Source organism: Acanthopagrus latus, chromosome 21 (genome assembly GCF_904848185.1).
Source record: "Acanthopagrus latus isolate v.2019 chromosome 21, fAcaLat1.1, whole genome shotgun sequence".
In the NCBI taxonomy this organism is placed as follows: domain Eukaryota; kingdom Metazoa; phylum Chordata; class Actinopteri; order Spariformes; family Sparidae; genus Acanthopagrus; species Acanthopagrus latus.
In genome coordinates, this window is record NC_051059.1 from 21,129,967 (window position 1) to 21,201,557 (window position 71,591).

At 42.5% G+C, this 71,591-nt stretch overlaps 4 protein-coding genes across 21 annotated transcripts in view; 3 read left to right on the top strand and 1 right to left on the bottom strand.

The window, feature by feature from the left end:
• The first annotated feature begins 8,028 nt into the window (after positions 1–8,028).
• On the top strand, positions 8,029–24,218 carry LOC119011548 (zonadhesin-like). Of its 3 annotated transcripts, XM_037084762.1 has the most exons (34): positions 8,029–8,280; positions 8,504–8,556; positions 8,689–8,769; positions 9,390–9,613; positions 9,844–9,925; positions 10,291–10,688; positions 11,803–12,367; positions 12,505–12,701; positions 12,793–13,182; positions 13,549–13,841; positions 14,560–14,825; positions 15,225–15,275; positions 15,565–15,702; positions 15,814–16,070; positions 16,201–16,285; positions 16,403–16,474; positions 16,679–16,813; positions 16,940–17,196; positions 17,294–17,378; positions 17,465–17,710; positions 18,004–18,138; positions 18,263–18,519; positions 18,612–18,696; positions 18,783–19,028; positions 19,330–19,464; positions 19,592–19,848; positions 19,990–20,074; positions 20,175–20,881; positions 20,930–21,098; positions 21,260–21,468; positions 21,588–21,744; positions 21,840–22,198; positions 23,190–23,319; positions 23,471–24,218. In XM_037084762.1, the coding sequence occupies exons 1-34, from the start codon at positions 8,204–8,206 to the stop codon at positions 23,611–23,613; spliced, it is 7,026 nt and encodes a 2,341-aa protein (XP_036940657.1). In that variant the 5' UTR covers positions 8,029–8,203; the 3' UTR covers positions 23,614–24,218. The 3 variants fall into 3 exon arrangements, with proteins under 3 accessions (XP_036940657.1, XP_036940656.1, XP_036940658.1); XM_037084761.1 differs by having other exon boundaries at positions 8,030–8,280; positions 20,175–21,098; XM_037084763.1 differs by lacking the exons at positions 18,004–18,138; positions 18,263–18,519; positions 18,612–18,696 and having other exon boundaries at positions 8,031–8,280; positions 17,465–17,634; positions 18,953–19,028; positions 20,175–21,098.
• Positions 24,219–26,796: 2,578 nt separating this feature from the next.
• LOC119011549 (serine-rich adhesin for platelets-like) lies at positions 26,797–31,981 on the top strand. Its single transcript, XM_037084764.1, has 4 exons — positions 26,797–26,934; positions 27,362–27,805; positions 28,383–28,523; positions 28,950–31,981. Exons 1-4 carry the CDS (start codon positions 26,862–26,864, stop codon positions 31,646–31,648), a joined length of 3,357 nt encoding a protein of 1,118 aa, XP_036940659.1. The 5' UTR covers positions 26,797–26,861; the 3' UTR covers positions 31,649–31,981.
• A 13,050-nt stretch (positions 31,982–45,031) lies between these two features.
• pax3a (paired box 3a) overlaps positions 45,032–71,591 on the bottom strand; it is a 36,771-nt gene continuing 10,211 nt past the window's right edge. For 11 of the 16 annotated variants that reach the window (XM_037082874.1, XM_037082877.1, XM_037082873.1 and 8 more), the window contains 10 exons: positions 66,247–66,350; positions 64,911–65,423; positions 64,200–64,435; positions 63,648–63,777; positions 63,258–63,401; positions 53,191–53,390; positions 52,466–52,631; positions 52,056–52,279; positions 47,174–47,437; positions 45,032–46,166 (listed from right to left, as the gene is read on the bottom strand). In XM_037082874.1, coding sequence (XP_036938769.1) covers positions 46,149–46,166; positions 47,174–47,437; positions 52,056–52,279; positions 52,466–52,631; positions 53,191–53,390; positions 63,258–63,401; positions 63,648–63,777; positions 64,200–64,435; positions 64,911–64,995 — 1,467 coding nt within the window. In that variant the 5' untranslated portion in view covers positions 64,996–65,423; positions 66,247–66,350 and the 3' untranslated portion in view covers positions 45,032–46,148. Of the gene's footprint in view, positions 46,167–47,173; positions 47,438–52,055; positions 52,280–52,465; positions 52,632–53,190; positions 53,391–63,257; positions 63,402–63,647; positions 63,778–64,199; positions 64,436–64,910; positions 65,424–66,242; positions 66,351–71,591 lie in introns of all 16 variants that reach the window. The other 5 variants (XM_037082863.1, XM_037082867.1, XM_037082871.1 and 2 more) reach the window with 4 other exon arrangements.
• The window catches only part of LOC119010612 (E3 ubiquitin-protein ligase RNF186-like), a 4,879-nt gene continuing 3,870 nt past the window's right edge, over positions 70,583–71,591 (top strand). Inside the window, exon 1 of the mRNA XM_037082881.1 lies at positions 70,583–71,591. This exon is cut by the window's right edge and continues 3,870 nt beyond it. The gene's annotated coding sequence lies outside the window, so the exon portion shown is untranslated.

Sequence of the window (71,591 nt, forward strand, 5' to 3'; positions counted from 1 at the left end):
AATGGATCAAAGGGCTGCGCGCATGTGAAAGGGTTTGCTCTTAATCACCAGCCCACATAGAAGCTCGATAAAGCATTTCAGCGTCTTTGAACTCTTTTTTTTGTTTTATGGCCCCGTCCTTGTTTTAGGCCAGTCGCGGTGCTCTTATCGGGTATTTCTAGCCACAGCAAAGAGCATCGGTGAAAAAGCTTTTAAGAGGTCCCATACTGTAGAAAATAAGATTATCATTTATTCTTTTTATTATAAAGCACGTTGAGGTTTTATATGAATATTGTGAAATAAAAATCAAAACGAAATTGGCACAGCCATTCAAAGCATTCAGGCAGAAGGTGAACAGATGTGCTGCAACAATGGAAAGGATGACAAAATGAATGTGTTTTTTGAACATTAAACCATGTAAACGTCTTCTAGTAGACATCTCAAAAAAAAGGATGGGTCTCAAAATAAGCTTCGAAATCCATTGTGCAATTCCTGCTCAACTCCAAAGAGGGCAAACAAAGTTAGCAACTAGCTAGCTAACATTATAAAGTGTTTTTAGTCAGATTTATCCCTTCAGAAGTCAGTGGAAAGCAAACTATAATTACACTCGGTCAGACGGAGACAGACTGAACTCAAAATGAATGCTAATGGTGGTCCGTGTCTGCCATATGCCCAAAAGTTCACAACACCAACATGAAAGAATAATAATATGCAGGTTTAGGATTGTTGTTTTAGATTTTTTCAACAAGCAAATATTTAATTTATCTTACTCACGCAGAAGCTCGGAGATGTGCGTGCACTACTAATTCTACAAAAATCAGTTAGGGAATGTATAAAAGCACTGCTCGACGGACGCTCTTGCGGGGTTTCTTCAAGCCATAATGGGTGGTTTGGGTAAATATAGTCTTTGCTTGATCGTGGTAAAATTACCTGCAATTGTCCGTCTGTAAGTGATTAAACAATGGATTTTTTGTGTTCCGTTTTGACTCTTGAGACGGCCGATTCCTGTGTGTCCAACGGGTCCATCCGGGGGGAGGGGCACTGTATCACACCAAACCTGTTGTTTCCTCACACAAGTATACCTTACATTGTTTGGAGTGCAACAGAAGTACCTCTAAACTCTAGCAGTGTGCGTCTGATTTGTTGTGTTTGGAGGACAGAGAGTGGAGCCACAATGACTTTGGCCTGTTAGCTCTGTAAACTACAGCCACTCTCTGTATATGTGTCTGCGTCTGTGTTGACCTTTCGCTGATTGTGAATTAAGTGTCTGTGAGTGCTTCGGGTTCCTGGCCTTTGAAGGTTATGCGGACTAACTCCCCAGCTCTGTTCACTACTGAACCAATAAACAGCAAGTACACAGGACGAGCTAGAAATCTCTCCACCTCACCCTCTCCCCCCCCCCCGTCCCCCGCCCTCACCCCCTCCCTGCCTGACCTCCTGTATCCTTCTATTTTCCTGAGCATGGGAGATCTTCACACCCACTCCCTGGGAGATGGAGGGATTCTGAAAATGAATAGAAAAACAATTAGTAGCGCTGATGGGCCCGTGTGAGGTAATGAAATTGCGTGTCTCATTGTAGCGTGTAATGGAGAGCAGTTTGAAGTTAATTGAGGGGAGATAGGACACTGGGCCACTGTCTGCCAGAGTATTGTAGTCGGGTGCAGGGTTTATCAGAGAGAGAATCACTGAACCCAGAAAAAAAAAAAGATTTCTTATCAGACCTCACAAATGGGAATTATCTTGCTTTTTATAGACTAGACGGCGAGATCAGTTGTTATTGTAATTAAATTCATATTCTTTTCATCAGTTTCTGGGTCAGGTTCCGGGGCGTGAAAGCTCTGCTCAGACCGAACTGTGCGCAAATGCGGCGACGTTGCCAACTTATTGTTTCTCATACACGTATTTCAGCCCATCTCCTTAAATCTAAAGCCGAGATGCGACTCAGTTTTAACGTGTCAATCAGCGGTAGAGAATCAGAGACGTAGTTCTCGTGATGTGCTCAGGCGGGTAAAGCTTTTGCAATCTGGGCTCTGACAGCCTGGTGGTTTTCAGAAGGAGACAGAGTGCCACCTCCTGGAGGAACGACCGCATGATGCTGAATGTTCTGCTCCACTGGCTTGTACTCTGAAGTGTCCTCATGAATATGGCATGTAGAGAACGAGCATAGCAATTAAAAAAAAAACTGCCTAAGGATGGTTGAAATAGCTCAAAACAATAGTGCTTGAACCAGCAATTACAAAAAAAAAACAAAAAACAACAACCTCCGTGCATGAAAATGACAGCCTCCTGGTTCGATGTTATTTGAAACAGCCTTTTACAGGGTATCATACACAGTACAGGATTTTTAATGCTAATCTTGGGTTTCTGCTTCCTTTCATAGCCCTTACACAACCCAACAACAGTTAATTCGACCCTATTTTGTTGCTTATTACCCCTGAACCAGATTTAAGTGACACTTTTCATGCCCACCTGTGTGCTGACACGAGCTGCATGTACCAAAAAAGCCTGAAGGAGGGATCGAGAACGGAATAAACACTCGTGGTTTGGGGCGGGATTTCAGATGTGGGGAAAGGTGTGATGTTGACAAAAGACAATTAAACGCGGCCTGCCTACAGTATTGATCATGTCTCCCTGATAGGCAGAGCAGAACCACAGCACCTGTATTCATTAAACAACCTGTTTAGCAACCATGCGGCGGAAGGAGCAGTCAGGCTCTGTTTGTGAAACGAAGCGCCACAGGCCAAGAAACACCTGCAAGATTACACGGAAACTTTTCAATGGAGCGTGACGGGGAGAGGAAGGAGCGGAGAGGAAGAGGGGGAGGACAGCTCATGACCTTGTCCAAAGAAAAAAAAAAAAAAAAGGAAAGGAGGAGGTGAGGAAAGAAACAAGCCAAAAACATAAACAAAGCAAAAAAAAAACACAGCAAATATGAAACTGGCTGTGATTATTGCATTAATCGGGATGCGACTGAGGTTATTTATTGCTTTATTGCTTTATAAACACTCGTTCCGTTTTCAGGTTTGAGGGTGAAATGTTAACAAGTTTGACTTGACGCTGTGAAATTAAGAAATGCTTTGGCGAGTCAGGTGATTCAATGAATACTAAGCAGACGCCGCACATTGGGGCCCTAATTTGTTTTGATGGACTTGTTTTATTTTGGAGGAAGGAGGAGATTGCTTTAACCTATACCTTACCTACTTTACATTCCGCGCAGGGGCCTTCAGCTGCTTTTCTTTCACCCTTCAGTGGTAACTCTTCATTCTAAAAAACCTTGTTGAAAAATAGGTCATTTGCCAGCAGACGGGCTATAAATGGCAGCTCCTGTGAAAAAGAACTAAAAAAATGTGCCCATAAATAGTCAGGGGATTTAAAATGCAATATAGACCCACTTAAGCAGTTACATACTGTATGTCCTCAACATTCATGTGTGTACCAGTGTAATTTACTGCTATAATTATCAACGAGGTTCATGAGTACTCTGTCAGACAGTATTTTGAAAGCCATGCATTATGTTCTATTAACTTTTAAGGAGCATAAAAGAAATCACGTGCAGAGTTTACAAACACCAAAATGTCCAAACGCTCCAAAGCGCTGTCCGGATGAGGCAGTTGCTATATTCCTCAGACTGACGAAATAGGGCCTCAACAGAAAAGCTCAGAGGTGTCCATTAGAACCTGAGACATGAATGAGAGCCTGTAGACTGACCTACAATCCCACCGGTCTCCTTCTCTGATGACCTTGACCCTGCACTGAATCACTGCATCTGGCCTCAGACGGCAGAAAGAAGAAGCGACGTGATCCCAGTTGTCCTCATTTAATTCCCACATTTAAGGGAAGGGAGTGACTATGTGAATGAGAGCTCAATAAAAAAGTAGAAGTGCTAAAGCTTTGACATGAGGGAGAGCTCAGCGTCTGCCCCATCTTGCCCAGTATTATCTATCAACCGTGACCTTGACCCTGCTGCCACAGCTGAGGACATCTCCAGAGACTGCAGAGTGTGAAGACACAAGCAGACTGGAAGCAAGGCAGGGAAGATTTTCATATGCCATTGACTGACCTATTCGCAGATGAAGGGCTGCGCTGTCGATTGATTTTCTTCTTTTCAGCAGGGGTGACCTTTGGGAGCAAGCTTGGTACAACCTGAGCTCTGACAAAAGGGTGCTTGAACTAAAATGTGAGGGTGGAGGACAGTTTACCAAGATGGAGGGACAAAAGTTTTTGCAAGAGACAAGAAGACTTGTGAAAAAATTGTTTGTTTTTTGAAAGTCAAAGGGTAAGGGACTGGCTCATGAGCTGTGTCAGGTGCATGTGGTCCGACCACAGCAGCAGAGTAAAGTTGTTCTGATTTGCCACCTCGAAGGCCAGATAAAACCGTGATCATCGCAGACGGACTAGGGCTGCAGTCGAATCCCGTGGCATCAGAACTGACAGTAATCATGCAATGATGGCGGTGGCTGCCATGCAAGGTGCCACCAAGCACATCAGAAGCAGTTTGGGGTTCAGTATCTTGCCCAAGAACACTTGCAGACCAGGGGAATCAAACCAGCGACCTTCCAATAACAATTCAATGGCTCACCACAACCAACTAACCTACTACAATACCATGAAACTTGATATATTCTGAGATGGTTACTGAACCGTATAAATCTCATTATGTTGCAACCCCAGACAAAGACGCAAAAATGTTCACCTCCGGCGAGGTTTTGTTTTCAAACTTGGATGAAGGATGGGTCCAGAGTAGACCCGTCAACTTTTGGAGCAAATCTAGATAAAGATCCGGGAAGTCTTTCCCCCTTACTTATATGTGGCAATTTAGGGTGTTTTTCCAGACTTTTGTTAAATTCTCAAGGAATAATGCATGGATCTAGATGGGAAATAAATCTGCAGTGCACCCATCAAAGAAACACAAAACACTGTCGACGTGCTCATGACACTTCCCAGTAGCTGTTGCACGATCATTGCTGGTAAATGTAAAACACATCACTAGTGGTGTGCCTACCAGGTCTAGATTTAAAAAAAAAAAGAAAAAGATAACAAAAAAACTCTGGCATACTGCAGGATACAGAGGGATTTATCTGGCTTGCAAGAGAACATGCCTTACTTTTTCTCACACCACACCTGGCAAATGGCTGTGTGAAGTGGATTTGAACGTGGGATTGTCGCCTTCGTGGGATTGTCGAAAGTTTGCTGAAATTGCCAATTGCAGTGCCTCCAGTGAAACGTAAGCAAAGTGTTTGGAGGGAGAGGAGGCTTCCAAATCTGTTCGGCCATCTGATAAGCACTTGTCTTGGAGCACTTGGAGCACTTTAACTCCCACCCGCTTGCGCTTTTCATCGTATGGCCTCGATGTCTCCGCAATGAAAAGTATTCAAGATCATCTTGAGAGTGCAGCTGGAAGATTACAGATTGTACATGCATGTCTGTCCACTTATCACGATCTGTGAGACTTGCTCAACCAGTTTTTTTGTTTGACGCAATCTTTAATGGTAAACTTGGTAAACAGCAAAACATTCCTTGAGGAGGCAGGTCACCCTCTCCCCCTGACATCTGTAAAAAGTGCATTCCTTTGCTTACCAAGGTGTTCCATTTATTTTCCTACGCCTAGCAAAGGGGAGATTCCAAGAGCAAACATGAGCATATAAGCTGTTAGTCATGGATCATCTGTAGTTCATAGTGATCCTGAAAAAGCTCACAGTACATTGCCATGTCTTGGCCCCTTGTTGCTCTCTCTCCCACTTCCTGTGGGCAAGGTTGATTATTAATGGGTCCTTCATTTGTTGGCTGAAGACAGTTTGAAAGCATGAGTCCAAGCATGGGTTTATGGATTTATAGCTGTGCAACTGAGCAGCACTGTCTGATTGATTACGTTTTATTACAATTTTTAACATGGTCTCATCGATAACGTTACCATGTAGTGTGTCATTGTATTTTTCTAATATGGGTGGGGCAGAGAGATTGCTCCACCGCTGACTTGGATGCACTTGACCCTCAGGGTCGGCTTTATCAGCAGATAGACAACTCCCTCACAGTAATGATCCAGGTGGTTACTGCTATATGCAATATGGAGTTGTATACATTCAGTATCAGCAATCAGATAAGTCTGATTTTGCATACTGATCTGATTGTTTTGTCTTTACATCTCATTATTTTATGCATAATGGCAATGTAAGTTTACAGTTTTGCTCAGTGATATTGCCACGGCTACTTTTATTGGCAGGGTTTTGCACTGGGGAAAGTGACTTTGTCGGATTCTCCGCTGATGAGCACCAGATTATTTAAAGAAACAACTTTTGGCAGTTAAGCACAGAGCAAATCAGATAGTGCTACCTATGGAGTTTGCTCCTTCTTGTTATTGATGTAACTGATAATAAAATGATGTCAGTTGTATCCTGGTATCCAGCTTTGATATTCATTATACTTCATTTGCTCGTGTGAATGGTTGTAAAAATGCACTAGAACGATGTTGCACCAAGTATGAGCAAAGTAAAATGCAATAAGTACAAATGATAAACCAAATGAGGTCAAACAAACAGCTGGAGTGTAAATACACATTTTCCTGACAATGCATTACGGAGCCCTACATCCATTTTATTTCATTACCCGCTCGGTTCAGATCTGTGTAGTTCAGTTTATAAGTAACTCACTTCCTGTTGCCTTAGACACCTGAGAAACACTGATATAACACTTTGAATCTGTTATGGAATCAGGCTTTGCAGATAACTGGAGATAATCTCTCTAGTTTAGATAGTTAGTAGATTGCCCTCTCTTTGCCAACAAGCACAACAACTTGTTATCAGATTTTACACCCTGAAAGTAAAGTGGGTTTTTACAGCTGTTCCCTGACAAAGACCGTCTTTTCGCTTGAAGAGAGGTTAAGAGAGCACTCGTATTTGTTTTGGGCCCTCCCTATTGACACATAGCGACGGGGCTGCAGGAATGTCACAACAGGTGAATCATGCAGCTCCTCCTTCTTATCACTCATTGTCCACCTGTTCCGACAGTGTGCACTTCTTATCTAGTTGATACACACTAAATAGAATCTTAGCAGACACTTCTTGAAGCTTGGTTTTTACAACATTATCGGGTCACAATGTACACATGCCTTGCTGTATGTATTGCATAAGTTGACACTCTTAACGGCTTGTGTTGTCTTATCTTTATCGAGTGTGACGGAGTTGGAGGATTAGCACTAATTTGCATGGAAAATGGTTTTTTTGCCCTCTTACGGCGCGTCGAAATCACAAAGATGGTCAGTTCTGCTTGGCTGAACATGATCCAATACCTTTGCATAAATAGTTACTTTGGTGATGTTTAGTGATGCACATGTCAGGAGTCAAACCATTCATTTCCAACCCCAGCCCTTGCCAATACAAAGACCTCTCGTTGGCAGACTAATAATGTTAACATTTCTCCAAAGGCGCCAGGATTCACTGATCTGATCCTCAGCTTGTAATGTTGTGTGCTTCTGAATTACAGTTTGTCCCACTGCTTAACTGTGTGCAGGAATCAACGCTGCAACAAATAATAAACTAATACATTTTATGGACAATGATTAGCAGATACAACCCCATGTCTTTCTTTCTTTCTTTCTTTCTTTCCTCTGTAAGTTTTCGTACCCTGTACTGTGTTCAGTCACTTGTTGAGTGCAGACTTTACATTTGCCGTTTGAGTTTTCATTGGCAGGTTCAAGTCAAATTCCATGTCATGGATTTTAAAACCATCAAAACTTAACTTCACAATGTCCCATATCACTCACGATGTCTCATACGTAAGGTATATCCTTCACCAACTACTACTTTTACATCACAGTGAGGAACGAAGGAAGTTTTTGTGTGTTCATTTCCTTTGGTGTCTCTGCCTTTTATGACCAAGCAACACCAAACCCTGACCTCGCCATATCACCATTTCCTACGCCATGGATTCAGTTCCAACCCCCTTTTAATGTCCTCCTGCCCTTCAGTCGTCTCTCTCCACCCACTTGCCGAGGTTACCTGGTTATAGGCGGCGGGGCTATAAATGCCTGAAAAGCCGCCTGCTTTGTTCTGTGACTGACACAGGAGGGCCCACACCTCTGTGCTGCCAGTTACAGGTTAATATAAGCCGCACTCGACAGAGGAGCTCCACAACAGTTACTGCTCATCATTCATTCTTCGACTCATCAAAGAAGAGCGAGTATTAGCAACGGGAGAGCAGTTGAGAAGCTGCCGGCAAAGGATCAGCAATGCTTGGAGGACTCCACACAGATTTGCTGGTCACGGTGACTCTACTCCTTTTAGCTCAGACGGGGACTCGGTGCAGGTGGGTCTCCAGATAATGAAACTTTTTAACCGTCAAGTTATTTGAAATATTGCCACGCTTGTCGTATTAATTCTGCTGAGTGGAAACTGAATGGGATTTTTGATTTGTGTTAAGGTTTTGTTTCTGAGTCAGTCAGATGTTTTACTAGATGTCTTATTTTTCTTTTTTTTTCCTTTCTTTTTTTTAAGAAATCCACTCTCATTTTTTTTTTTTTTTTTTTCAGGGCTGAAAATGACTTTTCACTCATTACTTTACCAGAAGTGAGACCAAGCTCAGGTATGAAGTTTCACACTTACTAAAACCTGGAAGATACATAACTTGAATGGACGACAATACACAGGAATACATCATCAGGGAGATGTACACACTATATATTACTCTATGTAACCTCTTTCTCCCCTGTCATAGAATATGTTACAGTGTGTTACACCGACACACAGAACAATCAGCTTTGTGACTGGACAAGGAACCGACTAACTTCATCAACAGGTACAGGAGATAACATTTACTGTACAACATCACAGCAACAAATATAATTAATTGGAGGCATTGAGAGCCACATACATTTGGTTTTTTTTAAATGTCGTCGTTGAGTTAACTCGGACACTTAGAGATAACTTGACTGAGGTCATTTAATTGCATCCCGCCCTCTTTCCGGGGATTTGGAACATCGGTCCACAGTTCTGTTTTAATCTCCAGGCAGGCTGTGACTGTGACTGTGTCCGTGCCGCGCTGCACATCACTAATTGATCTGAAGCAGGCTAATAATACTTTACAGCCTGGTGTTCATCCAGGGGCAATTAAAGTAGAGGGCCTCCACTTAAGGCTCAAATTTAGCACAAGTGTGCATTCAACATCTGTGACACAACAGATGCACTTCCTGTTTTATTACATTAACAAAGATAAGGGTTTGCTATTCCTCACGATCAAAATGTTGATGCAGCATAAAAGCTAATTCATCATCTGTGTAGTTAAAATACCCTTTACCATTTGTAATGTGTGATTTAAAAAAGAATAGAGTAACAGACACTGAATAGAAAAAACATGTTTAATGACTTTGGTCACATTCGTAGAGTACTGAATCTTATTTTGGGCATGTTGACCTCCAGGGGATGCTGAAGTGGATATTTTAGAGAGTGCTACTCTAGAGATGGAGGGCGAGGCCTGTCTGGAGTTTTGGTACCGCGCCCCGTTTGCAGCGGAGGGTTCAGAACTCCGCGCTCTGGTAAAAAGCAGCACTCGTCTGGTGGAAATCTGGAGCTCGCCTGCCCTCCCCGGGGATTCTTGGAGACAAGTGTTTATCCCCTTGAACATCATCGAACCAGAGACTCGGGTAAAATGGCATATTTGTAATCATAAAGTGGCGAACCTCACCCATTCTTGCTTGTGAACAGCTGAGCCTTTTGAGGATGACCTTTTCATACCAAATCACAACACCATCACCTTTTGTTTTCTGATCATTCCAACACCTTCCCAGTCTTTTCTTGGAAACATGTTGCCAGCAACTGAGTATACACTATGTCAACAAGGATCAGCAAATGATGACTTTCTGTTTTCCATCAGGTTGTTTTTGAAGCAGCTCAAGCAGTATCCATGGAGCAACAGATCGCATTTCACCGGATAGGTGTGAGGAGAGGCCCATGTGGTAATTATTCATTTCTTCCTCTTTTACAGTATAAAAAAAAAACAGCCTACTTTTGGTTCCATCAATAAATACAAAATAAAAAAATTCACACTATATATTCAGGTTTATCTACGTGATGGTCATAAAACAAGCATCTTTTGTCATTAAACCATTTCGTGCTAATGTTTTTCATACATTTGTTCAATATTGATTAAGAAAACATTAAATTAAGTATGACTAACATGAATAATAGATTGGATAACTAAGATAATTAAGAATAGTCACACACAGTGTTGGCAGTGAACATGATAATCCATCAGTCATTCCCTGCCAGATGGTGTTGTGATTATAAAATTATGTTCTACTCGGTCACCTTCCCCCCACAGGACAGCAGTGTGAATCGAACACAGAGTTCTGGACGGACGAGTCCACCCGCTGCCTCTGCTCTGCTGGCCAGCTCTCCTGCTCTCCGTCTCGGTGCCCTGAGGGCCAAATCTGCGGCCCTCAAAGACGTCCCTCCGGCGGGATTTCCACCTCGGGGACGTGCACTATTCACAGTAACACAGACTGCAGCACTTTTGATGGAGTGCTGTTCCGCTTCATGGCCCCCTGCACCTACACACTCGCTAAGACCTGCTCACCCGCTGGAGCCCTGCCTGTGTTCAGTGTGGAAGTGGTCAATGAGCAGAACGGGAACGCGTCCCTGCCAGCTGTCCAACAGGTCATAGTGGAGATCGGAAACTTGCGAGTGTCCCTGCTGAAAAGGCAGACGGACCGTGTTGTGGTGAGTTGCTTAAAACTGAGACACGCACACACATTGGGGGTCTGTTGCACATGTATGTAGCGTCTGCCAATGTGTGGAGCTCCACCAATTAATCTGTTGAACAATTAGTTGTCAGCTATCAAAATAATCAACAACTGTTTTGGTAATCAATTAATCAGTTTGAGTAATTTTTCAAGGAAGAAAAATGTGAATATGTCCTGGTTTCTGTACTGCTGGTTGATTAAAAAAAAACAACAAAAACTGAGTATCTTTGAGTCACGGACGAAACAAGACATTTGAGGACGTCATCTTTGACTTTGGGAAACACTGATCATCATTTTTGACCATTTTCTGACATTTCACAGACTAAACAACTAATCGGTTAATCAAGAAAATAATAGATTAATCAATAATGGAAATAATTACCCATGTATGAACAATCCTTCCCAAAAGTTACAATGTCCTGATGGCAAACCATGCTGTTCCATTTACAAAGGGGAACGAGCTTTAATGACTGTTGTAATAATGTTAATAATTCCTTTGCCTAAACCATCCAAATAAGCTTCGTCATTGACATTTAAAGTAACATATTCTATCACTACTGTCTTGTTGACATAAACTCATTTTTGACAGTCTTAACCGTTCAAGTTGTTTATCAGTGTGCCATCACATGAAATGGACAACAAGCATTTAGTTTGATAATTAAAAGGAGAGATTAACTTTGCAGACCAAACATCCACAGTTAGTTTTGCTGGCAGCTGTTTCTCATTCCCTATTCTAATCTTTAAAAAAAAAAAAAAAAACAGTACAGTACAGTGTGTACAAACCTCGGTTTTTTGGCCCATTGCCATTTCTGCCTTAATGAATGTCGAGCTGTGTAATGTACTGGATTAAGCAGTTCCCGTATCTGCAGCGCTTTCTGCTGATAAACTTGAGTTTATCTGCTGATAAACTTGAGTTTATCAGCAGAATTAAGTGCAGAATTCAGTGGCGTAAAATCCTGGAATCCACATAGGACTTATCAGCCTTATCAGTTCTCTCACAAAGACATATCTATTGTATCCTCGGCATGCCGTTTTTTATTGTTAACAACAGCCAGTAAGGAAGTCTTAAAGAAATGACACTGTTTCATCAGGTTAATGGAGTCTGGAGGAAGCTTCCACTAAAGCTCGGCGCCGGCGCCGTCAGCATCAAGGGCAACCCTGCCGTCGTCACTCTGGTGACCAAATTTGGTCTTTCTGTCTCATACGACAACACTGGCGCCGTCCACATCAGCCTGCTGCCCGCTTACTCTGATCACGTCTGCGGCATGTGTGGAAACTTTAACCACAACAGAGGAGATGAATTCAGAAGGCCCGATGGTACAGACGCCCAGGATGCTACAGCTCTCGCTGAGAGCTGGCAGACCGGAGAAAGCGCTTTGTCCTGTGAGACAATTCTAGTGCCTCACAAGTGTGATCCAATGGAGGAGGCAGAGTATGCTGGCGAGCTGTACTGTGGAGGCCTCCTCTCTAGTACTGGGCCCTTCGCTGACTGCCTTTCAATTCTGGGGGCAGAGAGCTACTTCAGAGGCTGTGTGGTCGGCATGTGCTCTAGTCATGGTGACCCGGAGGTGCTATGCACAACGCTGAAGGCCTACGCTGATATCTGTCAGGAGGCTGGGGTTGCCCTACCTGCATGGAGGAACTCTTCATTCTGCCGTATGTTGCTTTATTGCTTCCTCCTTTTAATTGTCTCTACCTGTTTTTATTAAAATAAGGGAAATGACTGCAAATGATGAATGTAATAATGCAATAACAGTTGAGGTCAAGCGCTCTCCTTGTTCCTCCCTTCACAGCACTTCAGTGTGCTGTGAACAGCCACTATAACTCGTGTGCTGATGGCTGTCCCGAGGTGTGCTCTGGCCAGGATATAGTCGGCTCCTGTGGAAGCTGTGTGGAAAGATGCGAGTGTGACTTTGGATTCAAACTCAGCGGGGGCAAGTGCGTCCCAGCAGAAGACTGCGGGTGCATGTCTGATGGAAAACACTATGAGGTAAGCAGGGTAGATGGTGATCAAGGAGAAACGTCAACTGTTCAGTCCCAGGGTGGTAAGATTCATTCCCACAACTGCCTTTTGCCTACAGAGAGGAGAAGAGTGGCTGGAGGGAGAGTGTGCATGGCAGTGCCAATGCATGGCTGGCGGTGTTGTGACATGTTCAGGCACAGAATGTGGTCGCAATGAGGTCTGTCGAGTCGAGGAAGGGGTCAAAGGCTGCTTCCCCCTCAATGCCGCCACCTGCAGCGTGTACGGTGATCCGCACTACATCACATTTGATGGGATGGCTTACGATTTCCAAGGGGGGTGCAGTTACACGCTTACTACAACATGTGGGGATGAAAGTTCAGTCCAGTTCACGGTCATCGGACACAACATGCATCCTCCCCTTGGGAACTTCACCCGGTCCAAGCTGGAAGCTGTGACTCTTCAGACTGACGAGCTAAACGTCACCCTGAGTCAGCGCAGAGAGATCTACGTAAGCATGGAAACTTGAAAATCTATACAAATCAAACAATCCCAAATTAAACTCTTTTATAGCAAGAGGTTGAAACAAAGTCTATGAAACTGGGCAGCTTCCAGCCCATCCGTCGTGTCTAGTGGCCAATGACTGGAGTGTCAGCACACTCATCTTTATATGAGTCAGTTATTGCTCTGTGTCAGGTCAGTGGAGGAAGCTGCTCACAGGAATACAATGTTAGCTGACCCACTTAACTTTGCACTGGAACAGCTAGTTAGCAGCTTATTAGTTGCACCTATCATGGTAGCAGATTAAAAAAAAACACACATTCAGTTCTCATAAGAATAAACTTATAAAATAAATGATGGATTGTCCTCTCTTTAGGTGAACGGCGTCCCCGTCCCGCTTCCCTTTTCCAGGAAAGGAATGTCCAGCTCAATATGGGTCTTCACGAAGGGTAACTACATTATCTTGGAGACAACCTTTGGCCTCAGAATGATGATAGATGGGGAGAACAGGCTGTTCCTGCAGGTGGATGAGCGCTACAAGTATGAACTGTGTGGACTGTGTGGCACCTACTCTGAACAACAGGACGACGACTTCGTAACACCGGGAGGGCAGAATGCCACCGGGGCTTTTGAGTTTGCCAACAGCTGGAGGGTTCCAGACAATAATGAGTAAGTCATTCTATTATTCGAGGTATCTGCACACATTCATCTTATAAATGTTAGAACTGGTACCTCAAAAAGGAAAAATGCTGTTGAAAACACTTCAACAGCAGGTAAACAGAATGTTTCTTGAGCCTCACTGGCAGCATAGCAATAATTACATGTCAGGCTCAGCTGTTCTTGCGTTTAGCGCTAATTAGCAACTGATAGCATGCCAGCACACTAAACTAAGATGATGGACATGGAAAAAACATTATAAACATGTCATCATTGTCATTGTCCGCACAGTGATAATAGCATTTAACTCACCAGAAAACCACCACTTTGCCCGAGTACAGAAAAATCTTCTGCGTAGAGGTTGCTTGTGCTGTACGAAGATGTAAGTGTGCAAGTTATAATCCATCATCAGGCACACAATCTCACAGCCTGGCTTGCTCGTTTAGTTTATTAGCAGCCACATAAAAAGCCCAATTACCATATTTATTATCAGCTAATTACAAGCTAAGCACACGTATACAACACAGGTTAGGTTGGCAGAACATACACCAAGCTCACACCCCTGCAATCTAACATTTGTTTTTGCTTGAACATTAAAACAAGTTGTTGAAGAATTATTCAGTATAAATACAGGAATTATTAACCATTCATCTTTTCTTTTTATTTTGAAGTGACACAATAAATCAAAATGTCTAGTTATTTATCCATGTGGCTAATCTTTCTCCTCCAGGTGTGTTGCTCATCCAAATGATCCCAGACTTTGTGATTATAATGAGGAGAATGAGGCCTACAATAAGTGTTACGCGCTGCTAGGGGATGCCTTCAAGTCCTGCCATAAAGTCATTCACCCAAGCATATTCCTGAGTAGCTGCGTGTATGACTACTGTGCCACAAGTGGTGACAACCACACCCTTTGCGAATCTCTGGGGTCCTATGCGGCAGCCTGCCAGGTCGCAGGAGTGGAGCTTTCCGATTGGCAGACAGGCGCAGAATGCGGTGAGTGCTGGAGTGACAGAGGACGTGTATATGAAGTTTTAAATGCCATAAATGTATTAGCTTTAATGATTAGATAGAGTAATTCTGTTACATGTCTTATATTTTCTACTTATTGATTCTCTTTACCAATAATATCTTCAAAAGCTCTCTGCTCCTGCCTTTTATTGTTTTGATTATAACACATACAGCAAACTGCAGAAGGCTACTGCCAAGAGTCCTGCCTGACTTAATCGTTTACTCTTTGTTTTGTCATTGATAGAAGAAAAGTTGGAGAAATGAGGTGGTTATGATGTGTAGCGGGGTGGCCTGATGCAAAATATCTGGCAGGTCACCAAAAATGTGTCAGCAGTGAACTAATTTCATCTCTCCGTTTGTCATTTTGCTTTGTCCCCATTTCAGCTGATCCCACCACAACTCCAGCTCCTGTCACTCCAACACCAGCTCAGACCAGTAAGAGCATTCAGTGTTGTGAATTATTTGTAACTGCTGGTTTGGATAATGACATAATGCAATTTACAATTCATGGTTTTTTATACCAAATATTACATTTAACTATGTCTGCTTCTGAAAGCTATAGATTCACAATTCATTTGATTAACCTTAGTGTAATTGTTGGATTGGATGAAATAATATTTATGGGGATAATTAATTATAAAAAATCATACTGTAATGACCCTCCAGATAATTTGCTTGTGATACTTAATCATCGCTTCCACTGTGCGTATATGATTTTTCACAGAGTGTCCCTTGAATTGCGACTTTGAAGAAAATCTGTGTGGGTGGGAACAGCTCATACAGGATACTTATGATTGGACGAGACAATCAGGACCAACCCCATCTGACCAAACTGGCCCAAGCGAAGACCACACTACTGGAGGTAATAAACCCAAAGTCAGGCCTTGATATCCCATCGGTTGCCTCGCTGCAATGGTTTCATGTTCTTTTTTCAGTATCCATGTTTATTTTGCTAATTTTAACATTCCTCCAGCTGGATTCTACATGTATCTTGAGGGAGACAGAGTAATCCATGGAGACTCAGCCCGTCTTATGAGCTCAGCGTGCCAGTATAGTGGCCCACTCTGCCTGCAGTTCTGGTACCACATGTACGGTTCAGCCACAGCCATGGCCCTCAATATCTACCTGCTCAGAGACAATAAAACTACCAAGATCTGGGCAATGATGAACAACCAGGGACCACAATGGCATCAAGCATATGCTGACATCACTGTAGCTGGTCCATTCCAAGTAAGACTGACATTTTATATTAACAATATACGAGCCTAACTGATGCTGGTTGAGTGTTGCACACTTTTGTTTCCTAGATTGATGGATTTTATTCTACAAGTGAAACATATTTTCCTACTACCTCTTTCAGATCATCGTGGAGGGAATTCGAGGCTCTACCACTCAATCAGATGTTGCCATAGATGACATTTCCATCTACTTTGGCTCATGTTCAGGTGAGGAGAAGAATACATTACACATTTGATGTCATAACTTTAATTGTAGATGAATTGCAAAGTCATAAGATGAAATATCTCAGCACTTTTAAACAAAGTCAGTATCACTTTCTTTAGTTAGCAGCCCTGGCCTGGTTGGTGGAACTGAGCGTCCTTTCACAACTTCAGAGATCCTCCCGGCACAACCGGGTGAGTGCAGAGGAAGCTGCATTTTATGGGCCATTTGCTCAGAAAGATGAAGTATAGTTACAAATTAACAAGTGTCAAGTCTAATAAATACTGAATGTGCAATTTTTTTTAAGGTAACTAAGGTTACAGAACATTAAAATTTCCAGGAAGTTGCATTAAAGCCTCAATAGCTGATGTTAATATTTTGCAAATGTTCCCTTTCAGTCTGCAGTATCGACTGTAGCTTCGACAGCAACCTTTGTAGCTGGAATCAGATGGTCACAGATGCTTTTGACTGGACATGGCAGAGCGGTTCCACCCTAACGCCGATGACTGGGCCCTCTGCTGACCACACTGGTGGTAATACACTTTTTGCTACATAACATTATAAATGGTGACAGATATTAATACAGCTGTATGGATTAAAGCTTTATCACTACAGAAAGTCTATCTGCCACTTTATATCGTTGCGCTCTTGTTTTCTAGGTGGTCACTATCTTTACATCGAGGCCAGCAGCGTGACACATGGAGACACGGCTCGTCTCATCAGCTCTGAGTGTTCTGACTCTGGTCCTCAGTGTCTACAGTTCTGGTACCATATGTACGGTTCAGCTGATACAATGGGCCTCCATGTCTACCTGATCCAAAACAAATCAGCCGATGCTGTTTTTTGGAGGAGAAATGACCAAGGAGATGCATGGCAACTGGCTCAAGTGGACTTCACAACAACTGAAGCTTATCAGGTCAGACACCTTCCACCAGTCACGTTGTAATGGTAGAATATTAACTATAAGAGAAATCTTAGAAATACTCACAAATGCATTTCTTTTCCTAACTTAGATCATCTTTGAGGGGCGTAGAGGCTCCAATGAAGAGTCAGATGTGGCCATAGATGATGTAAAGCTATATCATGGTCGATGCTCTGGTAAGAAACTTGCACATAGTACTGCCAAACTTATCAAGACTTAAGGCTGTGTGGCTTGATTATGCAATTATTGGTCTTTCATGCAGATCTGAGTGGTGTTGTGACACCTCCTCCTAAACCTGATGGAAACACCACAGCTCCTCCAAGTGTCCCTGTGCCCACCACTGCAGCTCCAGAGCCTCCTGTGGTCAATGCTACTGTTCAGCTTCCTGTTACAGCTCAGCCCCCTGTGGCAAACGCCACCATGCCTCCCATGGTAGAGGAGCCAACCATCTCCATTGATACTATCAATGTTATTGAGGCTCAAAATAACAGACAACCATCGCATCCAGGTACACTGCTGTTTCCGTAGAAACACTTGTATGGTCTGTAATTTATTCTTTCAACGTCTCTTTGTTGTTGTTTCCAGAATTAATGTATCAGTAAACTAAGGATATGTGAAATGTTCGTTTCCAGTGTGAAAACTCCACTGTAATGGTGAAATTACAAATTAAGTGTCAAGTCCAATAAATACTGAATGTGCTATCTTTGAAGTTAATTGAGGTTACAGATCAATACAATTTTCAGGACGTTGCACCAAGGCCCCAAAAGTTGATGTCAATATTTTTCCAATGTTCCCTTTCAGTCTGCAGTATCGACTGTAGCTTCGACAGCAATCTTTGTAGCTGGAATCAGATGGTCACAGATGCTTTTGACTGGACATGGCAGAGCGGTTCCACCCCAACGCCGATGACTGGGCCCTCTGCTGACCACACCGGTGGTAATTACTTTTCCTCTACATAACATTATAAATGGTGACAGATATTATACAGCTGTATGGATTAAAGCTTTATCACTACAGAAAGTCTATCTGCCACTTTTGATGGTTGACTCTTGTTTTCTAGGTGGTCACTATCTTTACATCAAGGCCAGCAGCGTGACACATGGAGACACGGCTCGTCTCATCAGCTCTGAGTGTTCTGACTCTGGTCCTCAGTGTCTACAGTTCTGGTACCATATGCACGGTTCAGCCGATACAATGGGCCTCCATGTCTACCTGCTCCAAAACAATTTAGCTGATGCTGTTTTTTGGAAGAGAAATGACCAAGGAGATGCATGGCAACTGGCTCAGGTGGACTTCACAACAAATGAAGCTTATCAGGTCAGACACCTTCCCCCAGTCACATTGTAATGGTAGAATATTAACAAGAGAAATTTTAGAAATACTAAAAAAATATTTCTTTCCTAACTTAGATCATCTTTGAGGGGCGTAGAGGCTCCAATGAAGAGTCAGATGTGGCCATAGATGATGTAAAGCTATATCATGGTCGATGCTCTGGTAAGAAACTTGCACACAGTACTGCCAAACTTATCAAGACTTAAGGCTGTGTGGCTTGATTATGCAATTATTGGTCTTTCATGCAGATCTGAGTGGTGTTGTGACACCTCCTCCTAAACCCGTTGGAAACACCACAGCTCCTCCAAGTGTCCCTGTGCCCACCACTGCAGCTCCAGAGCCTCCTGTGGTCAATGCTACTGTTCAGCTTCCTGTTACAGCTCAGCCCCCTGTGGCAAACGCCACCATGCCTCCCATGGTGGAAGTAACAACCAACCTAATAAACAAGGACAATGTTACTGGGGTTCCAGATAACAGACCACCATCACATCCAGGTACATTGCTATCCTGTAGCCATGCTTGTACAGTCCTGGAGTGGGACTTCCATGATTTATTCTTTCCACATCATTTTTTGTGTTTTCCAGAATTATTGCATCAGTAAACTAAGGATATGTGCAACTTTTGTTTCCAGTGTGCAAACTCCAATGTAATTTTGAAATTACAAATCAACAAGTGTCAAGTCTAATAAATACTGAATGTGCAAAGTTTTGAGGGAATTGAGATTATAGATCAGCAGCATTTTCGGGAAGATGCCTCAATAGTTAAAGTCAATATTTTGCAAATGTTCCCTTTCAGTCTGCAGTATCAACTGTAGCTTCGACAGCAACCTTTGTAGCTGGAATCAGATGGTCACAGATGCTTTTGACTGGACATGGCAGAGCGGTTCCACCCCGACTCCAATGACTGGGCCCTCTGCTGACCACACTGGTGGTAATACACTTTTTTGCTACACAACATTATGAATGGTGACAGATATTAATACAGCTGTATGGATTAAAGCTTTATCACTACAGAAAGTCTATCTGCCACTTCATATTGTTGCACTCTTGTTTTCTAGGTGGTCACTATCTTTACATCGAGGCCAGCAGCGTGACACATGGAGACACGGCTCGTCTCATCAGCTCTGAGTGTTCTGACTCTGGTCCTCAGTGTCTACAGTTCTGGTACCATATGTACGGTTCAGCTGATACAATGGGCCTCCATGTCTACCTGCTCCAAAATAATTTAGCTGATGCAGTTTTTTGGAGGAGAAATGATCAAGGAGATGCATGGCAACTGGCTCAGGTGGACTTCACAGCAACTGAGGCTTTCCGGGTAAACTAAAAGTCTACTATTTCTGCTCCTAACCTGTCTAATGTCAAGTGTACTACCTGCAACAATAAATAAGTGTAAATGGACCTAATTAATCTGTATGGTATACTGTGCTTTATTATTTACCTGTGCATGTAATTTTAGATCATTTTTGAGGGGCGGAGAGGCTCCAATGATCAGTCTGATGTGGCTATAGATGATGTATCGCTTCATCGTGGGCGCTGTGCAGGTAATTCTACTACTGACATTCAATTTAGTTCAAACACACTTACAGTTGTTTCATCTTTGAAAATTAATGCAACTAAATTGATTGTGAAATTTTGTTACAGACCTGGTAAAACCAACAACTCCAGCTCCAACCGATTTCAATTCAATTAGAACAGAGGGTCCAGAGATTCCTCCAGCGAACAGCTCAACTGCCACACCTACAAGTACATCAAAACCAACAACAACTACCATCACAACAGCAGCAACTGAAACTCACCAAACTTTAGATCCTGATGTCCCAACAACAACAACAACAACAACTATTACCACCATCACAACAGCAGCAACAACAACTACAACAACAACACAGCTACCAACAACCGTTACAACAACTGCCTCAACCACATCCTCAATTGTTTGTGATACACAACCCTCTATATCTACACCACAACCTACAACCACAACTAAACCAGAGTCACAAACAACAACTGGACCAGAACTTTCAACTACATCTAGACCTCAACTTCCAACTGAAACTCACCCACAGCCACAGACAACAGCTGGACCACAACCTCCAACTGAAACTCATCCACAACCACAGACAACAGCTGGACCACAACCTCCAACTGAAACTCATCCACAACCACAGACAACAGCTGGACCACAACCTCCAACTGAAACTCATCCACAACCACAGACAACAGCTGGACCACAACCTCCAACTGAAACTCATCCACAACCACAGACAACAGCTGGACCACAACCTCCAACTGAAACTCATCCACAACCACAGACAACAGCTGGACCACATCCTCCAACTGAAACTCACCCACAGCCACAGACAACAGCTGGACCACAACCTCCAACTGAAACTCACCCGCAGCCACAAACAACAGTTAAACCCCAACCTCCAGCTTCAACTACACCAAATCCACCAACAACAGCTGGACCACAACCCACAACAACCATTAAACCACATCCAACAACAGCTGGACCCCAACCTACAACAACAGCTGCTCCACAACCAACAACTACACCTCTACCAAGTATGTCTGCATTTTCCTTTTTAAATGTGGACAGTTTTTGTTTGTTTTAGTTTGCTTTTTTACACTTAACATCTCACATGTTAAGATACTGAGGCAAAACTCACCTCTGAGCTAAGAAAAAATAACCATGGCTATTGCTACCTTTCTGTCTCCCTCTCTAGCACCCTCTTGTGCCCAGAACAGTCATTACACCACTTGTGTCCCTGCCTGCACTCCCACCTGTTCTCACCTGAACGGCCCGCCACACTGCAGTGGCAATCAGCGTTGTGAACCGGGATGTGTGTGCAATGAAGGCTTTGTGCGGAAAGATAGGGCTTGTGTGCCCATCCAACATTGTGGATGTGTGGATAGTAATGGCACCAAATATGATGTAAGTGATAGCTAAGAATATCTATTTACCAATGACACGCTACAGTGCTGCTTTTCAAAGACAAACGTTTACTTTCTGAAACGCTCAGATTCTATGATGACTCCAAATCTTTTTGTCAGTTCCGTGAAGAGTGGTACACCAATCACTGTATTCAGAAATGTGAATGCAAGGAGCGCCGCGGTGTGGGGAAGATTGAATGCGACGATGAAGATGAGTGTGATGGAAATGCTGTCTGTCTTCAAAATGTTGAGGGCGATTACTACTGCCAGTCCACAGGTGAAGTAAATGCCAACATTTAGCAACTGTGACATATCCAAACCATGCAGCATATTCACTAATGTATTAATTGGTCTGCACTTGTTTCTCCACAGGTTTCGATGAGTGCACCATAAGGAGTGACTCTGAGTATAGAACCTTTGATAGAAAGAAGTATGACTTTGAAGGTGAGCACTCATATGTGCTGGTCCAGACCAAGAACTTGCCAAATTACCTTCCAGATGTCTACATCGAGGGCATCAATACACGCGTCGAGGACGACGATAGTCATCAGCATGGTGACAGCAGCAGCGAAGAAAACCACAGTCACAGAGTCAGAGACGAAGATGACGATGACAGTGATGAAGATGATGACGATGACAGCGAAGAGCACGAGGACCACCACAGATTACAAGGGCTTAAAATCAGAGTGTACAGCCACACTGTGGAGTTCAAGAAGAAGCGGAGGCTGGTTGTAAGTATCAAGGGCATTTTTAACAACACAATGACTCCATCTCATTTTCCTGCAGTGCCTTTTCAGCAGACACAATATTTTGTTCATGGGTTAATATTGTCGTATTTCTGCCCGCCCACAAACATTTGTCAACGCGCTGAGGGAAATAACCAGCACACCCTCATATTTTCTCTGTGTGGTGTCACGACAGCAGTGAGGCAGATGATGCGTTATGTGCTAAATTATGCTCTGTCATATGTTATTTCCCTATTGGCATTTTACACATATTTGTGAGTCTATGAAAGAAAGAAAGAGGAAAAAACAGACAGACAGAGAGAGAGAGAGCATGTAAAAAAAAAAAAAAGCTGCAATATTATTATATAATTCTACGAAGGCGTGCACTCAGTATGTTATATCTGATATCCAATGAACGCTGGTACACAAGCTTGAGCATATTTAAGTTGTAGGCCTAACATTAAAACATTTTTACAGTGGTATTAGGGTTGCTGTGGTCACAAAATTTTCCCACCATCTAACAAGCTTGTTACAACACACAGACGCTCACCATCTGAAGAGCGCCGCTGTATTGATTTACTGCAGTTTAACATCAAGAGCAGTTAACAGGCGACACACGAGGAGACCTTTATTACGAATTTGGCTGGTAACGGGAAATGCGATAAGTTCAGGGAGTTTAGCACTTACCGCTATTGTTCATCAAAAAGGCTTCCACAAAGCAAAGCTTTGCAGAGACAGTCATAGTCAGTGGTATTCACCCTAGGGGAACCATGAATGTTTGTACCAAATTTTGCCAATCCAACCAGTTGTTGTCAAGAGACAGACAAAAACATCCCCTTGAGTCACACTGAGAGCATGACTAAGAATGCATGTTTTGTGAATCCTTGTGCACAATACACATAACAATACAAGAATGAATACTACATCAGACAGGTCTTCTTAAATATGATAAACTGACATGATGCACAGACACATCCTGTACTCGGTCTGTCTCAAGGTGGATGGAAGGAGAACTAATGCTCCCGTGTCACCAGCTGCTGGTCTAAAAATCTATGAGCATTCCTCCCGCATCTACCTGAAGACCGACTTCGGCCTCTCAGTGGAGTTTGATGGACACCACACACCAGGTAACCAATGTTCGCCTCATTAAACAAGTCCAGTAGAATTATTGATGGTAGGATTCATATCAAATCCTTGATAATCCAATGATTTATTTTGTCTGGGAGCGAGTTATACCATGATTAATCCACACTATGTGGTTTATCATTCCTCCCGCAGAGATCATTCTACCACGCTTATACATGAGGAAGGTGGGGGGTTTGTGTGGAAACTTCGACAGAGACAAGGGGAATGACTGGACGAAGCCAGATGGCAGCAGGGCCAGGAACGTTCGAGAGTTTGGAGAGAGCTGGAGAGTGTGAAATTCGGATGGATCCAAGGATGAGACATGGCAAGAGACAGTTCTGACTACTAGTAGAAACGTTACTGTGTTAGTTTACAAGAGGACCCCTAACTGCTATTGGATTAATTACAAAATTAAAACAGACAAAATTCATGCACATTTTTAAGATAACTTGCCTCCCACAATCCCTTCCTAAACATGACTGATGTCCAAGTTTCTTTGCACCCACATTATTCTGGGAATTTCCATTGTTTCAATAATCTGATGTCAAGCTTACAAGTTTATTTTAAAAAAGTTTCTCATCTCTCTTTTTTAAAAAAATAATAATAATAATAATAATAATAATAATTGAACTCTGTGATAAAATGTCAGACTCATTATATATGTCATTGCCCGGCATAGTATTTATTTAAAAGTGATTTTCTTAGATCTGTGCATCTATCCTGTCTTATGAAGCAATGGCTTCTTTAAAACACAATATATTATATGGTATATTCCATAATGATTATGCACCACTGCGAATGGATTTTGTTTCACTGTCTGGCACTGTTCCAAAATAAGTTTGATGTGCAATAAATGCTTCACCTTGTTGCACTGCTCAAATAAATGTGCACTGTGGATGAATTAGTTTCTCTATCAGTCTATTCATTTCAGTCTCAAGTGGAGCTACAACAACATTCTTGGAATATCTGCACACTGAATGTGTTATCCACTACCTGTCTGTAGAACTGGAGGAGCTCTTGGAAGAAATATTAGATAGCATCTGTAACATGTTACCGTTAAGACAAGGAAGTTTTTTTTCTAACAACATTGGATGTGTTCTTGCCAGGATTTCACCTGTGGGTGTGTGTGTGTGTCTGAAAATGTTGGTATGCAAGTATAAATAATCACTAGTGACACTCAGCAGCTACATTCAGCCATGGGTTGGTTTGCATTGTACTTCTTTTTCCTGTCGGTGTTGCTACCTCTCTGTCATGGTGAGTAGAACATTATCACATTTAATATTGAACAGTTTAATTCAATATGAAAAGATAATCAACTGCTGAATGATATAGTCATTTAAAAACTACATGACAGTTGATTGGGTTATTTCAAAACATAATGCTAAATTATTTAATGCTAACAAGTACAGTTCCATAGTAAATGTATAATAAAAAGCTCCTGGCGGACCAGGTTATGAAAGAATTCCCAGATGTCTCACACATTATCAACAATGAATCGATAATCAGTTGTAAAAGCAGCCAACCAAGGATGTGCACATGATTATAGAGGGGCAAGGGATCAAAGTCAGAAAGGGCGACACACACAGCGTGTGCCAACATTTTTTTCAGGCGTTAATAACAATATATGGATTAATTCATGTAAAATGAATAAACACAGTACTTACAGAAAGCTAACTACTTTGCTGTGTAGCCTGTGTAGCTGTGAGTGATATGCAATTGACATTTATTTTGTGTTATGACACGGCTCTTCTTAATGCCTTTAGGACAAATCAGACGCCTCGGCTTCGCGTCAGGATCTGGTTTGTCCTGTCGGGACTTATTTACCAGATAATGACCGTCGTTCTATATATTATACCTTACTTAACAAATTACTGTCAACATGAGTTTATTCACATTATCATAACATTGAGTTTTGGAAGACATGCAATTGAGGTGCAATTCTTAAAAAGCAATAAAACACTGGTTTACCATTTGGCTATTTTTACTTGGAGGGCAAGTGCAAACTAGAAATACAGGCTACACATCTAAAAATGTGACAAAACCAAGAAATGAATATGACTGCAACTGTGAATGTTAGTAGGAACAACGATGTTTAGAACAGCAAAGTCACAATAAACTCAATATCTGGAAGAAGTTGAAGATTTGCGGCTTAAGATAAACAGCTGACACAGACAGCTGTCATATAAGATTATTCTTAACTCTCATTAACAAGCAGTTAGCTTAAAAAGCACAAATTAGTGCTCCTCTGAAATATGACTCATATTTAAGCACGCTGAAGGGAGTTCCTCGAAGTCGCTTCCTCGAAGTTCTCGAGGAAGCAGTTCAAGTAGTAACTAAACAACATTTACTTATCATAAATGCTCACCATGTCTTGCGTAGGAAACTTGCTCATAAAATTAATCTCATAAAGGTTGTATGTAAATGTTTGGCAAAGTCTTGATGATGGTAAGTGCCACCATTACTAAATCCACCATGCTACTACTTATATAGATACAGGTGACAAATTGAGTGAGGAAAATAATCAATGTGTTGTCAATTACAACCTTTTGACTGAACTGAAAATACCTCAGCTATTGTGTGAAGTTGTCTCAGTCTGACAATTTCATGTGATCTAGTCCCTGAACAAGTATTAGTGTTTTATGCTCTGCTGTCACGCCTGGAAACTGGCCATTGTCCAAAAAAAACATCAACATCATTGCTCTCTATTGTTGCAACAGAAAGATCACTGACATACATACCTACATGCCAGTCTTCTTGATTAGTATCTTGAGCAAAAGCTAAATTTAAATGTTGTTGTTCCTGAATTCCAATGAAATGACATGATGTGTTCCTTTCCACTCTCTAGCTCAAACTACAGTTCCCAGTACCAGTCCAACAGGTGACATCCACCACGCCACCTCATACACTGTACACCTTGCGCCCAGTTCTCCAGTCTGGCTCCACCTCAACACCACAATGATCAGCCACACCCATGTGTCGTCTTTCTTTCATGTCTCTCAGCTGCATACCACCAACATGTAGCAAACATTTGCCTCAATATAGAGACTCTAGATTCCACCAGCCACTCATTAAAAAAAAAAAAATAATAATAATAATAATAACATGCCTATTTTCATCATAAAAGTTTTAATTTGATACTTATTAATTCATAGATATACATTTTAATTTAATCTTTTCCATTACACAAAATCTGGATTTCCTGCTCTGGCTGATTGGTTGAGAGGCAACTGCTGACCTGCCACAGTGGTTGGTTGACTGAACGAATTTGAGTGCTAATATCCAACCCTGGCTACAATTACTATTACCATTGGTCCTATTAACACTAGCTGCTTCAGCACAGGCTGTGCTTTCTGTCATCTCTTGATTACTGTACTCTTAATCATGATTTTGTCAAATGATCTTGAAATAACGAGCTGAAATGATTATAGATTGGTGCAGTGTTGATCTGTTATACAACCATTTTGTCTGTGCTGCAGACTGTGCAGGTCGACCTGTGCTGTGCAGCTCTAGTCAAGACGACTCCTGTTTCAGGACCTGCTCCTGGATGTATTTCTGTGATGATGAGTGTACAGCATTTTGCGACTGCTGTCCTGACTACACGTCAAACTACACACAATGTAAGTTACAAAGTTCAGTGTTTCCAACAGAGTAAGACTTGAATTTTGGCAGTAGATGGGAAACGTCTTTTTAGGATGGAGTGCACCACAATGTAATAACACAGCTTGGCCAATACGAAAACTGGCTTCGAGGCCTGGTGCTCTTCCTGGGGGGCTTGATCTCGACTGTGAGGCCAACAGTCTTCCTAGTAGAGGAAGTTCAAACAGCTTTTTTTTTAGTGGTTTTACCAGCAGACTTAAAACTACACTGCCAGCCACTGTATCGAAGTATATAACAGCATGCTATTTACGGACAGTTGTGCTGTCTTCAGTTGATATTGATATTGTGGCAGACAGCCACATGTAAATTAATGTGTGGGATACACTGCAGTCATGTCAGTTTTAGATTTGTGGTTTTATGGTGCAAATCTTTCTTTTTCACCAACAGCTTCTGTTGTTGCAACACCAGGAGGACCCACTACAACAAGCAGCAGTGCTGGGCCGACACTGACACCAGCAACTTCAACATCCAAAGTCTTGTCAGCAGCAGCACCCAGTGCAACATCTGCAGTGCTGAATGTCAACACAACCTTAGATTCCACAGTCTCTAGTACTGCAGCAACTGGTCAAATGAGCAACAGCACATCTATACCAGCAGATAACAGTACAACCACATCTGTCTCTGTGACAATAGGACCAAGCACAACAAACAGCAATACTACACCCGGCACGACAGGCAGCATTGTGACATCTACACTACCAAATATTACCACAACTTCATCATCCGCTGTCTCGGCAACAGCACCCAATACAGCATCTGCAGCGTTGAATGTTAGCCGAACCTCGGCTTGCACATTGTCTGCTACTACAGCAACCAGTACCAGCCCAACAGGTGACATCCACCACGCCACCTCATACACTGTACTCCTCCCTTGTGCCCAGTTCTCCAGTCTGGCTCCACCTCAACACCACAATGATCAGCCACACCCATGTGTTGTCTCTCTTTCATGCCTCTCAGCTGCATATCACCAACTTGTAGCAAACATTTGCCTCACTATAGAGACCCTAGATTCTACCATTCACTCATTAAAAAAAATACATATTTTCATCATAAAAGTTTTAATTTGATACTTATTCATTCATAGATATACATTTTAATTTAATCTTTTCCATTACACAAAATCTGGATTTCCTGCTCTGGCTGATTGGTTGAGAGGCAACTGCTGACCTGCCACTGTGGTTGGTTGACTGAACGAATTTGAGTGCTAATATCCAACCCTGGCTACAATTACTATTACCATTGGTCCTATTAACACTAGCTGCTTCAGCACAGGCTGTGCTTTCTGTCATCTCTTGATTACTGTGCTCTTAATCATGATTTTGTCAAATGATCTTGAAATAACGAGCTGAAATGATTATAGATTGGTGCAGTGTTGATCTGTTATACAACCATTTTGTCTGTGCTGCAGACTGTGCAGGTCGACCTGTGCTGTGCAGCTCTAGTCAAGACGACTCCTGTTTCAGGACCTGCTCCTGGATGTATTTCTGTGATGATGAGTGTACAGCATTTTGCGACTGCTGTCCTGACTACACGTCAAACTACACACAATGTAAGTTACGAAGTTCAGTGTTTCTAACAGAGTAAGATTTGAATTTTGGCAGTAGATGGGAAAAGTCTTTTTAGGATGGAGTGCACCACAATGTAATAACACAGCTTGGCCAATACGAAAACTGGCTTCGAGGCCTGGTGCTCTTCCTGGGGGGCTTGATCTCGACTGTGAGGCCAGCAGTCTTCCTAGTAGAGGAAGTTCAAACAGCTTTTCTTTAGTGGTTTTACCAGCAGACTTAAAACTACACTGCCAGCCACTGTATCGAAGTATATAACAGCATGCTATTTACGGACAGTTGTGCTGTCTTCAGTTGATATTGATATTGTGGCAGACAGCCACATGTAAATTAATGTGTGGGATACACTGCAGTCATGTCAGTTTTAGATTTGTGGTTTTATGGTGCAAATCTTTCTTTTTCACCAACAGCTTCTGTTGTTGCAACACCAGGAGGACCCACTACAACAAGCAGCAGTGCTGGGCCGACACTGACACCAGCAACTTCAACATCCAAAGTCTTGTCAGCAGCAGCACCCAGTGCAACATCTGCAGTGCTGAATGTCAACACAACCTTAGATTCCACAGTCTCTAGTACTGCAGCAACTGGTCAAATGAGCAACAGCACATCTATACCAGCAGATAACAGTACAACCACATCTGTCTCTGTGACAATAGGACCAAACACAACAAACAGCAATACTACATCCGGCACGACAGGCAGCATTGTGACATCTACACTACCAAATATTACCACAAATTCATCATCTGCTGTCTCGACAACAGCAGCCTCCACATTGTCTGCTACTACAGCAACCAATCAAACAGGCAGCAGTGCATCTACACCAGCACATAACAGTACAATTAGCAGAAATACTACCTCAACACAGGCAGATATTAAAACAACTTCATCATCCACAGCATCTGATGCAACACAGCCAAGCACAACAAACAGTAGTATATCTACACCAGTAGATGTCAGCACAGCATCAACTACAATCTCGAATTCTTCAGCACTCTCCACAATAAACAGCACTACTTCCTCTATGCAAGCAGATGGCAGCACAACTTCAGCACTGCCAACCTCACTTACAACAGTGCCCACACAATCTGCATCAAAAAATACAACCCCATCTTTGTCGTACACACTCTCTTCAACGACAACGCCCAGTACAACCAGCAGCAGAACAGCAGCAGTGGATCTCAGGACAGCATCAACTACAATCTCTACTTCCCCAGCACCCTCCACAATAAACAGCACTACTTCTTCTATGCAAGCAGATGGCAACACAACTTCATCATCGCCAGTCTCTCTTACTACAGTGTCCACACAATCTGCATCAACAAGTACAACCCCATCTTTATCAACCATGCTCTCTTCAACAACACCGCCCAGTACAACCAGCAGCAGAACAGCAGCAGTAGATGTCAGCACAGCATCAACTACGATCTCTCTTTCCCCAGCACCCTCCACAATAAACAGCACTACTTCTTCTATGCAAGTAGATGGCAACACAACTTCATCATCACCACTCTCTCTTACTACAGTGTCCACACAATCTGCATCAACAAGTACAACCCCATCTTTATCAACCATGCTCTCTTCAACAACACCGCCCAGTACAACCAGCAGCAGAACAGCAGCAGTAGATGTCAGCACAGCATCAACTACAATCTCGAATTCTTCAGCACTCTCCACAATAAACAGCACTACTTCCTCTACTCAAGCGGATGGCAACACAACTTCATCATCAAAAGTCTCTCTTACTACAGTGCCCACACAATCTGCATCAACAAGTACAACCCCATCTTTGTCGTACACACTCTCTTCAACAACACCGCCCGGTACAACCAGCAGCAGAACAGCAGTAGATGTCATCACAGCATCAACTACGATCTCTCTTTCCCCAGCACCCTCCAAAATAAACAGCACTACTTCTTCTATGCAAGCAGATGGCAACACAACTTCATCATCGCCAGTCTCTCTTACTACAGTGCCCACACAATCTGCATCAACAAGTACAACCCCATCTTTATCAACCATGCTCTCTTCAACAAGACCGCCCAGTACAACCAGCAGCAGAACAGCAGCAGTAGATGTCAGCACAGAATCAACTAGGATCTCTCTTTCCCCAGCACCCTCCAAAATAAACAGCACTACTTCCTCTACTCAAGCGGATGGCAACACAACTTCATCATCAAAAGTCTCTCTTACTACAGTGCCCACACAATCTGCATCAACAAGTACAACCCCATCTTTGTCGTACACACTCTCTTCAACAACACCGCCCGGTACAACCAGCAGCAGAACAGCAGTAGATGTCAGCACAGAATCAACTAGGATCTCTCTTTCCCCAGCACCCTCCAAAATAAACAGCACTACTTCCTCTACTCAAGCGGATGGCAACACAACTTCATCATCAAAAGTCTCTCTTACTACAGTGCCCACACAATCTGCATCAACAAGTACAACCCCATCTTTGTCGTACACACTCTCTTCAACAACACCGCCCGGTACAACCAGCAGCAGAACAGCAGTAGATGTCAGCACAGCATCAACTACGATCTCTCTTTCCCCAGCACCCTCCAAAATAAACAGCACTACTTCTTCTATGCAAGCAGATGGCAACACAACTTCATCATCGCCAGTCTCTCTTACTACAGTGTCCACACAATCTGCATCAACAAGTACAACCCCATCTTTATCAACCATGCTCTCTTCAACAACACCGCCCAGTACAACCAGCAGCAGAACAGCAGCAGTAGATGTCAGCACAGAATCAACTAGGATCTCTCTTTCCCCAGCACCCTCCAAAATAAACAGCACTACTTCCTCTACTCAAGCAGATGGCAACACAACTTCATCATCACCAGTCTCTCTTACTACAGTGCCCACACAATCTGCATCAACAAGTACAACCCCATCTTTGCCGGCCACGCTCTCTTCAGCGACATCACCCAGTACAACCAGCAGCAGAATGGCAGCAGTGGATGGGAGCACAACCTCAGCTCCCATCAGTAATGCATCTGAAACATTAGATAGCCTCACAACTTCAGCACCAACTATAATGATGTCCAAACTTCTTTTCACCTATGTTATTCTGGGAATTTCCTTTGTTTCAATAATCTGATGTCAAGCTTTCAGGTTTAGTTCAAAAAAAGTTTATCATCTCTTAGGAATCTGTAAAATATTACTGTTTTGATTTTTTTTAAGAAACCTTTGAACTGTGTGATCACACATCAGACTCTCTGCTTGTGTCATTGCCTTGTATTTATCCAACAGGGATTTTCTTAGAGCTGTGTATCTATCCTGTCTTATGCAACAACAGCTTCTTTAAAAAAAAAAAAAAAAAAAAAAAACATATTATATGGTGAGTCTCATGATGATCATGCACAACTGCCAGTGGATTTTTTTCTCACTATCTGGCACTGTTCCAAAATAAGTTTGATGCGCAATAAATCCTTCACCTCGTTGCACTGCTCAAATAAATGTGCACTGTGGTTGAATTTGTGTCGCCATCTGTCTAGTCATTTCAGGCTCAAGTGGAGCTACAACCACATTCTTGAAATATCTGCAGACTGAATGTCTTTATTCATTTACCCATTACCTGCCTGTAGTACTAGAGGAACTCTTGGAAGGACTACTACATAACATCTGTAACATGATCCTGTTAAGACAAGGAAGTTTTCTTATTTCTTTTATAACAATAGTATAATTCTTGCCAGGCTTGTACCTGTGGGTATGTGTGTTTGTTTGAAAATGTCAGCTGTTCAAACGCATGTATAAATAATCCCTTGCGACACTCAGCAGCTACATTCAGTCATGGATTGGTTTGCACTGTACTTCTTTCTCCTGTCGGGTTTGCCACCTCTCTATTATGGTGAGTGGAACATTATCACATTTAACATTGAACAGTTTAATTCAGCAAAGTTATGGCATAATTATCACATGATATAAAATTGTGTTTAACTGATGAGGACTTCAAGATAGATGAAGAACAAAGCTGATAAACACTCATTTAACGAGTACGCTTTATTGTTCTTTGACTTGATTATGAAAAGTTAATCAATTGCCAAATGATTTAATCATTGAAATTCTACAAGACACAGCTGATTGGATTATTTTAATACATAATGCTAAATTATTTAACGCAATCAAGTGCAGTTCCACAGTAAATTTATTAGAAAGCTCCTGCCGGACCAGGTTATTCTCCTTGGGTGCTTAGTTTTATTTTGAGCTAAATCACTGAGTTAGTTTATAGTCTGAATCTAAATGGTTAATCATTCATCAATTAGTCACCGTTAAGAATTACACTGTTTACAAATGTATGACCAACAATTAGGAATTATCATAAATGTATTAAAAAGTATCCTACTATGACAGATTACAGATACTTGATTTTCAAATATATCCAAATAAAATACAAACACTGGGAGGAGAACATTTATTTAATTAAAATACAATTAGTTTGAAATTTAAAAGATACAAAACTACCTGCTATGCAAATTGATATCATTATATTTTAGCCATTTTGTTGGGTCAGTTGTTGAATAGCAACAGACTTTGAATGAAGACCCTATTTTGTGTGATTCAGTGAATCATTCAAGTAACTTTCTGTACTTCATCTGATTTTTTTTACTTTTAATGTAACCCGCTCTGATAATGCATAAAAAATGAATCACGTCAGTGGTTAAAGCTATTTCCTGATGGAAGAATTCCAAAATGTTTAACACATGAACAACGATGCATCAATAATCAGCTGTAAAAGCAGCCAAATACTGATGAGAGATATTACTTACAATATGCATCCCTAGTCTATGGATCAAGAGCAATTCAAGAAGTAACTAAACAGCATTTACTTATAAATCTCCACCATATCATAGGTTGAGAGGTCATTTATCAGTGCTGTTTGTCCTGACCTCAATGTGAAAATAACCCTTATAAAGGGGCAACAAGCATAACAAAATCAGATCCATAGTGAGAAAAGTGCCTTCATCTCATAAAGGTTGTATGTAAAGATTTGTCTTGATGATTGTAATTGCCACCAATACTAAATCCCCCATGCTATTGTTATATGGATACAGATGACAAATTGAGTAAGGAAGAGAATAAATTTGTTTAAAAAAATTGCCAAAACTCACTAAATTGAAAAAAACTCAATTATTGTGTGAAGCTGTCTCTTAATCTGACTGTGAAAATAACATTAATGCCATGTAATCTAGTCCCCAAACAAGTATTAGCATTTTGTGTTTTGCTTTCACACCTGGAAACTGGCCGTTGTCCAACTGTTGCAGGGTAACTGAGTGGATCAAGTTGTCTAAAAAAACCATCAGACTCACATCTTACAGGAGAGACTGAACAATGTCACTGTTCACTTTTGTTGCACCAGACGGATCACTGACATCCATACCAGATGACTTCTTTAGTATCTTGAACATAAGCTCATTTTAAATGTTGTCTTTCCTGAATTCCAATGAAATGATATGTCATTGTGTTGTTGTCATGTCATGTTCACTTTCTAGCTCAAACTACAGCTCCCAGTACCAGACCAACAGGTAATATCCACTACGCCACCTCATGCACTGTACTCGTCCCTTGTGCCTGTTTCTCCAGTCTGGCTCCACCTCAACACCACATTGTTTGGCCACACCCGTGTGTCGTCTCTCTTTCATATGTCTCGGCTGCATACCACCAACATGTAACAAACATTTGCCTCAATGTAGAGACTCTAGATTCTACGCGCCACTCATTTAAAAAAAAAAAAAAAAAGAACATACATATTTTCATCATAAAAGTTTGAATTTGATACTTAATAATTTATAGTTATACATTTTAATTTAATCTTTTCCATTACACAAAATCTGTATTTCCTGCTCTAGCTGACTGGTTGAGAGGCAGCTGCTGACCTGCCACTGTGGTTGGTTGACTGAACGAATTTGGGTGCTAATTTCCAACCCTGGCAATTACTATTAGACTTAGTGTTATTAACACCAGCACAGGCTGTGCTCTCTGTCATCTCTTGATTACTGTTCTCTTAATCGTGATTTTGTTGAAAGAAGGTGCTGAAATTTTAATAGATCGGTGCAGTGTTGATCAGTTATACAGCCATTTTGTCTGTGCTACAGGCTGTGCAGGTCCACCAGTGCTGTGCTGCTCTGGTCAAAACAGCTCCTGTTCCAGGGCCTGTCCCAGTACCTGTTCTGGGTCCTGTTTCTGTGATGAGTTCTGCACAAATGCTACAGACTGCTGTCCTGACTTCACTTCAACCTGCACACAACGTAAGTTACAAAGTTCAGTGTTTCCACCAGAGTAAGATTTGGATTGTGGCAGTGGATGGGAAAAGTCTTTTTAGGATGGAGTGCATCACAATGTAATAACAAGGCTTGGCCAATACAGGAGCTAGCTTCAAGACCTGGCGTTTTTCCTGGTGGCTTGATCTCAACGACAAGGCCAGCAGTCTTCCTTTGCGAGGAAGTTCCGGTCAATCCAACAACTTTAAATGCTTCTCCTCCTCTCCTTCAGTGGTTTTACTGGCAGACTAAAAACCACACCAACATCCACTGCATCGGTATATAACAGCATGATATTTACAGACAGTGCTGTCTTGAGTGATTGAGAATGGTATCCACAGTTCAAATAAAAGAAATGTAATATGTGGTGGCAAATGTTGATATTGTGGAGGACTGCCACAAATAAGTTAATGTGTGGGAAACACCGCCGTTATGTCAGTTTTAGATTTGGGGTTGATATTTTAAGATTCATGATGTCAGTCTTTCTTTCTCAACAACAGCTTCTACTCTTGCAACGCCAGGAGGACCCACCACAACAAGCAGCAGTGCTGGGCCTACATCGACACCAGCGACTTCAGCATCCACGGTCTCTGGTACTACAAGACCCAGCACTACAGGCAGCACTATGAAATCTACACTGGCAGATATTACCACAACTTCATCATCCACAGTTTGGGCAACAGCATCCAATACAACATCTGCAGTGTTGAATGTTAGCTCAACCTCAGCCTCCACACCAGCAGATAACAACAAAACTAATAGCAATAGTACCTCAACACAGGCAGATATCAGGACAACTTCATCATCCACAGCATCTGATGCAACACAACCAAGCACAATAAACACTAGTATATCTACACCAGTAGATGTTAGCACAGCATCAACTACAGTCTCTACTTCTCCAGCACCCTCCACAATGATAGTAACAGATTTTATTGAATGTATTTCAACCTAAGATTATAGTTCATGTACACCTGGTGAGCCTTGCCTCTGGGAATAACCTAGATTTTTTTTCCTGCATGCCTCGAGACAGCCAATCACCAGCATCATTACATCTTGGCACAAAAAGCATGCTGCATGCTTATTGGCTCACAGACACTGATAAAATCAACTTCTTGAGTATTGAAATTTGGTACCGAATGACATTACATCTTTTTCATACAGCAGTGGGGTTAAGATCATAAACTGCAGCACCTTATAGGCCCAGAGGAGTTATATGTTAGTAGTTACAAGTCACAAGAAAGTCAGTTGACAACCTGGGGAACACTGGTGTGCATCGGGGTCAGAGCCAACAGTGATCTTCAGTTGGTGAGTCACCTCCTTTGGCACGCTCTCTCAACACCTCAGATATTTGACAGTTTCCTTGTGATCACAGCAGGAACAACACTGGCAGAAACTAGTACAACTCTGGATGCTAATAGCAGGAGCACCCTATAGGGGGTAAAGTTAGGACAATTCCAAGGGCCCCTGACTGACAGGGGTTTTATAGTTTCATATAAAACGGCATCAATTTTTTTTCGCCGCCTTAAACAAGGGCCCAATTAGATTTGTTTTCATGGGGGCCAAAATCCATGGCAGCGCCCCTGGCTAGTAGTGTCATGTCTTCACCAGCAGATGGAAGCAAATCTGGAGCTTTGAAGAGAAAAAACAGATTCCAAGACCACCACCAGCTCAGGGAAGGACACACTGAGTGACATATGCTTCTGGGATGTAGTTAACTGTTTGAATGGTAAAATACATTTCTATTTTATCCTTTCTTTTTTTCAGATGGCCAAACACTGACTGTTCACCTAAAGGTTTCTGTCTTAACCAGTAACGAGGACAAGTCTGCAGTGCTGGAGGCCTTATCTAATGTTAGTACAAACAGCCTTCTAATATACATCAAGCAGGAACTGTATCACCTTTGTCGCTCATCTCATCAGTGAATGTCTTCTCTCTGTCACAGTTTGTATCCCAGAAGCTACTCCAGGACTGTGAGGGCTGCACTGCGACCATCAGAAGCATCAAACCTACCTGAGATACGGCTTACTGAAGCATCGGTGTGGCTACAGCCTGATGTGAATGTTTATGGAATATGTATTTATTTTTATCAATGATCAAAAACGGTTGGCAATTCTCCTTCATCGATTAATCGTTACAAATCTGCAACAAACTAAAAAATATTCAGTTAATTGACATTTAATTGCATAAATCACACTTTTACACATGTTGCTATATATAAGCAATATAAATAAATATTGTGATATAATAACAATAATAATCACAACAATAATTATAATCGTGAAGACAGTGACTGATTCAAATGTTGGTGTCCACACCATAAAGTATATGTTTTCTTGTCTTTTGTAATGCATGGATTACGCAGTCTACTTACTTAAGCTTTTGACAAGTACCCAGTCGATATGTTCCTCGGCTGATATTTGCCTGTCACATTTTTCACAGAACATAAAACATGAAAAGATTCTTGGTGTAATTTATAATTATTTAATTCCCATTGAATTGTGTTGTTTCAGTGCACTGATGTCATTTCTGACAATGAAGTTTATTGTAACTAAAATATGTTAAATATCCTGCTTTTACCTTTGTCACAAGTGTGACTCATTTTATAGCGCAGCTTAAAGACAAAAAGGGATAAATACATTTTCATAAGGAACTGATGATTTGGCAGACTTTGCAATAAAGATGCAGAATGTGGGGAATTGCTAAATTAATGGAAAGCTGCAATAACAGAGGCTTGATTGATAGGCAAGCCACCGCTCCATTAAATTCACATCAGCAAGAACACAGCTGCTTCAGACAAAGTGAATAATATAAAGTTAAATGTCATATAATCATCATTGATGTAAAGAGCTCAACACCACATGACGCTGCAGAAAGACACTCAACCATCAGGTGAGAGCAAGAGACAGAAAATGAGCATGACTCTGAAAATTACTTTACTTTTCCTTGTAAATATGAACATGTTTCCTCAGGGGGACTCCACTGCTGTCTAAGCTAAAAGGGTGCATTTCTATTTAATACAACTTTTCTGTGATTTGCTTAGTGTTGATTTGTACTAAGTTTCTGGTGGTTGGGTTAGAATTGTTTTGAACTGATGAAATGGTCATTTTGACTTTGATTTGTAATTTGACATGTTTGCATTTTTGTGTGGTTTCTGCACAGAGATTCATGTTTGCATTGCCGATGGCCTCGTTTTAACTTTACTGTACAGAGTGGTTAAAGTGCAGTAAGAGTGCATGAGACCAACTGGATTATTATTGGTATCTGATAAATATGGCAGAATTCTTTTTTTAATGTGCAGTAAATAATTATTTAGATGTTACCGACATTTGGTCGCAGTGTTTGAATGCTCGTACGTTGCAGATGTACTCCCTACAGTGTGGTTAGTCGGTGGATTGTCAAGAGTAGCTAAAACAAAATGACTTCCTTGGTTAAAACCGGTTGGTGTGACTCATTATCTACCAGGGAAAGAAGAAAAACACCACAGAAAGAAGAAAATCAGAAGGACTCAATGTTTTGTTTTCTGATTTGGATAAGAAATTCAAACTCTAACTGAATAAACAAGCTGTTCAGATGGATAAATAAAGTCTCCAGAACTCTGTTTGAAGCTACAAAGGTGGCAGGGTCCGCCACAAGAAAACAAACTTAAACAGTCTGAAATTGGGTTGTCCTATGTGTTTAAGGAAAAATCTTTGTGTTTCACTCCAGCTTCACTCACTACAGCACTGTCAAAATGAGACCAAGCACATCAACAAAGGCAGTACCATATCTTTACCAGTAGGTGGGAGCAAGAACCACAACATCAACCGTCTCTGCACCACAAGGTTCCCAACGCCACATGGCAGTGAGAAAGATTTTCAGTGCTGAAGCTCTTTAAAAAAAAAAATACAAACTTGATGCAATACTTGATACTAAGATTCCTGATAAAATATTTGGTCTGAACCTTTCCTGTCAAATGTACTGTCGTTCTCAGGGTTCCCATTCAACAACAATCTGAAAAAGTTGTGTTGCTAGTAACACCTCTGCACATTCAAAAATAATAAACACAAATGATACATTTCACTTATATAGAACCTTTCATGTGTAAAATTCAGCTTCACGTGCTTCACAAATAAATCAAAAGAAGACAAGAAAGACAACCATAGAGGACAGATAAAGTCATAAAATATGCAAAGTCCTGATAAGTCTTGAAAAGTAGGGCATGAAGTAAGAGAGTATTATAAAACCAAGGACAAAGATGGCAAAATCTAAAAACGTTAAGAGGGCCCGACCAACAGCACAGGATCAGGTAACGATCACATAGATGAGAACAGCAAAATTATCAAATAGGAGGGGAGTGAAAAGGGGTTTTCAGCCGTTTTGAACGTCCCTCACAGACTCCGATGGTGATGGTGATGTGTTCCACAGTTTAGGGAACGAGTCGCTGAAGTTTTTTGAGTCCTAAGATCTGTCAATATTCCAGAGTTTGGTGGTCGCAGTGGCCGAAAGGGAGCGCAGTATGATAAGACATTCTGCCATTTCTTTCATGAGGTTTAAATCCAGTAGAAATCTCTCCAGACCCAACAGATGTCAGTACGACTCTGGATACCAGTAATGTCACATCTTCACCATCAGATGGAAGCACATCCACAGATCTGGACTCTATAACCAGCCATCAGCACAGATGAAGGTATAGTCAGTCAGTAAGGTACAGTCACTTAGCCATGCACATACTGTCTTTAGATTGCAGAGTTTGTTTTTCTTCAATCGTCTGAACAGGGACTCCTCACCCAAGTCTCTGTTCGAACCCATGAGGAGGAGAATGGAGATGTGGTTCGACAAGTTGTATCGGGTACAAGCACTCGCTGATTGCGGCATCACGAAGTTACAGCATCACAAGAGGCCGTCCATCACACACACAGCTCCCTCATGTGCTCAGTGTGTTTGGTTTCCTCTGTGCTTCCTCCTGCAGGGCTGAGATGAGACACATCAAACCCACCTGATGAGGAATGGCCCCGTTCCACCCAGTGGAGGTCACCTGCAGGGGCCGGGGCCCGTCACCAAAGGGAGCTTTTCGTGTCAAAATGCATCATCGAATTAACGAAGGAAGTTTTCTCTGACCACTGCTGATAGATGCAGCATGCACCTGAGGCACAGAGGAGACCTTCATGCTGACAGGTTGAAACTCGGACACCACCAGGAGAGAGGAGGGTGAGATTTACCATGTCGGCCCATAATATTGTTGTTGTTGTTGTTGTTTTTCTTCTGTCCCTAATTATTCCCACAGAAAGCAGCTTCCCAGATGGTTTCCTATAATATTTTCATCTGTTGTGGCAGAGACGTTTCTTATTCAGAACGAACAAAAGACTCTGATCCAAAAGCACACATGTGGTTTTGTGCTCTGTGCTGTCAGTGCGCAGCCACGCTGTTGACTAAAGTAGACGTTTCTGTTTTCATGCTGTCATATTGTTACATCGACCGAACATCACATGGTTTGCTGCGGTTTCTTGCTGGCTAAATTACATGCAGTGCACTGCAAAAAAAAAAAAAATTAAGAAAACCACATGGCATCGAAAAAGATATTGTGAATGTAGCAGGAGGATCTTGGTGCAACATAGAAATACACTACAAAACGTAAATATTGATTACATGTTCACTATTTCGTTGTTTTCAATGACTGGTGGTCACATCCGAAAGAACAGAAGGAGTGGAGAAGGTGTTAATGATAATGATCACTTCCCATTTCAAGCCACAGGCAACCACAAGACTTCAACTCACTTTTCTTTTCAGCTGGATATTTGTGCAGGCTCGGCCGACACATCAAGGCAGCGCTGTTTGGTCAGTTAGGATCATCGTGGTGACCCCGGCACCTCAGGGAGGAGGAGGATGAGACCGAAATGTAATTATGACAGAGGAAACGGGTCCACATGGCCCCGGGGACCGGCGCAACCTCTGGGAGCGGATAGTTCAAATTAGACCGGCGTTGTCAGTCAGGACACACCTCTGACCCCGGAAGCCTTTCATGCAAAAAAAAAAAAAAAAAAAAAATGTAAATAACTTTCTTTCTTCCCTTTCATATGTGTTTGCGTGATCGCGCTGTACCTGTTCGGCTGTTAATGTGATGTTAAAAAAAAAAAAAAAAAAAAAAAAAAGGTCGACACGCCGCGCAAATCAGAAGCGTGTGTTCTCTTTGAGCTCCTCTGCAGCCATCCCCTGCAATTGGGGGTAATTCTGCAGAGTGAGTCTCGGGGTTCACGTTTCTCCACAGCTCTGTGGACTCGGATCACACGGGGAGGTCACCGGGAGGCTGAGCGGGCCTGCAGCCGCGCGTCCAGCCTCCCGAAGATCGGTTACAAATGTAATGGCAAAGGAATGTCGCTGCTGCGTGGAGCTCTTGGCCCTAATTAGAGCCGATGTGAGAGCGGGATTGTCATTTAGGTTTATTCAGCAACACAGTTTGTCGTGCATTCACATCTTGCAGGCGTAGAATTTAACTACCGTTTTAAAGTGCTGGCTGATGCTGCATGTAAAGTGTCGATACTACAATAGTCTTTTGAGTGAAATTAAACTTAAAATCACACTTACAGTCGAGATTTAGAGAAACAATTCATATTTGTACTCAAGAGGAGGACACAGTTTCATACAGGGTTGCTTTGTTTGTGTTTGGCGGACCCCGCCACATTTTAGAGCTTCGAAAAAGTCTTCTGAGAATGACTTGTTTACTCAGTTTGGCAAATATATACATATATATTTCTGAGTTTGTATTATTATCTCATTATTAAAAATCTGAGTTTGAATTTCTCCTCCAAAACCACACAGCACCACTTTTTTTTTTTTTTTTTTTTTTTTGGGAAAAAAAATGCCTTTATTCCAAAATGCAGTAAAATAATAACCCTTATCTAATTTGTTCAGTATGTTCATAAGTGAAATTGAATTAAGGGAAATGGAAAATCCAATGGCAGGTCAATACTCTCTCTCTCTCTCTCTCTCTCTCTCACACACACACACACACACACACACTCTGTCCATGTTGTCCACACCGTCAGTATGTTTAGGTATCCCTGGTTCCCTGCGGTGAGTGCATGTTGAAGGCCCCGCTGTTATTGATCCTGATTGGGCCTCACAGGAGGAGATTCCGGCCTGCCATTGACCCACACTCCTCCGTGTTTCCACCCTTCTCTCAGATCATCAGAGGCAGCCGTCTCCTCCTGCCGGCCTGCCTGCCTGCCTGCTCGCGTGAGATTTCTGATTGTCAGATTGGAAGGGGGAGAAAGGGGAAAAAAAAAAAAAAGAAAGAAAGAAATGAACTTACAACAGGTTTCCCCAAAATCACTAGCAGGTCTTGCCTGAGTAGTCAGCACTGACGTTTTTCTGGCTTGGTGACTGTCAAAACATCTTCCCTCATGTGTTCATACCCTCCCTCCCTTCTGCCCAGAAAAGCCCATGGCTCACAGGCTGCTCTCCTCTTCAAAGTCAAACTTCTCCTCCATGTGGCCTGTGTTGAATTTCTGCGCTGACGGCTGCCCGCCGCTTATGAACTCCTCATAGGGGTCCTTCTTGTCCTCGTCGCTGCCTAGGCACTTGAAAAGCGTCATGGCGAGGAAGGAGTAGAAGAACATGACGATCAGGATGTAAAAGTAAGCGTTGTCGTAGGTCTCCCTGGAGCTGGGGGTGGTGGTGGTGGTGGTGGTGGACGCCGGGCTGGGTGGAGGGCTCGCCGTGCTGTAGGAGGCGGTCACGTTGATCTGCTGCCCGGCGATGTCGACGCCGGTGTCCTCCAGGATCTGCTGGCATCTGGAGAGCAGAGGAAGCAGGAGGGTCCGGTTCATGTGTTTCATACCAGAGTTTTAGACGGAAACAAAATAAACCAGAGACATTAGATAAAACAAGAGAGAACCGGGGCGACCGGGAGAGGACGGCAGATGGAAAGTGTAAGAGACAGCCACTCACTGCTTTAGGAAAGGCACGCTGTGAGTCATCCACCCACTCTTCAAGAGACTTGATAAGGTGGTATGTCAGAGATAAAGCCCACTTCTTTGCTGCCCGATTGGACGCAGCCAAAATATCATAAAAGGCACAACTATGACCTCAGAGTGATTTGGTTTTCATCAAGAATAACTCTCACATTACAATACTTAAAGGGACATTCTGGCTCATCTTGTTTTCTAAAGATTCCTTTTAACTCATCTTCTTATATATAAAAACTTCTTTTTTTTGTTCCTCTCTTTGTGCCCCTTTCCCCTCACTTTCAATTTGGGGGCTTGGAAGCTGCAGAGACGCTTGGATTGTTGTCAGCTCCGGTCAAGTAGTCTACTCATTTCAAAGAGTGTTGGGGTCAGAGGTTAAGTTGTCTCCAGTGTGTTGCTGCTTGACTGACACTCCGCTCCAAAGCAGCCCCTTTGGCTTTTTCAATCATTGTGTCTTACAAGTTGAGCACTTGTAGAAAGGAGGGAAAAAAAGAAGTTTGCAGAGTAAAGAAAATAGCGAAATGCGATCTCTCCTCGTGATCTTACGGGCTGTGCTCCGAGACGACGAGCTGAGATCTCACAAACAAACACGCCCGACGCACAGAAACAAGCCCCAAAAATGTTCTGAAACACAAACGTTCACTGCATTCACATACCATGAGTGACACGGGCAGCTGCATCCCTAAACCTCCAGAAGAAAAGGAGGAAGAAAAAAACAGGCGGGGGGGGGGTGATAAAAACGCAGCGGTGATATCTGTAACCTTTTGAGGAGTCTGCCAACTGGGTGAACAGTGTTTTCGTTTCTGTTTGGCAGCAAGAGCCAAAAAAAAAAAAAAACCCTCTGAACCCTGGGCAGCCATGTCGGTGACTGATGTCCTGGTGTGACTGTGGGCCGCTGTGCTCCCATAATTTATAGCAGCTCTGCTTTAGTCATTAGACGGGTGTGAAGGAGCCCCTAGGGAGCTGGAATTTGTCCAAAAGGAGTGTTTATTAAAGGGGATATACTTATGATTTAGAGGCTGCAGGAGTGTGCACGAGGGATGCTTCTCAATGAGTATAAGGTATTGTCACCGTCCTGCTCATCTGGACTTAGATGGGGTGGACGAAGGAAGGAAGGAAGGAAGGAAGGAAGGAAGGAACTGCAATTTGAATAATAACAGGGCCGTAGACAGAATCTTTGCAATACTGGGGCCTTGAGTACACCAGGGCACCCCTCACCACTCTCACAGATTTTTGAACAAAAATCAGTTATTTAGATTAATCAGTTATTTTCAAATGATCAATTAGACCTTTACTACATTTAATTTCCTTACATAACAGTCTATGATAGTGTTTAAAATTCTTTTTTCTCCATTCCGAAAATGCTGGTTTGTTGTTTTGTTGTTGGTTTTTCAGCAGGATTGCACAAAAACTACCAAAACGGATCTCCACGAAAGTTGGATGGTGGATGAGTCTACGTCCAGGATAGAACATTTGGCAGCTGGTATCTATTAGTGGGAACAACTGAATGTGGATCAAAATAAGAAACTGTACCAGATTTAAATATGTTTAATTTGATATTGGATTAGGCTTGATTTAATTAAAGGGGACTGTTGGGCCTTGAGGGAGGTTTGCACTCTACTGATTGCAATTTTTGTACTTAAAGTACTTTATTTGGCCAAAAATGACTTTAAGCTTTTAATTATAGCGTGTTAACACCTCAGGAGCCAGGGAAGGAAGTAACTACTTAAAGCTACTCAAGTTACAGTTATTCAAATAAATAATTTTTACTGTTACTCGTACACCATGTGATCTACTTAGTTATTTTTGAAATCATAAAAGGCTGCTGAGTACAATTTGTATTAATATCTTAACTTTCATCTGCATTTTGCTGCCAGTTAGGCTGTTTAATCACAAAGGAGGAAATGGAGATCCTGACCTAAGGAACACAAACACAAAACCCTGAAGCAGGTTTGGAGAGGCGCCCGTGAACACCGAGCAGAACAGCGCAGGAGTAATCAAGACTGAAGATTAAAAAAAATAATAATAACAGAAACCTGTTTGATTGAATGCCTGCTATCAATAATGCATTAAACATGCAACGCCTTGAGAAAGAAGACTTTGTCTTTTTAATTTAGTAGTATTTAATGCCAGTACTTTTACTTGTACTTGAGTGATATTGAAGTGATTCTCTTCACACACACATGGTCAGAAACACATTTTAAGGAACTTGAGGACACGAAGCCTCAACTGCAGCTATCCCATTAAACACAACACGACACCCACTCAGTCCAAACGTTCTACATTTTTATACAGTTTATTATAAATAGTAAATAGTGCTGTATTGTACACAAAACTCCTTACAACAAAATCATTTTTTTATGCCAATGTAAATGAAATTATACAAAAAGAAAAAAAAAACATGTATAATGAACATTGTGTAAGACTTACTTAAGCACCCGGTGGCGCTCAATACAAGACGCACAGAGGAGACAGAACACTTTAACAACACTAAATAAATAATAAAATGGAACTAAAGTTTGCATGTTTGTGGTGAGAAACTAATTTACTACATGCAAAAAAACAACAAAAAAAAAAAAACAATTTAAAATTAACTGTCCAACTGAATAATGTATTCACTGGCAGAGAATTTTTTGGCTTCATGACATCACGACTACGCTCGCTATTTTCGTCATCGCTCGATGATTTCCCCTGATTGATCAATGCACACGACCCAGTATTAGTGACATTAGAAAGACAGAGGGTATAATCAGGGGGCATTCGATCCGTGTTAATTTACATCACATGAGGTATGAATGTATTGCACTTTCTTTGGGTTGCAGTGGTTTCGCTATGACTCCACTCCGCCTTTTTCTGCTGGTTCTCCCCGCTGTAGTCGCATTTTTTTTTTCATCTCCAACGTCTCACACAAGAATCACATCGATGTACAGTAAATATTATTTTCCTAAGACACCATGATGAAGTGAAGCACGTGGGGGGGTGGGCTCGCCGAGTCCGCCTCAACTTGCATCTCTGCCGCTTATTACAAAAAAAATCAAATACACAATCTTGAATGTATTTACTGCCCCTTCCCCACCCCGCTCCTTTTCCTCTTTGAGCGTGGACGAACGAACCGGGCTTGGTCCTTGGAGCATGACGTGACGCACAAGCAAAGCTACTGCCAGGTAACAGGAGAGGCTGCGCCTTTTGGTCCTAATTATTCCGGTCAAACCCCCTCCATCACCATCACTACACCTCCGTCTGAACTGGTTCCCCCTTTGCTGAGGGAGAAAAAACTTCCACCCCTTCACTCGCTCAAATTCTCTGTCGCTGTCCTCAGGGCTAGGAGTGTTTGTCTCTGGCGATGAATGTCAGACCGGCTGGGAAGCCTCCTGTTCCGGCCGTGTTGGGGGCTTCATATAATGAAAGGCACCTGAGGAGAACAAGAAAAAAAGAGGAGGAGGGTTAGTAAGACTCCTCAGCTTTGAATCCCCTGATGGTCAACAAAAGTGTGACATGGGAAGTTAAATGAGAGGTGAAAGAGGTGTTTAAGAGGAGATGAGAGCAGGTGAGACTGAAAACTGGGGTCCTAGGTTAGATAATAAAACTGAAAGAACAGGTGAAGAGCTTTGGGAATCTTCTCAGACGTTCTTTGAACCCACTGTGGTCGGTAAAACTAGCCCGAGACCGGGCCTGAGCCTGGATTTCTGGCTCTGCTCCACTGATCAATAACAACTTTAAATCTGACCTCCAGTGGGACACCTGGTTCTAATCCGGGCCTGCCAAGGGCCATAATCACCCCCTGTTAAACAGCCCCTTTTATACACACACACACATATATGTGCCTGTGCTCACATACGCACACAAACCCCCAATAGCTACAAGCGGGCTCTCCCAGCACCGGCTAAATTAATGACATCAAGATGTTGCCACTGATGGGCCAGTCAACATGTGGTAGTGTACCTCAGATCAGCCCCAGCTACACACCGCCGCGACCCCTCCCTCCTGTCAAACACGCTTTGGGAAGTGGCTCCCTTCATTTGGGCAGCTATCTCTGTTACACAGGGGTCATTACATGGCTAGGTGAGCCGCGCTGAGGGTTTGATGGGCACAGCTCATCACACGAGGTCACGAAAGGACAGCGAGCGGGAAAAAAAAAAAAATGCGCGTGATGGGATAAGGCCCGGCCACGTGGCCAGGCAGATGATGGTAATGTAAACTGAGGTAACCTGGCCAGGAGCGCGCTCCGTAATTTCAGCACAGCGCGGGGTGAGTTGAGAAGCTCGCTCATCAGAGGAGTCCGCAAAATTAACGTGGGTCTGAAAATATAAACTAAGTCAGGGGTCAGAGGAGGAACATAACCTCCAATAAATTAGAGATCATTTAAATTCAGTAAAGTCTTTAAATACCAGTTAAGTAAACAGTGTATTTCAAGCTCACCTTGCTCTGACTGTACTGTCCGTACTGGTAGGATGGATGGTGGTCCATGGCGTAGGCCGGGGAGGTGTAGGAAGGTGGGCAGTAAGACTGGGTGCTAGGCAGGGTGGGCATACTGGTCAGGCCCGGGAGAGCCTCCAGGCGCTGGGAGCCGTGACAGCTGGCGGCCATGCCACCGTTGGGCTCCAGGCCTCCGGTCAGCGGGGAGAGGGCAAAGTCACTCTGGGACTGATGTGACACTCCACCTGGGTTCAATAGGCCCATCACCTGGGAGGGGGGAACATGGAGGAAAACTGGGTTATTACAAGAGAAGAGGATAAAGAAGGAAAGACACAAATATGAAGATTTTTTGTTGCTGTTGGAGGAAGACACGACAAGCTCAAGTCAAGATCGAACCACAAAGATCTCACTGGGGAACTGAGGAAACCAAAATGACCAAGTGAAGGAGACTAATAATTTGAAGCTGTTCTGAGGTAATCTGTTTCCCCCGACTCTTTTTTTAAGTAAAGTCAAATTTACAGTGTAGGTGTGGGACAAGTAACGTGACCCAGAGAAGAACGGCTCCAAATTTGACTTTAATGATATAAAACAAAGTTTGGGGCAAGACTGACAAATGTGTAAAACAGAATGCATCTGACGAGCGGTGTTTTACCCAAAATGTCTATGTGGAAATGTGAAAAAGTCCAATTGGAGAGCTGTCCTTAGATTGTCTTTCTTTTCTAGTCACACCATAAAAAATGTGCATTAAATATATCTCAAGGTAAATTGGTCCCACTTTACTTTAACTTCCCCATTAAAAAAAGAAAAATACAAAGCCAGTTCATTCACTTAAAATAGATTTCTTTTTACACCAGTTGATTAACTTTTCCACTCTACTCAGGTGGGCTCCGGTGTGCGTCTCTCTCCTTGTTCATGTCAGAAAAACATTATTACTGGCTTCCCTCGCACATGTGGTTTCCCTTTTGCTTTGCTTGACTGATTGAGGGGCTGAAAAGGTCAACAATTTAGCCAGCCATTGTTATTTGTTGGAGTTATCCTGTCGAACGTATGCACGGAGAGGATATTTTTTATATTTTTTTCCACTTGCTTATCATGACATGGGCCGATCCCAACGTGAGAGCAATACCAAAACTCGGTGTTTTTGAGAACGTGATGTGTTTCAGGGTAGGATTCAAACGGATTACGTGCCCTCTCTCACTGTCTCTTCTCCCCTCTCGCGTTCTCTTGATGCCCTAAAATCACCGTGTCCTTGTGGGGCCGGGGTGAGGAGGCCAAAGGGTACGTGGGAACGAAGGAGAGCCGGTTGTGTTTGTGTATGTGTGTAAGCGCTACCTCTCCTACGTGTGGGGTTGTGTGTTTAACCGTAGGTGTGTGTGTGTGTGTGTGTGTGTGTGTGTGTGTGTGTGTGTGTGTGTGTGTGTGTAATATAAGCATTTTTTGCTCTGATGTCAGGGCTGTAGGGGTATCAGTGATACATCGCGAACAGCTGCACGTTAAAGGGGTTTGCGTGAGAAGCAAAGTCATGAAAACGTCTCAAAAAAAAAAAAAAAAAAGCGAAGTTGAGGAGCGAACAAGAGTTACAGACCATGTAGGAGAAAAATAGAGCTGAAGCAGAACACGGAACCAAACACACACTTTAAAACATCCCGGAGAGATGCGACTGACAGCCAGCTGGCACACACACACACACACACACACACACACACACACACACACACACACATACTTGCATGTACACACACTCTGTAATGTATGTAATTTACAGCCGGTCTGTCAAAGTGATCTGACCTCACACATCTGACAAACACATCAATGCGGCCTACCACTGAAGCACTATTTCTCTCGCTGCTAAGGATGGGTGATAGACTGTCAAATACAAACACCCACTGCACACAGAGTCCGCCAAAGTTTGAGCATTTATACGTTTGAGACGCCACGAAAATAAACGATCCACAAAGCTTCACGCTGTTTTAAGTGTTTCCTCTGCTTGAAGTGTCAGAAGAACTTGTGGAAGCCTTTAACATCACAGCTCAGTAATAAAGTTTGTTAATAAAGAGGCAATTATTAAGTAATACCATGTAATTACCTAAATCATTAACAAGGTAATAACTTGGTATTACCAGTGGGTATTTTGGTGTAATGTTACACTATAACATATACAACAGGCCACTAACAAAGGGTTATTATCGGAAAATATATTTAAATATAGAATTATATCAGTAATGTTATTTTAGTAACACCTGTTAACAATACAAATGCAATATTAAGATTAAACATGATGACGTTAAAGGGGTAATTACCCTAATAAAGTCGACATATTATATTTTTGACTATAATATAGGCGCGCTGTGACTTTCAGCCATACTTGAGTGAGAGTAAAGATGTTGTTGTTGTGTTAGAATATTGCTTTGGTAAAACTAAAAGTCAAAAAGACAAATAGTACTGAACATATCTGCTATTAAGTGTACTTAAATATTACAATTACAAGTAAAAGTAAATTGAACATATATTTACATTGACGATTTTTTTTTTTTTTTTTTTAAATGTGCTTCGCCGGCTTTAATTCAGCAGAATCTGCAAAGTAACAAGTAGCTAAATTTATTATAAGTGGGGTAAAAAAAAAAAAAAGTCTCCAAAATGGGTGGAGTGGAAGTACTGAAAATTGAAATGAAGGTAATGTAACACAGCTAAGGAAGGCTAAATTACCTGATTATACAATTTTTTAAAAAAAAAAAACCTGATACTGTTTATGCCGTGTACAAATTTTACATTTTACACAAGTCAAAGGGATTTCTTCCATCACTTTCTTTCAATGTTTTTAATCATTTATATGTTTATAATCATTACTGCCCTTTGTTTTTGTTCACATATTACCCTGTTTAAGTAAGGTCTAATGTTACTGAGATTAACCCATTGTTATTCCTAACTTATTACCTGGTAATCACATAATAATTAGTTTATTACTCAATTATTACCTCTTTATTATCACACTTTTACATGACATCACTGAGCTGTAATGCATTGCTAAAGCGTAAAGTTTTGGTCGTATTTGTTTCTGCCAGACGCCCTGTGTCTATCTACGCGCTCATGCATCCATTGCACTCACCGTCTGCAACTAAAAACGGCAGCCAGTTTCCCCGATGGTGTCTGTTTTGAGGTTGTTCCGGGGATTAGGTCTCGGGGGGGTGCAAATCCCGGCCGCTCGCTTCCATGGTGAGAAAGGGTTCCTTTGGTATGCACCAGATCAGCAGTGAGACGCCACAGATCCCGCACCACGGGGAAACCACTGGGCCGACTGAAGCTCCGAATACAGAGCTAACTGCTCAGACAACAATATCACCTATCTAAAGTAAACCTTATCCATATCAAAACTCCACGCCGCTCTAATGTGACCATATCTGGAGTTGCCTGAACCTCTGAATCCTCTGACGGATACAGAAGAGTAGATAGCGCGGAGCAACTTTTATAGACAGATCCAGAGTTCGGATAACCAGGCAATTCCAGGGAGGATTTAATACAAAACGGACCAAGCTGCGTGGCTATCCGAGAAAATTGAAGCGGCAAAGTTTTCTAAGTGCAGAGAGGTCTTCATGTATTAACTATCAATGTCACAGAATTTAATCAATTCTCATTTCCTCCCTCTTATTAAGTTAAAACCAGGGAATTAATTCTATCCTCATCCGAAATGGAGAAAAACTGTATCGCAATATACATTCAAACAGCTGCAATGACTACATGAATTAAAACAAATTAGCCAACAAAGTGAGTCATTTGCATAAATTACACACTATGTTACAAGGGGATAGATTACTTCATTCCAATCAATTAAGACACTGGAACGTTCCGTGATTGCAATTCCAGACTGAGAAAACATTCCAGGCACGAGATGAGGTGTCCATTCTGTACGGAGCTGCCCCGCTAAGGTTAATGCTGAAACCATCCACAAGGCCACGCCACCTTTGGCCTCTTTATTGGAGTTTAAGTCACTCGCTGACCCTGTGGGTGTGTGAACTCGCGCCACAGCCGCGCACTCGGTTACGCGGGGCAGGTTTCTGCACAGCACACGAAGTTCTTAAAGTTCATAATGAAAGAAGATTCAAACTGTGGACCACTGATGTGCAGCTGATGTGTTTCTCTCCATAATGTTATCTGTTACAGAATAACGTTTTGAAAGTAAATGGGGCTGGTCCTTGAGGATTCAGATTCCTGTCACATATCAAAGCAGTCAATTATACCTTCAGCCACAATGGTGCCACCTACCACTTCCTGACCGTGCACCCTGGCAGCCACAACAAAGATCTTCTCTTTTTCAATATACATACATCCTCAGGCGCTCACACAGTAACAAACCTGCCTGAGGCAGTTTTTTATCAGTGCCTGACAGGAGTCTGAGATTCTCTCTCATGGGAATTAGTACCCAGCATGCATTGCATGTGGGCCGGCCACCCTTTGTGGCGGTTAAAAGCTCGTTTTCCGCCTGTTAGTCCATCTTCTGGGCCGGTAGGGAGCCACTGATGGACACTGATGACTGTGTAATCGACCATAATTGTCTTTTCAGTTTTGATTTGTGTCATCATCCGACATCCATACATCCGTCCTCATGTCTGGTCCTTCTTCCCTCCCCAAAGACTGACGTTTGCCACATTTCAAATTCATCAAACAGCCCGTCGAAATAAACAGAAATGAAAAGCTACCGTGTTTTCGAGCCTAACAAGGTTTTCATCAATGTCACCTCAATGACACCTCGGAGGTCGGAGTGTGTGTGTGTGTTTGTCATTATCCATCCATATGGTGCACTTGGTGTCCTGTTTCCTAGTATGACAACATATGTGTGGGGTTTTGCTGATATTTGTAGGTTTTGCTAACACTGGAGGTGGAGACGAACCTGTGGTGAGAGGCCGTTGCTGATGGCGGGGTTGACGGCGTTGCTGTGTCCCGTCGGGGCCACGAAGCTGTCTGAGTATCCTGAGAAGCCGTGACGTCCAGAAGACAGGCAGTACGCAGAGCTTCCATCCTGAGGGGCCGCTGACGAGCTGAGCCCACTCTGGTGCACGGAGGTGGGGGGCAGGGGCTGCGGTCTGTGGACTGTACTGGGCTGCTCGGACACTGCTGGGAATAAAACAATGCTGCTTCAAATCCAGTATGTTTGTTTTAAGCCCTTATTGCTAGAAAACTAAAGGATACTTTTTTATACCTATATGCCTTACGTTTATTTATTTAGTGTTGCCAAAGGATTTCTTGTACAACCAAAGTGACTGTAAACATCCTGAAGCATGAATATTTGTCTGAACCCACCTTGAGCTATAGAAGTTGGGGTGTAGGGGCTGTCAGACAGCTGATAGGGCTGCAGGCCTGACATAGCTGACGGAGGGAAACCACCGGGGATGAGGTGATTAAACGCCATCAGTTGACTGGCCCCTGCTTGCTTCCTCCACCGGGCCCTCCTGTTGCTGAACCACACCTGGAAGCCGGAAAAAAGAGTGTTGATTCATCTGCCTATTGAATGGAATAAGTTGAATTGTAGCACACATTCAGTTTACGGTCATCTATATTTGCCAGAGTGTGTGTGTGCCTGTGAATTTTATGTGCTGTGTGTGCGAGGCCTCCCATTACAAGGAGCTGAACTGATAGAGATCTTAACATCTGGCGCGTGCAGTGAAACCACAGACATTACATCTTTGTGTGCTACTGCAAGTCACCGAGTTCAGAGGCAAACGCCAGAGGGCTCTCACAGCTGGTAAAGCCGATATTAGCACACTATCTAAATCAGGCATCTATTTTTGGGGGGATCTTTACACAGACAGTCTGACAAAAATGACAATCTGTCTTCATACACAGTGGGCTCAGTGTACATTTGGTGGAGGGGGGTGAGACATGAGGAGGGACACATGTCTAATGTCTAATAGCTGTAAGGAATGTGTGGCAACATCCCAAGGCAATTTAACGCCCCCCACATGACACATATCCATGACAGGCCAACACATCAACACAAGAGTGTGTCGGCGTGGCGCGTGTCTAACCTGAACTCGAGCCTCCGTCAGTTTGGCCCTCTGAGCCAGCTCCTCCCGTGTGTAGATGTCGGGGTAGTGCGTGCGCTCGAAGGCCCTCTCCAGCTCCTCCAGCTGCTCCGCCGTGAAGGTGGTCCGGCTGCGGCGCTGCTTCCGCTTCAGGGGCAGGCCCGGCTCGGAGTCCACGTCGGAGGCCTCGTCCGAGTGGCTGGCTGGAAGGGCACAAACAAAAACAGAAAAAAAAAAACTCTGGGGTAAATACTAAAGCTTGGGCCACAATAGACAGATTATGCTGAGTGCAACACATGGTACAGAGCAACTTTAGATTGTGTCCTCCTGCTGCCTTAAACTCCTCAGTGGTTCCTGAGGGGATCAAAAGCCAGAAGCTGCTTGAACACGGATTAAAGAGGACTAGATCCCTCTGGGGCATCTATTCCCTGGGACACTGTGTCTCTCCCGGTCTTAGCCATGCTGTGCGCTACGTCGATAGGGTCCCATAGTGAAGAGCAGGCAGCCTTTTCGCAGGTGCTTCTTAATCTGTTTGTTCGGTTGAGGGCAGGAGAGAGAGCGACTGTTCAAGTGGGAGACAGCTATTGGGATCTAATTCAGCAGAAGAAGGGAATCAATGAAGGCCTGAGACTGGAGACAGAGGGCCATTGCTGCATTTCGGGGTGGGGGGGTTGCCCATCTATTAAATAATGATTAGGCGCCACAAACTAGCGTGACAGCCTGCCTTTGTGCACCATTACGTGTCCACAGTCCCCCCATCTCATGCATCGTATGCACCAGCACGCATCTGCTGCATCTCGGGCCTGCTCAATGAACGCCGTCCATGACAATGTGTCAAACACAGATGGACACAAGACAGAAAGAGTCAGAATCCACTCCCAAATCCACCCGAAGGAGACCTCGAGGAAGGTTCACTGCACCTTTCCCACAAACACCTAAACTTGGAGAGAATAAATAAGCAGGTGTACACGACAGAAAGGGCCTCAGCTTCTGTCTCCCCGGACGGCTCATTCTGCCTCTGCCCTCCAGATTTAAAGCTTTAATTAAAAAGTGCCAAGTCAGACATGGAGTGGGGGGGGGGTAGCAGGAATCTCCCCTTGCCTCTGGAGCCTCCTGAGCCAAGCAGGAAATGTTTGTGCCGGTTGCCAGTGTGCGTCTGACCAGGCATTACACACGGATTTGCTGCCTGGGAATGCTGCTGTGCTCCGGGACCGCCGGCACACACAAGATTCTGATGCCACTGAGAAGAGCTCTTTATTACATCTGAACCGAGGGCGCCATGCTGGCACACAGGGCTCACGGAGGATTGGCCGAATGCTCAAACACTCCTGGAACGTGCACTGTGAGTTTTGGATGTGGTTTGTTTAGGCGAGGATGTGGCCCGAGAGCAGTCGGACCAAAACAATTTCTTTTTTTTTTTTTTATAACACAACAGGCGTACGGAGAGGGCCACACAGCGTGAGAATACAACGTGATACTTTTCCTATAAACATCAATACTGCTGGGATTAGGGAGCTAGCATAGGAGTAGACTACAAGCTAGGTAACATGCAACTGCATTACCGTTTTAAAGTCGGAGTAAACAGAGAAAGAATGAAGAAGACTGAGAAGCAGTGACGGCGCAGAAACGAAAAGATTCTTGAGGTAGGGAAGGGGAGCTCATAAAACTCCTCCGTGAGGAGAAAGCTCCCCATCGGCACTGTAACTCATGTTAACTGCAGGGTGGGGGTGGATCTCTCCTCCTTCGCCCCCTTTATTTCTGTCTTTCCCTCTCTTTTTTTTCCCCCTCCCCGTTTTTATTATTAGTAACTACAGAGAAAACACTCCGTCACAGACGCTCTCTTAATGGCAAATGACAGTGTTGCTTTTGTCATCCTCTGGCTTGCACTTTCTCTTTTGCTCTCTTCCTCTCTCCTCACTCTGTCTTTTTTTTTTTTTTTTTTTTTGGAAGTGATGTGGCCAAGCCTTTGTATCTTAGCAGGGAAAAGCCTGTGGCAGGGCTCTATTGGGCCGATTACCACGCTCCATCTGTAGGAGCCATCAGGGACGCCCGGGCCCGCATTCAGGGGCCTGTCACCTGCCCAGCAGGGGAGTGAGGGGGGGGCTGCTGTAGGGTGAGATGGGGGCTGTAGGGCCAGGGGCTGAGTGGGGGAATGAAGGGTGGGAGGGAGAAGGGAGGCGGGGGCACAAAGGGGTCCAGAGAAGGGCCACTGGGGGCTGTGGAGGGGCACAGCAGGGGAGCACCCCTTCATCCCCTCCCTCCACGGCCTGAGGGGCACAGAGCCGGGGGGATGGGGCAGTTGAAGAGGTTGACATGGAGAGGAGATGGGAGGCTGAAGGCACCTGAAGAGGATGCTGGGGGAAGCCGAGGAGAAACGGGGGTGCTGCTCATTCTTAAAAAAGTTGGACCTGTCCCTTCCATCTCATCCATTCACTTCACTCCTCTCTTTTTCCCCCCGCTGCTGCAGCCACGTCTGTGACATCTATAAATACGGCTCTTTAACGCCGCCATGGATCGATTTTAAGGCACGCTGACGGCGAGAGGGTTGTTCCCACACATTCCCCGCAACAAACGGCAGAGGAGGATACTAAACACACAAAAGGGAGGCCTCGACCTCCTTACTTAAACACCCAAATCAAATTTTACGCTGCAGCTAAAGCACCAGGGAGCTGAAAATACTCCATAGCCGCTCACAGTTTGGCTGCGGCTCCGACAAGAGTCTTAATAAAAAGATAGATTATTATCCCTCAAGTGGAAATTGGGGGCTGCTGCAGAATCATTCATGAAACAGAGCTTTCAAAACAAAGCAAGATGTAGGTTGATAAATCAAAAACAAGGTGGTTTGGATAGCAAAGTGGCGCATTTATGTAAGTTAGGAAGGTTTTGGATTCAACAAGTGAATTCAACAGGTTCCTCTTTCTGAGCAGACTGAAACTGAGTAAGTGAATTTACAGGTGTTTTGTTTTTTTTTTTTTGCACACGCACTCAAACATCAGCAGGACAAAGGAGCACTCGAGGTAAACAGAAACATTTATCAATCAAAAGACGAGACTGACAGGCAGGGAAGATAAACTCCAGAGGGTCACAGATGTGAACCTGAGGAACGTCCACTCTTATTAGCTTCACCTGCAGCAGTGCAGCCTCAAACAGGCCCGAACAAAAAAACTGAAAAAAACAAGAGAGGACTCCAACTGTGGGAATAAAGACTGCTCTTGTTTATCCTCATAGTCTACGTCGGCAGGGCCTCGCCTTGCCAAGCATTCATCCCCCTCCCATCCGCTCCACAGACGTTAATATAAAGAGACGTGCCCAGACACACACACACACACACGTACGTGTGCACAAATTCACACGCGTAGCTTGAAATTGCGGAAAAAAATGAACGAGGCGGACAGAGCGACAGAAAAGAGTGAGAGATAATGAAATCAGATATTAGAGTAAAGAACGGGGAAAAGAGGGAGGGAATAAAAAAAACGGAAAGTGGAACTGAGAGGAAGGGGGAAGAGATGAAGAGCCTCGGTGAGAAAGAGAAAGAGAAGCGGAGCATATGGGGCAGTTTATAGTCCTGCCTTGCTAGGGGCTGGCTAACCCTTCCTCCAGGGGCCGTTAATAGAGAAGGTAATTGAGCTGGTGACATGTGTTCGCAACACAAAACAAAGGGCAGAAGAGACAAATGAACTAGTTATTTGCCCAGGGAAGTAGATCTGGCCCTTTCAGGCCACGGAGCACAGTGCGAGTGGGCCACTGAATAAAATAGTGGCACGCCACATATAGAGCCAGAGCGAGCAGATGCACTGGAGGGAGAAGAATAGTTAACTGACAGCTTATGGGCTCAGCTGGGGTTAACAGTTAGGGGAAAAAAATGGAGGCGAGTGGGCTGCTCACTTGACTTGCTAAAGAGCCCCCAGGAACCCGCAGCTGCCTGGGAAAACAGAGGCGAGCGGTGGGTGGGGGTGTGGGGGGGGGGAGGCAGATAGAGAGAAAGAGCGAGGGAGATGATGATGTGATGGACGGAGAAGCGAATACAAGCAGGAGGCTGGCACTTAACGGACAAAGAAATAGCCGGCGATATGACTTTGAAAGATGTATCTCTGTCTAATATTGGTGCAGCGACAAAAAAGCCACAAATGGCCCTCAGTGGCCATTATGTGTGCCCAGTGTGCGGTGGTTATTATTTAGTTCCACCGTGGTGCAGTTAGGTGACAGTTTCACGGTGGCATTTCCACCCCCGGGGGAAGGGACAAAGCAACAGCGCAAGAAACCACGCGGGGGACAAAGCAACAGGCCAGTCTGCCGCACGTTCCAGTCAAACGGAGACTAACCAGCTCGCTCAGAAACAACCGGCGTTTCACTCGACGCCACCTCACCGGTCTGATATCAGGGGAGTCCGTCAGTTGTCATCTCTTCCCCTAACATTATCGTAACCTCCCTTTTCCTGGGGCCCTGATAGTTTTAACAGTCAAGTGACCCGAGGTTAGCCCCTGACCTTTTCACAGCTACCGCGCAGCGCTGCAGCGAAAGACGGCCTCACCGCCCGACCCTGCAACAAAACTTCACTCGGCAGAGAGAGAAGCCATCACCAGCATTCCACGTGTAAAACACCAGTTTACGGGGGAACCTCTCTCGGTTTTTACGAGCAGGCCTTCAGATTCTATTGTCGTTTTAACCTCCCGTGTTTGGACAAATAAACGCTGTAACGTGGAACATACTTTTCTTAAAATCTTACACATCCGACACTTTCTGATCTTTGTGAAGTGGATTTCTTTGTTCAGACAGGAGGGAAGAAAGACATTAATCAAAACAGCAGCGGAGTTGCGCTGGCGTGTCCGTGATGTGCAATGTGCTGGACGAAACAGCTCCACAAAAACTGAGGCTAAACAAAGTTAAGTGATTGACAACACTGTCTGGCTTTACTCAATTAACTATCCCATTGTGCTCCTCTTTGCAGAGTCCCCTCGCCCCCCGACCCTTTTCTCCTCGCGCTCCTTTATCCTCCCCATCACAGAGTTTTGCTTGGCTAATACTTCCAAGGAAATAGAGAGTTCTTTTTCTGCCGGGGCTCCTCTCCTTGACCTTCCATTGCTCATTGCTTCTCTTTCAGTCACTTCACAGTGTCTCTGGGGTTAGTGGGGAGAATGCGGAGAGTACATCAGCGCCGAGGGGCCGGCTCGGGGCAGGACCCCGGCCCATTACTTCAAAGTTGGCCTGCATTCATTAATTGTCCTTTGAATTAATATTGGAGGATCACAATGTGGGTGCCAACAGAGAAAGAGGCTTTAATGAAGCATAGAGTCTGTATTCAGTTGCAGATCAGCCGGTGTGGATTTTTTCTTTCTTTTTTTTTCTTTTTCTTTTTTTTTCTTTTTGGAGAGAGAGGGAGACTTGAGAATCACGCCAACAGAACGTAAAGGTTTTGGGTGTGTAATCTATCCGTCTGTCTACTTACTCTAGTACTGTACTTAAATACAACTCTGACGTACTTACTTTGTGCTACGTTGTACTTCTACTTCACTTAGTTTCAGTTCATTAGAGAAATATCCAACTTTTTAATCACACAACATTTTTTGACACTCAAAAGTTACTAGTTACTTTTTAGATTTACATGTTTACATAATCTGTCCACTAATATACACGCTGACAAACTTTGAAATACTTTTACATCTCTATCATTACACATCTTGAAAAGAGACATCCTGCATAATGAGAACTTTAAGTGCATTTTAAAGTTTTACTGTTTTACATTTTACTGATAATACTTGTGTAGTTTGACTTAAATTACTTTTGAATTCAGGACTTTACTTGTAATGGAGTATTTTTAGACTGTGTTGTTTCTATTGGTACTTAAATTCAACTATGTAGATTTACACAAATACTGTCCTTCAATACTATTCTGACACATGTGCTTTATTCAGTAATTTTTTTTTCATGTGACTTTAAAATGTTGTGCTTTTTAACTCCACTACACTTATTTGATACTTATAGTTACTGGTTACTTTCTTAGACATGAGGCACTGTACTGCTTATCTACACTGTTGTATATAAAGTTTGACATAATATTTGGAAATACTCGCTCTTACAGTTTTCTTTTATGAAACAGTCATTTTGCATTATGAGTACTTTTATCGGTGATACTTTAAGTACATTTGCTGATAATACGCATATACTTTTACTTAAACTTCCCAATTCAGGACTTGCACATGTAATGGAGTATTTTTAGACTATGTTGTTTCTACTTTTAATCAAGCAATCGATGCAGCGTTTTGTTTTGTTTTTTAGCTGATTGCTGATTGTATTGATTAATTTAAAAATAAATAAATAAATGTAGCGCAGTACAATATTTGTATCATTATTTGTTTCCTTGGAAGTACAATTACCTGGAAATGAGCATAGTACTTTAGTTAATATACTTAGTAACATTCCATCACTAGTAATTAAATACAACTTTTACATTAACTGAGTATTTATATTGTAGACATTTATATGACACTTATAGTTACTGGTTACTTTTTAGATATGATGCACTGTACAACTCATCTACCTAGAAGTATATACTTTCGATACTTTGAGTAATTTAGCTAATACTTACTTACTTACTTACTTAAGTGATGTTTTACTTGTAAAGGAGTATTCTTAGACTATGGTATTTCTACTTTTCCTTAAGCAAAAGGATCTATCTATCTATCTATCTATCTATCTATCTATCTATCTATCTATCTATCTATCTATCTATCTATCTATCTATCTATCTATCTATCTAGCTAGCTATCTAGCTATCTATCTATCTATCTCTGGGGCAGAACCATATTATGACCTCTGGTTTGTTTTTTTCCGCAGCAGTCCACAGGGCTACACCGGCATTATAAGCACTATTAACACAGGAAACCTCAGAGTGAGGCCCACATATAAATTTCTCCATTATCCAGCCCTGGGAGGAAAATGGAAATGTGGCTCCAGCAGACATTCCTCTGGTTGCATTGAGGCCTTCTGTCTCCTGCCTCTGCTCTAAACCTCCAATCTCAAACTCATTCACCGTGGAAATGCGAGGACCCCTAACAAAGAAGTTGGAGAAATTCAAACATCTATCCGTGTGGGGTTATTGCGCCGCGTGCTCCGTTTCTGCAAAAAGGAAATGTATCTGTTTATGTTCCTAAACGTCTCGTGAGGGTGTAAGTTTTGAACTTTTGGAAATTGGATTATGTGACTCGGATGTGGCGTGGGAGGTTTGCTACCGTCGTCTTCGTGTGTGCAAGGCGCTTGCTTTTTAACATGTGGTAAACTCTCTCTCTCGCTCTCAAAAAAAAAAAAAAACACAAATATGATCTTCCTGCTCTGCTTGCCCTCCAAATTTTTTCCCCTCACTCCGAAATCCATGCCAGCGTCACGGGGAGCCGGTAACCCAGTTTATTTACACAAACAAAGTCCTACTCAGCTCCTTTGACAAAAGCAGCTAAATCTTTCATGTTTTGTCAGCACTTGATTCCTCCTGTCCCTCTGGCTATTTGCCTGCCCCCGGACAATGGAGGCAGGAGAATGGCAGCAGATTGTTGGAATGCACCTCAATGAAACCAATTATTACATGTTGACTGCGTTCACCATGGCAGATTTGAAAGAGCTGGGCTCATTCAATTTGGCCCTGCAGGATTCCCTTTAAAGAAAAGTTATCCCTTTGACTGTTTGTATTTCTGAGCTTTTCTTTTTTTTTTCTCTTCGGCTTCACCCCCACCGCCATAAATGGGTCCTGCGAGAGTTGCTACTCCTCTTTCATGACTTGGGTTGCTTTAATTAGTTAAATGAGGCTAAAGTGCTAACAGTAATAAATAGAGGGTGAGGATGCGATCAATTAATTCAGCGCCCGCTCATGGCAAAAAAACAAAAATCTTGGCAGCGTGTTACATTTTCTGCAAAAATGACTTGGTACAGAGATGCACCGGGCTGGATGTTTCTCCCACTTTGTGGACAAATGTGATAAACGGCGCAGAGAGATTCTTTCAAGCACTCGTGTTGTTTGAATTCCCCCATAACTCAAACGGTTAAAGGAAGATATAAACAAGTTAGCATCGGATTCATTCCAGCAAACATCCCTTTTTTTCCCACAATGCTCCAGCCACTTGCTAATGCCATGCAGACCCGGGGCTGCCCGGCATACTTTATCCCACAAACCTTAGCAGTCCTTTTCCCAGACAAATAAATCTAAATGAGTCAGCTTTGATCTTAGCACTTAAGGAAAGCCAACAATAGTGGTAGAGGAGAAAGGGGCAGAGAGCAACAGGCCCTCTCTCCAGCACAACAATAGCCTCTGCAAACACCTACTTAATCAATATTTGGCCAGAAGACACTCTCTCAGTCCCCAAACCGGCCTTTTCACATTCTAATGAAGAAGCTATAAAAGAGAAAAACAACAACCACTTCCACAAAGAGACACAAGAATGAAATAGTGCTGTTCTGTATATCAATGGGGGGGAAAGTACCTCAGAGCTGTTTGCATGGAGGATGTCACCTATTTGATGTGGAGGGGAAAAAAGCTAATGTTATTTGTTTTCTTTCAACAAATTCATGCCAGATTAAGAAGGAGAAAATACATTTTTCACTATCGCAGGTTCTCCTCTAGGTTTTTAGATTTTTAAACTAAAAAATATCAGATTAATTTTAAAAGCATCCTGATTTGTAATCCTCTCTAAAATCTTTACTTTAATTTTTATTTCATTGAAAATGAAAGAAAAAAAAGATTAAAAAATGAGTTGGAGGGATGCGTCTGGCCCTGGAAGAGGGAGAGAGGGATGTGCCCACAGATATTGCATGAATGTGTGCGCCCTAGGCGGAAAGGAAAGGGGCGGACTCTGTCCGAGATGAAAGTGGGGAGAAATAAAAGGTTTGGATTTAATCTAGTGGGGAGAAGAGAAGGGTTTCCCTGCGCTCACTGGCTGAAGGCGTCACGCTCAGCGCGCAAAGACTGTGACAAAAGCTCCGTGCGCAAAATAATAACGGCACTGTCCACTTCTGATGAATCTCTATCAGATTTATTTTATCCTTAAAGAGCTTAAACCTGATATGTATTTTCTTTTTTCTGCAGGTCCAGTTATTATCGCTTAAAATTGGACAATAAACCCGACCACAAACAAACCCACAACACTGATCAAAAACGGACAAATCTGCGCGTAATTAAACTACATCTCCAAAAAACACCACCGCTGCCTCTACGAGTCGTCTCATCAATGATTAACTCCAGACGCCATCGTGTCTCCAGCGGCAGCCTTCGCTTTCTGCTGCAGCGCTCCTCAGACCCCAACAGGTCGTAAATCAACAGGTGTTTGCCCGAAAGTCTGAGCTTCTTCTCCCGCATGTGTTTTCTCTGCGTGACAAACTGTAAACAGTGCGGGAAACAGCTCGGATTGGCACTTTTTTTTTTTCTTTCTGAGCAGTCTATAAACCAGGTCGCTCTGGGCCTATTGCTGTCCCTGAATAATTCATCGCTCATTGCGGGTTCATAATGTCTTCTCCCGGCCTTTTGTCAGCGCACTTTTTTCCCCCCTTTCTTTGCCCATTTTGAAAGGCGCTGGCGTCTTTTTGTACACCACTGAGCCGCTCACTGCACTTTGGCTTTTGTACTCGTCAAACTGAGGTGTGAGTCTCAATGGACTCTCCCCGCTTTGTCCCCTGAAGTTCATCCTCAAGTGTCCGATTGTGTGCGTAAAAAGAAAGGAAAGAAATTCTCAGGCTTGGAAGTTAGACAAATGTTTGACTATCCACTTTAAAAAAAAAAAAAAAAAAAAAAAAAAAAAAAAAACTCTGCATATTTGTTAAATCTCAGACGCGTGAGCGCATGCGTAAAAATCACCTGAAACTTTTACGCATTTAACTTTCCACTGCGCGAAATCAGCTGGAACATTAAACCTTTACGAATAAAATACATTATTATTATTATTATTATTATTATTATTATTATTATTATTATTATTATTATCTAAAGTTTTCTGTCCAACTCGACCATTAAAAAACAAGCACATCGCCACATCCTCGTTCAGTTACAAAGCACACAGCGCAGATGTAAATAACCGCAGCGCTTCACTTACATCTGTCTCCCAGGATGCCGTCGATGCTGTGTTTGGTCCGCGGCTCGCTCTCCTCCATCTCCCTCTTCACCACCTCGTCGTCGTCCTCGTCATCGTCACCCACTCCGCCGAACTTAGAGCGCATGATGCGACTGATGGCGCTCACTGAGAGGAGGAGAGCAGTGGGGGAAAAACAACAACAACACACGATTAATATGTCTGGACGAACAGAAGCTGCACACAAAAAAAATACACAAATGGGTCCTTTAAATACAAACAGTCACACAAAAATTTCAGCTTTTAAAAGTTTGTTTCTCAAATGCAATGTATGCCATTTATTCTCACATTATTTTTAGTATTTTTTTAAATATTTTTATTTTATCCACTCCAGGTGCAGGAACCGTCGCCTACCTGAGGGAACGTTGTTCCTGTCGCAGACTCCGTCTTTCAGTAACTTGTCCCTGATCTCCCAGCTGAACATGCCCGGGTTCTCTCTCTTGTACTCTTCGATTTTCTTGTCCACCTCAGGGGAAGCGGTTTGCTTCGATGGGAAGAAGAACAAGAGAGGAGTTAGTCACTGTGTTTTGTTTTGTTTTATTTATTTTAATGTAATTATTACTAATTTCATCATCATCATCATTATTATTATTATTATTATTATTATTATTATTATTATTATTATTATTATTATTATTGCCCGAGACTGGACAGTTGAATTAATTGCTGAAGACGTGAACCAGAAATTCAAAAGATTATTTATCTGGAAGAGTCAAATTCAAAATGTCAAGTTGTAAAACACATCCAACATTAAACTTCCTGACTTGTTTTTCGTTTACAAAAATCACATATTTAGACAGAAAATTGGAGTTTCAACTCAAAAAAAAAAAAAAAGCTCAGTTTCTTATAAATGACTCGTCGCTTCCCTTTTTTTCCCATCATTTTCTCCAGACTTCATCTCCCTACCTTGGGCTTGCTGCCTCCGATGGCTCCGGGCCTGATGGATCCGGTCTCCTGGTACCGGCACAGGATTTTGGAGACGCAGCCGTGGGACACCCGCAGCTGACGGGAGATGACGCACGGCCGGACGCCGTGATGGGCCATCTCCACGATCTTGTGGCGGATGTGGTTCGGGAGAGGTCTGCCGTTTATGAAGACGCCACCGAGTTGGTTGACCCGGCCCTGTCCTAAGGGAGTGGAGACTGCACAGCGGCGTGTGGGGATTTATTAGTCGAATAATCAGAAAGCATGTTGATGCTGTTGTTGTTTCTTTTACTTATTAAAAAAAAAAAAGCTGATTCTGAAAACCTCTGCGGGAGATTTTAAAAAAATCAGACTTAACTGCTCTGCAAAGTCGTGAAAATAAACTTTCATTTTTATCTTATTGTGGCAAAAGACGTGAATAAGAAATTAACTGCAGGTGGCACCAACAAGACAATATTTTTCTTGACAGCAACATATCTGATAATAACACAAACTGGCCGAATAAATACATAAATACAATTAAAACTCAAAACAGAATGTTTTCACTTCACATCCAGACTTAACCCTGAATACTTTGTCATACTGTTTGGTTTCAAACTTCCCACAAATCGAGCCTGTCAACTTTTCCTGGACTTTGTAAAAGTTTGTATCTAACATTCAAGCTTGTGAGCAGCAACCGGTGGCGGTTCTCACCCTCCAGAGAGTATCCTCCCCGCGGGTAGTTCTGGTGTGGAGTCGGTCTCATCATTCTCGGTAAACCTCCTGCGAGCGCTGTCATGATCCTGACCGTGCGCCAGGTAACAGTTTCTGGACGGAGCTGCCTCTCTGCTCGGGTCGCTTTTTTTTTTTTTTTAATCCCTTTGTTGTTGTGCTGTAATGGTTTTCGCCAGTTTTCTCTTCACGCAGCCTCCCTGGTTCTCAGTAACAGGTCGCCTCGGCGGGAGAAGCGTCGGTATCCCAGTTCGAACCAAAGTGCAGGTCGCTGACGGTTCCTGCGGGGATTGAGGGGATGGTTTGAGAGGATGGATGGAAGTCAAACATTTTATCTGCGCTCGCTGTCGCCTCTGACTCCGCGCTGCCACTCCTGATTGGCCCAAGACCCGGACGTTCTGGGCCCGGGGGAGGCTCGTGATTGGACGGTGGGAGCTCCCCTCCTGTCTGGGTTGACCTCACGAGGTCAGCTCGTCGTGTCACAGTCTTGTGCTACTGCGCACGAAACAAATGAACAACTTTTAATAACAAAGTTGACACAGAATGAATGTGATGATTTACAGTAAACTAAATTACGGTGAAGAAGTTAAAGGATGCACGTGAAGAGAAAAGTGTTTAAACTACCTAATAATCACAAATGACTACCTTATGTTAGAAAACATCCAAATCACGGACACTTATGTATTATTTACTTCTGACATGTCAGTGAATAATTAAGTTAACTTGTCTGAATATGAAATAAATAATTAAATAAATAAATAAGGAGACTTCCCCAGAACACACACAGTCCTGCATATTTGAATATTTCCCTCACTTAAAGTTATCGTGAAAAAAAACACATTATTGAGCATATTGGCGTTATTATTATCAATAGCAGTCGTTTTTCTATGACGTCTTTATTTGCCTGCTGTGTTTTATATATATATATATATATATATATATATATATATATATATATATATATATATATATATATATATATATATATACACACACATTACAACTCTTACTAAGATGTCTTTTCAAAACGACAAATGGAAGGAAATAATTGAAAGCTGTCATTTCATTCCGCACTGAGCTACAAAAAATATATATAATGACAGACAGTGAGGATATTACAAAAAATACCACTAAGTAATTATCCAACTTATTATCTAAAAGGCCCCAAGTGCATTAAAATATGTGACTTTCTTCTTCTGTTTTTATTAGGTAACACTTTATAATTGACAGAATTTATAATGTCACATTTATAGCTGTGTGTGTGTGTGTGTGTGTGTGTGTGTGTGTGTGTGTGTGTGTGTGAGCTCTTATTACGGACTGCGTGGTCTCCTCCAGGTGCTCCATGTGCGCACTCAGAGAAGCACGTGGGACAATATTCAGCATCGCTTCAAGTTTTAATCGGGCTTTTTTATGCAGAGGGACCTACACAGGACACAAACAGGTGAGAAAAGCACAAACAAAGCACTATATGATTACTCAAAAGGCCCTGAATGCATCATAATGTGTGACTCTCCACTTCTGTGTTTAATTAGATGACACTTTGTCACAAACGTAATTTATAAATGTCACATTTGTCGCTAAACTAACTTCAGTTAGTTGTTTTTTCACTGTTAACAAACCTTGGGGAAAAAAATAATTAATCATTCATAGTCTCCAAAGGTAAACTGCATCCATGTGTATGATGGTTATCGATGAATTACACAGGATCCATTGACCATTTTACAAAGTGTCACAGTGAAATTACACGTTGGTGATCGTACAGCCGATGAGGTTTAATATGACGGCAGCAGCTGTAATATTTATAGAAGTGCATTTAAAGTCTGTCATTTTGGAAACGACGCCATTTTTTGTAATTCGTAATCAAATGTCATTATTCTATATCGAAGTTAATGAGTTCAAAAAAGGGGCCAATACTTGATTTTCTTTGGTCACCAGAATCTTCTTCTTTTTTTTTTTTTTTTGAAACACAATGGAGGTCAGCAGACAAACATGGCGTTGGATGCGGCCGATTATCAGCGTGCAGAGGAGGATCTATTTTTTTCCTCCTCCTCCACGGGTTGCAGCAGCTCCAGCGCCGTCATCTCAGAGCTGCACGAATCGAACAATAGGTGCTGCTCGGACCCGTGGTCGAGCCACACGGCGGTGTAACACATCCGTGCAAATGGTCGATTATGGACACACAGAGCCACATGAGGGATCATTTGACTTCTTCTCGAAGCTTGTGGAGTTGTGATAATTATGATAATTGGGCGTGTTTAATAGACCGGTACATTTTTTGTTGTCCCCCCCCCAACCAGCCCCCTCCCTCAGTAATAAGAGCACATGGCTGGATGTGTTTGGAGGGGCCCTCCTCAACCTGCACTGCATGAATCACTTGGTTTGGTTCGTGACCTCTGGTGCATCATCAGGAGGGCTGGAGGTCTGGCAGGTTAATTAGATGATGAGCATCAGATTTGTCGATGACCAGACAGTGATCAAGCCAGATGTTCCAGAGGTGCTACTGTTGTGACAGTAAAAATACAGCGTATATGATGACTTCTTTTTTTAAACTAATCCACATTTTACGACAATTCATCCCAACTTTACTGCAGGAGAGTGTCACTTTTCTCCTCCACCGCCACCTTTCATTGCAGTATCCCACAGCATGCGGCCCAATATACTTTAATTCCTCCTATAAGACTTCATGTAAAGAGGGGGGTGGAGGAGAAATGGCGCAGAGGACATGTGGAAACATTATACGTCCATAAAAGAAGGAATGGTGGGGAGGGGAGTGGAGGAGAGAGAGAAAGAAAGTTATCATACTAAAGTTTGACTATCATGAAAAGGATATTGGATCTACCGTGTCAAATCAATTAGCGGGAGTAAGCTGAGACAGAAATGTGCTGTGGTGGTGGTGCTGGTGAACATAATGCATCAAAAATAAAGGAACAAAATGGCCCCGAAAAGAAAGAAATGGTGTGCTGCGTTTACCAGACGTACGCGCAGAGTAAGCCGAGGGGGCTTTCGAGGTAATATATCCCTGAAAGCTCAGACATTAAAAAATATAAATAAAGCAGTAATTTGCTCTGCGTCCACTCAAGATAAAATTCGCCTAATAGCAAAATTTGGATCTTGCCTGCGTCCCCTGCAGAGATAAGGCCCTCGACGGCTTCAAGGAGAAAAAAAAGGGGGGGGCTTTTCAGCTCTCCCCGGAGCCACTCAGAATATACTGCTGCATTCACGATTAACTCTACGCCATCAGATCAAATGTAGATAGACGTTTGCAGGCAATCGAATCATCACAGCGATTATCTGACCGTAAGTTTCAGCCTCAGTCGGTTATGCATTCCTCACTGCAGAACTGTAACTGTAGCAGGGAGACGCAGAGCCCCGGCTTAGAGTGACAAGAGTGATGGATACCTCCAGTTGATTTGCATTATTCAGTGGCTTTATATTGTGGTTTTAGTATGTTAAGATAACAGGCACTGTAAAACAGCATGTGCTCAACCTTTAATAGTCGTCACAGAGTCGAGCCAGCACTGTCAGGGAGTTTTTCTCTGAAATAATTGTGCAGTAATATCAGTTTCTACGCTGAGGTCTAATTATAGTGGAGGATTGGACACAGAGCGCGATCACTGCGGCCGGTTTCTCTCTTTGTGATATTCTCAAGTCAGATTCGGAAAAAAAGTGCAGTGTTTCTGAGACACGCTGTGCAGACACAGCTCCTGAATGAAGCAGAGGTTCAGTTTGCAGCCTGAAGGCCTTTATTAGTCAGGTTTTCCATGTGTTCAATGCTACACAAGATGGATTCAATCACACAGACAAAATACTGTCACTCTGTTTCCACCGCTGGCCATTAACATGTACCCATAGTTACTATTTGTTTGTGTTTTATAGCCTATTTTTTCTATATTTTGCTTGTTTGGTATATTTCCATCTGCTGTTTTCTTTGTAGCTCAGCTTTTTATCATTTCTTGTATTTGCATCATGCACTGCCTGGAAGCTTTATGCAACAAATACTTCATGATATCAATCAATCAATCAATCAAACTTTATTTGTATAGCACTGTTTATACATTGCACATAAACACACAATCACACACAGGCAGCAATAACAAGAAGAGGAACTTAGTAACTGAGGAGGCACCATCTTTAATAATACATTAATAAGAATGATGATAAAAGCAGAGATAAAACATTGTCATTAAAATAAATACTTGTTTTAACACTGTTATTTAACTCTGGTATGTAATAAATTACATACAGCTGGATCAAAAAGTCTGAGACTACCAGTTAAAACACCTCCAGTCTGCACCATAATGAACACTGCTAATACTGATGTACTTACATTTATGTTACCAAAGGACCTAAAGGTCATACACATGTCTCACGTAAAAGTGAAGATATCGTGGTAAAATATTACTTTGTTAAAAGTAATAAGAAGAGTACTCAGAAAAAATATTAAAGTATTTGAAATATAAATGTACCTAAAAATCTAAAGCAATTATTTCCTGGCACAGATTACATCATAAAATTAAGTTACATATAAGTACACACACATCAGTACTTTTAAGTAAAAAAAATATATATATATTATTATTATTTATATATAAAAATTGTAGAAGAGTGGAAGTATGAAGTAGGCAAAAATGGAGATATCTCAAAACTAAGTAAATGTACTAGTGCAGAAAATTTGAATAATCAAGTAATGTATCTCATAATTGTACTTTAGTGCAGTACTTCAGTAGATGTACTTAGTTACATTCAATCACTGAGCCCCTTGAAAATTAAATTCTCAATGTATTACACTTAAAGACAACACACTCTGTGTTTTACGCAAGCAGGTGAGCAGGAAGACTCCAGTGTGGTTGTAAAATCCTTCAGACAGCATGTTCTGCCTCTGATTGTATTTTTCGTTTGTGATTTATTGTCAGTCGTGTTTGATTTATTTGTCTTCATCCACCTGCAGCGGTTTAGTGGTTAAAAAAGAGATTTACATCACAAGACTTAAGAGCGGAGATTGTGTGAAATAGAAGAAACAGATTAGAAGAATAGGCTGACTTTAAGATAAGCATCTGAGAAACGTTGCATCTTCAGCACAAGGAAATCCGCTCGGTGATTAGTAGCCTTGGGATGTTGCTGTTACAAGGCAAGGAGAGGAAAAGAGGGACTGTTTTTCTGATGCGTCTGATCTTATCAAATACATGTGACCCACAACACTTCTTCAATGGGAGCTCAAACTGAGAGCAGTTATCATGACAAAGGCCCGTGAGGTGAACCCAGGTGAGCGGGAGAAAAGGAAAAAGACAAGCAGAGCATTTGGTAACCATACAGCCTCGGGGCATGCAGGGTTACCTTCATTAATGGTTCTGAAAACGAGGAGTGGAAACAGTGAGCGAATAGTTTATGGTCCAGTGATGAACATGAGGCCTTACCTCCTGCAAGATTATAATCTGGCCTACACTACGCCTTTGTGTGTGCGTTAATAGAAGAAAGACATGTTATCCGGTGTTGTGACAACATCTTGGTGTAGATTTCCTGCTACCCCCCAAAGAAACTGCACGCATTGTGATTAGAAGCAATAATATGTTTTAGATCACAGTGACACATCCGCTGCAAATTTATGTAAAGTTTGCAAGTGTGAAGAATCCTGCACGATGGGTGATGTTAGTAAAATTATGTCAGATGTGAAGGACGACGGAGTATTACACAAAAAAAGCAGAAAAAAAAACATTTGCTCTGAAATCACAAAACATGTATTACATTCTTACAGAATGTCCTTTGCAGAAAAGTCGTTGAACTGTTTTTATAGGATTAAATATGGAAATAAATCTGGAAAAAAATCTTCAATGAAACCTCCTGTGGCATTCTGGATTTACATACTTGATTACATTTGTTCACTTGTGAGTCATTTTACTTGGTCACATTTGTAAAGCAAAATAAAAAAAATATTATTGAATATTATTAAGGATTATTATTATTATTATTATTATTATTATTATTAAGGAGGAAATGCGGAGTGCTGCACTTGGTCTGGGACGATAATGAAGACGAATAAAAGTGCTCTTCAAGGACTGGCCAGAGGTCGATTAAAGGAAAAAGCAGCATCTGGAGGTCCATTAACTCAGACGGCGTGATATTAATTATAAAAGGCCTTAACTGAATCAGGGATAAACCAACGTGCTTCGTCTCGGAGGAGTCTTCATCAGGGCATAAATTCAGCATTAATTCCATGATTAACATGACAATTGCTCTGCCCCCCATGTCACAGACTGTTCTTCACATTCCCAGCGTGCTTTTTTTTTTTTTTTTTTTTTTTTTTTTTTAAAAAGGGGAAAATACCTTCAAAATATGTAATCTGATTATTCTGCTTTCATTAGTAACTGGAACTCATTACACTCGCTACACCGATAAAATGCGATTCATAGCATTGTTATCCAGTTAGACGCAATATGCCTCGACCTCACCCTGCATAGTCACAGTGATGCATGGCAAACATGCAAGCATACGTTCAGCCACAAGAGGGCGCATGTCAGCCCAGTTTACAGGGGACACTTCAGCTCTAGTGGTCTGACCGGTCTGACACCGTGACATTTTATCTGCCTATGATCTGGCTTTCATGTTGAAGTTATCTGCAGACTGATTAGCTCAGATCATGAAGATCTCTCTTTGTGCTATCATGTG

What these genes read in the sequence shown, in the direction of transcription:
- LOC119011548 (XM_037084761.1), top strand. Translation starts at nt 8,204, where the DNA reads ATGCTTGGAGGACTCCACACAGATTTGCTGGTCACGGTGACTCTACTC. An exon ending in AGGGTTCCAGACAATAATGA is followed by an intron (nt 13,842 to 14,559) that starts GTAAGTCATTCT and finishes TTTCTCCTCCAG; the next exon opens with GTGTGTTGCTCATCCAAATG. An exon ending in GCAGACAGGCGCAGAATGCG is followed by an intron (nt 14,826 to 15,224) that starts GTGAGTGCTGGA and finishes TCCCCATTTCAG; the next exon opens with CTGATCCCACCACAACTCCA.
- LOC119011549 (XM_037084764.1), top strand. Translation starts at nt 26,862, where the DNA reads ATGTATTTCTGTGATGATGAGTGTACAGCATTTTGCGACTGCTGTCCT. An exon ending in AACCAGTACCAGCCCAACAG is followed by an intron (nt 27,806 to 28,382) that starts GTGACATCCACC and finishes TCTGTGCTGCAG; the next exon opens with ACTGTGCAGGTCGACCTGTG. An exon ending in CACGTCAAACTACACACAAT is followed by an intron (nt 28,524 to 28,949) that starts GTAAGTTACGAA and finishes TTTCACCAACAG; the next exon opens with CTTCTGTTGTTGCAACACCA.